Below are 72,089 nucleotides of genomic sequence, written 5' to 3' on the forward strand. Positions count from 1 at the left end.
ATGCTGCAGTTAGGATCATGCTGTTGGTAATTCTTGGCCAAGTTAGTTTTTACCCTAAGTAAAATGCAAGTTTACAGAGAAACAGAATAATTTAGTATAGTAGGCTGTATTCTGTTACATGCTCAGTCACAACGATCACATCTTTGACAGATAAACAATATTTCAGCATTATGTTAATAATGCCAAATCATACAGGGATTCTAATGCCAGATTTACAACATAACACAGTGCTTAATGAACAGATTTCTTGGGTATAGAGGCCAAGTGAGAATGCTACACAGGACTGAGAAGCATCCAAGCACTGCTCAGTGCATACGAAGGGAACCTGCAGACAGGAATGCTTGTACCTTTGGGGTGCAGTTATTGATCTAGAAAGTTTGTGTGCCAAACAAAATGCAAGGTAAAATGAATGCTGAAGTCTCACTTCAGAGCTGAAGCAAGGACTAATTGTTACTTAAAAACTTCAACCAGTAAAACCACCAAAAAAAAACTGTGATCACTTGACAGACATGACAGAGCTTGATTACTTTTATTATGTGAACTAGAACAGTAATGAAGTTGTAAACAAATTTTAACCAAATTAGGTTAATGTATCTATTCTTAATGCAAGAATATCATCATTTCAGCAAACAGTGGTTTTTAAAGCTAAAGACACTATTGGAGGTTTTTATATTTGTTTTCAAAACCCAAACTGGTAAAAATCTGGAAGCCACAAACCATTTTTGTTCCCTATTAGCCTTCATTAACTTCTCCACTGCCTTCTTCAAAAAAATTTTCAACCCCCCTGTTTTTTGCCTAATACTCCTTCAACTTCAGTAGCTGGTAGCAAATTAAAGCAAACACTATCAACACTTAAAAATCCCTACCCAGAGTGGTTTGGTTTTCCACTCTCAGGGATGAGATTAGACTGTTGACATTGCTCTGCACAGAAAACAAGATACTAAAGCATTCACTTTTGATTTTTAAAGAAAAAAAACCCCACACTTTTTCAAAGTAAAATAGGCTTTGTAAATAGGCAATGAAATATATAGGTAAATCAGATTTGAATCTGTCAATCACAGCAGTACTCTCATTCATCCTTCCCCTCTCTGCCCCCAAGCTAACAGCATTGGCAAAGTGGCTGATGTGAAACTGGTATTAAGTAGTTCTAACATGAAGTCTGGCCACAAAAGAAAAAGAAACTTTGTCCCTGCCACATCTATTTTATATCTTTTTCCTGCTTTTTGTAATGAATTCATGAAAGCACAAAGGGGGCTGTGTTGTTTATTGTATTTTGGGGTTGGTGGGGGTTTTTTAAACAGAAATGTAAGAGTTGTGTGAGACAAACCCAACCAAACTTATGTTTTGCTTCAGAAAGATTTTATATTACCAACTCATTTCTCTTCTCATAACTAAAAGTGAGAAAAAATAAATCCACAGCAATAAAAAAACCAAAAGCCAACCTGTAGTCAAACTGCTTTTTCAAGTATGTTTCTTCCCTCACAAGAGAGCTGCATCAGCCATACTCCTGATTCAAACTCATGACACAACCATTAGGATTCAGACCCTTAGGTCCCCATCTCCTGGAGCTGGGCTCAGCTGGATCTCCCCCTGACTTTACACAAGGCTGGAAGCAAGAGGCTGATGGGTACACGTTTGCATTACATCATTCCTCAACCCCCTGATTCTGACTACATCCACTATCACACATCCCATCACATCCCTGAAAGAGGAAAACCAGCTCAGGAGCCACAAAATGATTCAGGATGGGTACCATTGTTGGCTGATCAGTCAGGTGCAAAGCTGGGTTGTGCTGAGGGAGACCCACTTTCCAGACCTATCAGACTGGAGAATTTTGCCCACGATGTTTCTACACAGCACAGCATAAAACACTTTATTTCATTCAATCTGGAATTCACACCTCAATCTATTGCAATTATGGAAGCCAGTGAAAAGTCAATGAGAGGGATTCTACAAGAGTTGGTCCCAGCAATAAACTCTAACACGTAGGAAAAATAAAAGGGGGAAAAACTTCCCAGTGACAGCGACAGGTTCAACTTTTCTTCCTTCCTCCTTAAATTCACCTCCTGTTAATGCAAGAGAAAAGTGCAACTTTGCAGCATGTTTGTTCACATCAAGTTTCTCCTCGAGAACACATTTTGCAGTAACAAAATATGGTCTATAAAGTCGCAAAGTGCACAAGCTGAAGGCACAGAGTACAAACACATAGGAAAGCAGATTTCAAATTACCTAGTAAAACAAAACAAAACAAAACAAGAAGATATTAGAAAAAGATAAAAGAAAAATCTGGAATTTAAAACTCCCTGACAGAAGAGACACTTATATGGGACCAACTCTTAAAAGGTGACAGGGTTTTTGTTTTTTAAACTAATGAACAAATACTGCAAAATAACGAAACTTTATTCTTATTAAGTAAAAGCTCCAGAAAATACCTTGAAGTTTAAAAACTAATACACTGACGTGTTAACTAGTTTTAAGAATGTCCTTAATATTAAGAAAAGAGTGCAAAAAAGATTCTTCCATTCTAACGCTTTTGGAAGCTGCTGATTTCGGCTGCCCTTATCCACTTTGAAAAGCTTGTTTGTCAAGGTGCTTTCCTCACAAAGATCTCAGAACATGAAGTTGTTGAGAGGCTAGACCGAGGAATCATGTCTTTCAAAGTCATCCCAATTGTAGCAGCAACTGACATTTTATTATATAAAGAAGAAAGTCCAAAACTCTTCTCTGAGGCATAGTTCGTGTCAGAGCTTGAGTATCAGCAGTTGCCAAAGGAGGCTCCGGATACCCCCTGTGCTCCTCCAGTGTCTGTTCTGGCTAGGAATAGAAGCTGATCCAGTATATTCACTATCTGTACCCCCTGGAGCTTGCACAAGCTGATGAGCCATCTGAAATGATATAAAGAAGTTAAATAAATGATTTCATACTAAGCTTCCACCCGATGTCCTTTGCCTTCCTTTTCCCAACAACCCCAATCCCGGAACTGCTGGCAAAACAACAGTGTAAACTGAAGCTGATCTACCATGTAAACATTCATTTGTTCATTTCAGGTTGTAATAAAAGTTCTTCATAAAACTGTGTAACTTTTTACAGCAGGAAATAAGGAAAATATGCTCAGCTGAAAGCACATGGGGTAACTTGGTGGAAAGAATACAATAAAATGAAGAGTACCAGTACAGGTACTATTCTCCAGCCATCTAATCACTGTGGTGGTTTAACCCCAGGCAGCAGCTAAGCACCAAATAGTCACTGGTTCACTCACTCCCCTCAGCAGGATGGGTGGGGAGAGAACTGGGAAGGTAAAACTGAGAAAACTCACTCACTGGTGGGGTGATGAGGAGCATAGAAGGCCTTGACTATGTGTAAGCACTACCCAGCAATAACTAAAACACCCCTGGATTATCAACACTGTTTCCAGCACAAATACAAGACATGGACCCACACCACAAAGAAAATTAATTCTACCTCACCCAAAACAGGCACAATGACAATCAGGTACTTGTACTTAAATCCTCACCTAGAATGTATGAGACTAGATTCTCTCATGGGCAGATGTTTACTCAGCATAGAAGATGGGAGCTTTGCTAACAGCACTCGAATTAGGGCTGTCTGGAGTAGAGCAACCAGACAAGAATGGCAATATCATTCATTGCTGTCCTTATTCACCCCACTCCATAATCAATACTGGGGAAAATTAAGGGTGTACAGTTAAACAAGTTGCAAATGAAAGAGACCTGCCCTGCTGAATGTGTGGCCAAATACTGCCTTTAGTATCTCAACACATGTGGAACCAGGGTTGTATTAGATACATTACTGAGGGTTCCAAGTAGAAAAGAACAGCCTCTCCAAACCCTCTGTCTGTTCAATAGAAACACAAATCACAAGGGGGTGACTGATATCAGAAGTGGACTGGCTTATCATGTCATTGCCCATTATGTGTACCCTCACCAGGCAGAGACTTGGGACAACTGCATTCTTTTCCCCCAAGACCACAGCTGTGTACTTAAATGAAGCAGTAGCATCCTGGCCTTGGGAAACAGGGTATCTTGTAGTTGGCTGTGGAGCTCTAAAGCCTGGATAACTAATAAAACCAAGAAGCATGTATTACTTGAAATGGTAATGGTTGCAGATAAATACACATGGAGATGCACCCTCTGATCCCTCACTGCCTGTGAGAGCCCAGAAGTCCTCCACCACCTGTATTCCCAACCCATCAAGAACTAGACAGGGTTACACGAATACTTACTGTAAGTTAACTCTTCTCCAGCTCTTTTGCGTGACTGGTCACCTCTAGGAAAGAAAGGGAAGAGAGGTATTTTCATTAAAATCAATAGTGACACACCTCTGCACAATCATCAACTCTTAGACTAAGACTTCAGAAACAAACAGCAAGTATAGTACCAGTAACACATGACTGTGGGATTCTCAATTTACTAAAAGAAGAATACAAGCTTATCTCAGATTTCATTAGCTCAACCTTTTTTTTAAAGGCAGTAGGTTTGATTTTATAGGATGAGATTTTACAAAAATTAAGATAAGGAAAAACTGCTCATACACAGTGTGGTTTTAAGTCAGGTGTAAAATTGTTTTCCTTCATTTAAACTTCTCAATCAAACCTTATAGAACTATGTAAAAAACTCTGCATCGGTCTAAAAAGGTTAAGAGGCTCCTGAAAAGCCAGTAATCAGTGTCTAAGAAGTCTGAGGTGACAGCACTCTTTCCAAGCAGAGGATTTAAATAATGAAATAAACACCAGTTGACACCATTGCTCCTGAAAACCCAAAGTCAAATTCCCATCCGTTCAGACACAATTTCCCCCCCCCCCTTTTATTCTTGCGCACACAAACTCTTAAAGCTGGAAAATTTTGCTGCTTCACATGTTCCTTGTGATGACAGATATACTACTGAAAGGAAGAGAGAGACTATTTTCATCACAGTGGTTATAATTTCAACTTTATGTGCTGGAAGTCGGTAGAAATCAGGGGGTTTTCTAATAACATGACGTATTCTTCCCCAAAACCACTTTTAAGGTGATGGACCTGCTGTGTTTGCCTTGATTAAGGTCTTTCACACAAGGAATACCACCAGGAACCTGGCTTGTGTTCCTCCTTTCCACAGCAATAGTATTTAGTAGTGTTGATAAGCTGAGTATTTCAGCTGGAACCTGACATGCCATTAATGCGGCTGGAGACAGCTCGCCGTGCTGCGTTACTCATGGTTACTGTCCTACGGACTGCAGCAGCAAAGACATCACCATTTTTTGGCACAATTAAGAGAACAGATGACATTTCCTGCTAACCCAGAAGAGAACAGACTTAGTGTACTCTGTGGTAAAAGAGAAAACCAACCCTTTATTATGCATATATGCAGACACATTTCTCCGTGTAGGAATATAGCCTCAAAGCAACAGCAATGCACAGGTATAAATAAATCTAACCTAACTTTCTGAACATAAGAAGCTGTATATTTCATCTTGAAATACATTTCAAGGCAAAACACATTTCAAATACCACTGTGAAATGCCATGTAGCAAATTATATCACCTGTACTTCAGCTTTCTTTTACCTGTGCCCTTTATATTGATGACAGTCTAACACTTTATATAACCTCCATGTTTACCAGGCTGCACTGACTCCCTGGCAGTACAACTGCCTAAAAATACATTGCAAAACACATTCATCAGAGACTAAGTGGCATCAATCAGTTACTCCACTGTAAAGTTTTATTTTTCAATTTTCATGTAACAAATTGAAAGGAAGCTACACAGAAACAGCAGTTCCACAGAAGCAGGGGTAGGGTGGACCAGTTTTCTAAACCTACACATCATACCAAAACATGGCCAGTACCCAAATCACATACTGCAGAAAGGAACTCTTACAAATGAGATTCTGCAAGCAATATATGTGTGACAGAGAAACCTGTACTTAGTTCTTCCTGTAGGACAGTCCTCAAGTCCTGATCTGGTCTTTGTCCCTGACTGTCACATAGGAGACACAGGATAGAAAGTGTTTCATGGTTTCATAGAACCACAGAATATATCTCAAGTTGATCCATAAGGATCATGGAGTGCAACTCCCTGCTCCTTACAGGAATTCCTGTGACTAAACCATATGACAGAGCATTGTCCAGACACTGGACCTTGTGGTGCCAAGATCACTCCCTGGGGAGCCTGTTCCAGTGACCAACCTCCCTATGGGTCTCCTATGGGTCTGCATTAGTTGCAGTGCTAGAGAATTACTTTTCTGCATAAAACAGGAGTTGCTAAAACATATTTTGAGGATCCCACCAAGTCTCTATCAACAGAGCACCATGGAGACATCTAGCCTTTGCAATGTTCAGTATCCTTCCTACTACCCTTCCTACACTTTGATACAGCATTCCCCTTGCAGTAACAGCCAAAGAGTTTTCCCAGCCAAGCTGACAACCCTGTCTTATTTTCAGGTACTTAGGGGAAAAATGGTTTTAAAATCGATTGTGGATATAGACTATTATTCAAACTTCATTTTTAACTCTGTGAAGTGTGAAACTGGTGAAATGCAGTTTAAAGCAGAACGATTACAAGCCATCTACAGAACTAGCAACATCAAAAAATCAGACAAAACTGAAATGCTCCTTTGTTTCATTCTGTCCATTATATTCTTTTGTCAGCATCAGACGCCTACTCAGTTTCAAACTATCTGAGACTTTTACTTCTGAGGCCAAATGTGCTTCTTGTCTCAGCCCAAGCTCTTATGGTTTTGTTTTTCATGTCTTAACTCAAGCATATTTTTCAAAAAATTCTTTTCCTCAAGAAAAAGCATTACAAGGAGTGAGTCTGCAATGCCATTTGCATTTGGGTCAGTAGTAGAGTTCTGAAGCTTAGTAATCCACCAAGCTTTGAAGAAAGAGATTACCTTTGAGAAAAGCTATGTGACAGTACAAAATCCAGGAGCACATCTAACACCAAACACACATCTAGTGGGTGTTTAGAGTTCAGGACCAGATTTCTCAGGTAACAAGGAAGATTAAGATGTATTCTCTTCATGCAGAAACAAACCCCTGGGGAATAGAGCATGACAGCTTCCCCAGCCCAGACTGGGTTTCTCATACTACAGCAAAAGCTGTGTGCTTAAAGCACTGTGCTTCTGTCAAGGCAGTTAAATAGAAGAGCACAGAGCATCAGGCACAACTCAAAGTGAAGAATATCAGTTATGAACATTTTCTGCTGTTCTCCCCCATCCTTTCGCTACCCTGAAGACAAAAGCCTGTTTAAAATAAACACCTCAGCTGTATAAATAGCTCTGAAAGTGGAATAAGTCATCGACTGACATTTTCAGAAGCATCAAGGAATAAACATCAGATTAGAGAAAATAAATTGGCCAAAGTTAGAGGCTGCACAGGAACAGGATCGTGTGTGAGAAGCACAATCAAAACACAGGGAGGTCTGAATGGTGAGCAGTGTGTTTCATGAAAATATTGCAAGACTTTCAAGATCATCTACTCTTTGGTACCATCTGCAGGGTTAGTAGGGCACAAAACCATGGAAAACACGACCTTATTTCAGATACTGAATTGCAAAGGTTCTTTATTAACTCTTAAATTATTTCTTCAGTATTTTGAGGCATATCCATTTTAACCATTTCAGCACTGCCCAGCACAATTACAACTGAAGACTAATAATGATTACCTAGTAAATCCATTCTGCATAAGCTCTCTTTGAAGTTTCTGGTCTTGAGCAGCATACTCCTGAAGCTCAGATTCCACAGCAGGGGGTAGAATATTTGGGATGAATTTAGAAAATAAAGCTGGTGCCATCTGTACCCATTCTGTAAGAAGAGGGAAAGCAACAACAAAACACATGGTAGAGACCTTTTGTGAAAATTTTACTCTGACAAATACAACTTCACTCTATTTCAAATACATTGTAGGGTCTTGAATTAAAACAGACAAACCCCCCCAAACCATCCCCTAAAACCCAACCCCTAAAGCAGAACAAATAATCAAACTGTTGAAGTCAGATGTGTATATGTAGATAAATGGTTTTGGGTTTTTTTTGGTCATGAACCTCATAATCAAATTGAAATTCAGTCCTTACTGCATCTCACAGGGCCTGCTGAGCCTCTGAATACTCTCCAGGACAGGCACTGATGATCAGCAAATTCACCTCAATAATCACATCATTTGTAATACTTCCAAAGGCGTATTCACAAAATTTACACCTCCCTTCCCTGAGCCTTGCTTCCAGAAAGCACAGTAATACCACCATGCAGCCCTGCTTCTCCAGCCCCCATTTCAAATGAATTAATGCAATACTCTCACTGATCTTCCAAAGCTTAGATGAACACCTTCTAATGCTCATTACATAAATTTTAACCTGTATTAGTTCAGCTACAGGATAGAAATGTGATTTAATTTCACTACACTGAACATTGCCTTACAGAAGCAAGGCAGTTTATCTTAAAGCTGTTTCAAGGGTGATGATAAGAAACACAGAAGACTGAGCAAAGTAAGAAAACTGGGTTTATAGGCACTGTGTAAGAGGTTCTGAGAAAATAAATACTCCTCAAGTCTGAAGCCAGACTTCCCAGAGGTTACAGAAGCTATCTTAAGCCTCCTCTTTACTTGGAAAAAGGGGATGCTTTTAAATATATTCACTAAGGCACATCACAAGCTTTTAACCCAATTCCCACATACAGTCACACTTGGTTGATGTCAAGCTTCAACAGCCTTTACTTTCATCAGCAAACTCACTAAATAATCATTACTAGTCTACAGGTGGCTTAAAAAACAGTGCTGTAACCTTTTCCTTTCAATAGAGCTGTTGCAGAAGATTCCATGATACACCCATGACTTAAATGAAGCTCTTCCATGAAATAATACCAGCCAAATAAAGGGTTTATGGAACAAACAGTCATTCATCTCATGGCAAAGGTCTGTTACATCGAAGTGCGACTCACAACGTAACTTTCAGCACTATAATACCTCTAAAACTTCTGCCATGACTGACTCATTAAACAGCCTTCTTAATTTCTACAGAGCAAAGAAGGTCTTCCATTTGTCTCCAGAGTAGAGGGTTGGGTCGTCTTTTTAAACAAATGGTACTTTGTGCAGGTGATGGAGATGGGCAACAAGAGCCAGGGCATTGGCATAATAGAACTAAGCATTATGATGCACAGAACAAGAACACAACATACCTTTATTTGTTAAAGGGGCATTAGACAGATAGTATTTAGGAAAAACATAACACAACCATGTTACAAGAGACTCCTACAAACATTCTTGTTTTACCTGGTCGTAGTGTATACAGGCCTTTCACAATATTTGCCATGGTTGAAGGAGTTATTTGAAACGGTGTTGACTGAGCTTCCAAAAGTAAAGCTGAAAGAAAATTAAGAGGGTCAGTATTTTTTCTAATCAAGAAATAGAGGCTCTTACACCCAGAATTTTGTATCAAAGAAATACAGTAGCTGTGGGGTTTTTTGTTATCTGATAGACTCTGGAAGCAGCCAGGTATCTGATTGACAACTTAATTTTCAACAGTAATAAAACATCTCCTTTAAATAGAAAGATTCTGTTCAAGTTATGTATGATGGAAATGTGAAGTAACTTATTTTTCATCTGTGTTCAAACAGGCAGCAGGAACTGTAAAGAAAAACCAAGGAAGTGATGGGTCTGAGTATTCAGATGCAGAATTGAAGTAAACAATTTATTTTTAGAAGCACTCTCATCCTGAGTGCACCTGGAGATGCACAAATCCATGCTTTACAGTATTTAGCATCTTGTACATAAAACTAAGGATGAACTGAAAGTCCAGCTGGAGTACAAGTAGCATGAAAAAAGTGAAAAGCAACTAAGAAAAGTTGTTCTTTTAAACACAAATGAACGTTTTTAGTTCATTCTTCGCATCTTCTGTAGTAAAAATGGCAATAATTGTGTATCTTCTTGCAGAAAAAAATGGCAATAGTGGATTTACTGCTTATATTGCAACAGCCAGGCCTTTAGCCTGCCTTGTATGTCTGTACATCTGTCTGATTACAGAAACAAACCAACAACAAAAGAAAAAACATCAATACATTTTAAATCATCCTTAAACCTGCCACCTTTCAGTTTTTATGCCTCCACAAAGGAGCTCAGCAGTATCTACAAATTTTTATCCCTACTATGTAGAGGAGAAATGACTTAAAATTCTACCTAAAGGGTGTATCTCTTGTGCTTACATTGTAGAGCCTCTGGTTTTTAAACTTCAAAGCCTCACCAGTTTTGCCTTCAGCATCTGTCACTATAGTACTTACCATTAAAAAAAAAAAAAGTCTTCAGTAGCCTGTTTTTCTCTTTGTGAAACTGTTTAAGTGACTGATGTAATAGGGAGATTAAAAAGAAAGTATTTTTTTCTAAACTCCAAGTAATCAAAGTGGTTATATTTAACTGTTATAGATGAATTTATTTCACAAAGATTCATCTTAAAAGTGCTTGCTCCTTTCAGCTGAAGCAATGAGGGGGTAAGAGCCTGTGATTTGTTTTGTAATGACATATTTACAGCCTCTTTCCTAAAGATTTTTTTCAAGCAGCCTCTTGGCAGCCAGGAAAGTTTCAAATCATAACATTGAAAGGAGGATAATGCTTTCTATGGAAGATACGTAGACAGTAATGAACAATCTACACAATGTCTGTGTATATACATACATATAGACTTAACTAGACTGTAGCTACTTCAGCATAAACTTCATCAACGGGTTTGTAAAGTGTCCAGAGAATTATAATTCTGTTCTTCTTATGTAGACACCCGAGTAGCATTCCAAATATTCACCCATGAAGCTATTTTAATTGTGATCCATTGAGATAAACAGATATATTAGCAATATAAAGCAAGTATAATGAGCAGCCATTTGTGTCTTTTCTAGATTACTAACTACATCACCTTGCATTAGAAAGGGATTTCATGAATTAAATCAGTGGAAGATTCCACCTGGAGATCAATCCCACAGAAATATCTTCTTCATCATTTTATTGCAGCTTCAGAAATTAACATTTCTTATCTTTGTTTCTGCAACTGCTTAAACCACATGCTACAATGCAAATTTAAATTGTTTACTCCTGATTTACAGCCAGTAAATACAAACATGATGGTATTATATTCAACAACAACAATATAACTTGAATAATGGCATATATTTCCTGTCTCTCCATAAAGAAAACCAAACAAATGTACTATTCATTAACAATAAATACAGTATAAACTAATGCAGCCTACACCTTTCCAAAAGCCAGGCATCAATATAGGAAGGATGAATAGCACTGCTGTAGGATATATATATTCAGAATGATTTTCATAAGAAAGAACAAGATTCCTCTCTTTGGATAGATCCAAACTATATCAATGTATGATTACTGGCAAGGATGTAAGGATATAAAGAGATGTAAAAAGTCCTTTGCACACAAACTCATCTTTAGTTTTGTAATGAAACTACCCAAACTCTCAATCCTAAATTACTTCCTCAGATAGGGTTGCTTAGACTCAGGGAACAGAAAAAAGCTGTGCCAGGCACATCTCTAGAGATTGGAGATCTTATGTAAGATCCCCAGTATTAAGGCTTTGGCTCTTGCTTTATTCGAGTAATTAATGAGCCTCTACAACACAGAAGCTGCAGAGATTCCTTCCACCTACTCCCAGAAGCTCCACCTGTGGCATTTACAAAGCCAGAGTAGGGTGAGGCCGAATAATGACAGCGGTAATGGCACTACGATACGATCTGACCACCTCCACAGTGGTTATGAACTAACACTGCAGTCTACAGACCAAGTAACCAATATGCAAAGCAGCTAATTAAACTGCAAACAGCCTCGAAAATCACTCATGGCAGATTCAAAGAGGAGAAGTGTGGGTTCCCATGATGAAATGCTTTAATGGCAGAAAGACCCAAGATGCTTTGAAACAGCGTCGAACCCAGGTAAAACACAACACCCAGAATGGCCCCAGGGGGGTTTTTTTTTGGAGGAATGGTGGATGCACTACACTGGAGTGAGGTATGAGCCTGCAGTGCTTCAGGTACTCTGCAGTAACAGGGTTACTCTGCTATTGTCCCTCCAATAGGGTTTAGACTACTTCCTAATTACAGCAGAGTACATGGGACAAGGTCCAGGACCTCCGTAATCCTGGAATAGGAGATGATACCTTAACAGGTTCAAACTCACTTGTTTGTAACTCGAGAGTCACTTAGAAAACATGAAGAGCTAGTCTAAAAATCTATCTTACAATATTCCTTTCAAAAACAATTCATTTTGCTTAGTAAAGTTGTAATTTTTCTTGCAGAACAGTGAAATTTGTGCACGTTAGAGAACAAGACATTTTTCCTCCCTTTGCAGTAATTTAAGAGAACTTCAAAGTAAAACACTTCAACAATTCACACCTAAGCATGGCTTAGGCAGATGTATTCAAAGTTAATTATTCAACAATGCACTTAAAAAGGGTATTCCCATTAAAAGCAACTCACAGGGCTTCCACAATTAAAGCGTTAGTCAGCAGTTGCTCTCCAGTCTTCAACAGCAGGATAACTGATTGCTTACCAAAGCTATAATCCAGGACCTCAATCCAACTGTGCTCTTCAGTACTTAATTCCAATAGATAGGTAGTATTTCCTTTACTTTGCTGAACAGCTGTGATGCTTCCACAGAACTTGAGCCTTTACACAACTGTGAGAAATACCTTTAGCATCATAAATTACCTCCCTTTGCCTCAACTAAATTGTATCAGGTCCATCAGACCGCACGTTCCCTTCCACTTCACTGTGATAGCATCCGTTTCTCCTACAAATGGTTCCCATATCCCAACCTTTCCCCCTAAATCCAGTCTGTGCCATCACTTGATTGACCCCCCCAATCCTAAGTGGAATTCAGCAGTAAAGGAACAGTGGTGTTCCCAGGACATGGCTGTAGGTTTTCAGTAGTGGTTTGGGTTGAGGTTATTTTTTTTCTGCATTTTCATTTTCTTTTAAACAGAAATTAAAAAAAAAAAATTCTTAGCAAGTTAAAGTCTTCAAAAGTTTGTTATGAATTAAAATATAGGTTAGGAAAAAACCCACATAAAAAGTTGTATTTATTACTAAGTGTTTGCCACTGGGCATTTAATGAAGCCACAGATTACTTCTGAAATATTCATTACATAGCCCAAAAGCTTTATTAAGTATCTAATAAAAATGATAGAAAATAAAAATTCCAAGTTTTAATCACACAGAAAATATTCTGTGATGTAACACGAATGAAGATGAAAAACAAAGCTATAAATATAGATACACAGACTTTTGGACTTCTGCAACTAGAGAATAAGGTACGTTCATGCTTACAGTTTTATGAAGGCTTACTGAAATGGGAACTTAAAGCTAGACTGCACAGAGGGTGTAAGAACAATTAATGGCCACAACACCTACCCTATACAGCCCTTGAGAGTATAGGGTACATGCTGGGGTCTAAGAACAGACCAGCATTAACAAGCCAATTCAGTGCTCTGAAGGAGGAACGGCCAATTATCCTGCAACAGCAGCATCCCAGCACACTCCACATGCTGGAAAAAGAAGTGGAACTTACTGCAGTTGATTTTCACTGGCAATTATCTGTATCTAACAATTTGTGGAGTGAAGACAGGAAGGAAGGAAGGAAGGAAATCAGTGTTTTAAGGTTAGAACGGGGATTTGAAGTGGAGGTAATGGGATTAAACTATTTGCCTGTGTAGAAAAAAGCAGAAATTAAACTCTGAACAGATTCACAACCCTGTAGGTACATATAAATCTTTAAAAATTACTTTTAACTAAGCAATTGATAACAAATGTATCCATTCTCTACATCTCAAAAAGGACCCTTTTTGCTATAGAACCCCCAAACATTTCCAAAGCTGGTACTGTAATAGGTTTAGAGCCAGGAAAAAGTAAATTGGCTTTTTGTTGTAGAGCAGCCAACAGAAATTGCCCCATTTTAGTCTGGTACAAATACACTGGAATAGATCAGTATTTTCTCCTAGGGTTCTGATACCTTGCTTCACTTTGAAAGACCCCTGTAAGTAATCTTCTCATTTCATTTCTCATTTCATAGCCTATACCTACTGTATAGACACTAAAGACAAAGAGCAAGTTTCTCCATGGGCATGTAATTCTGCCTTTCCTTCCCCCCACAAAAAACAACCTTTTTTTCTTTGTATCATTAAGCTTAAAAAGCAAGAAACATCTCTTTATAAAGATGGCAGAGTTAAGGTTGTGCAGATTTTCTTCTCATACTTTTTTCCTTAAAGCATGCAAAGCAGTGTCCAGGGGCTGTCAGTCCAATATATTAGAGAAGGAAAGAGCTTCAGCAATTGAAGGGGACATATTTTTAACAATACTTTGCTTCTGCCATCACAGTGGTCCCTCTGTCTCTCAAAGAAAAAAGAACAGTGATTTCAAATGCTTAAGGGCAGATTCTATATTAATGCTTTAGTTCAAATTAGAGATGTGCTTTTGAAGCAAATGCACTGATCATCCCCACTTACTGCTCCTTGGTTCATATGACAGAGCTGCCTTGGAGCACAGACTTAATTCCTTTTGGGCAAGATTAAACCAGATGTGCTCAAGCTCCTAACTGGCATCCTGTTCACAGGGCCAGACATTAGCAAGCATGAAATCAAACTCTCCAAGAGTCACATAAAAGCTAACACCAAGTCCTCAACTCCTAACACATGGGTGTTTCATACTCCGTAGTTCTTCTCCCTTCACACTACTCCACTTATTAATGTGGAAATAACTTAAACTACTGCAAGGAAACCTTCAGCTCCTTCTACAGGGCATATACCTTTCAAGACACAAACCCATTCCTATAATGATGCTCCATGTGTTTCTGCCAAGACAGGACACTGGGCCACACTGACTTTTGATCCAACTCAATACAGTCATTTAACAAGTTCATTTATGAAACCAACTGCTATCCCCTTATGAAGCACAAGCATTAGATTTGACATGGAAGTGAGAAGCACAAAGAACAGTAAGTTCTTGGAAGGCAAATCTAGAAGGGCAGCATACAAAAAAAAAGAGTGGGGGCAATGTTTTCTGTAAGAAGTATGAAAAACAAGTGTTTCCCCATTTTTCACTGGATTTTCTCTGCAGTGTGGGTCCAGGGAATGACAGCTTGCTTCTCATATGCAGATCATTTGAGGTGCACCAACACAAACACCACTGCCAGCAAAGAATGACAATTCTTGTCCTCAGATTCCCTTCTAAAACTGCTCTCACCTTTATGACCAGTTTAAGTTATCGTTACTTTTCTTCTTAATATGGAGATGTGAAGAACCTCATCAACCCCCTCAGAGCAGGACTCCAGCCTAGCACTCATCTTCCCCTGTTTAGTTCCTAGCAAGAGAACAGGGGTAACTGCAAACTCTCACAATTGGAAACCAAGTGATCAATCCACCAGGCAGAAACAACAGTATGCTGTTAAAAAGCTCTCCTATTTTGTTAGATTTCAAAGCAAGCTTGTTTTGGGCACTAAGCTATCAAAAAAAGAGAGAATGGCAGTTGCTTGCAATACTCAGCCATTGAATTTTACCCACTGGAAGTAGTAATAGTAGACTTTCAGGAATCTTTACTGATTTTTTTTACCAATGAAGACAGTTAATATTTGCAGTAATTGCCATCTCTTGGACACAAGAACAAAGAGGCAGGATGTTCCCAGGACACAGATTACAGTCCTGGAACCCCAGGTCTAACCTACCACAAGAGACAGTGGCTGTCTAAGGAGAAAAAAACCCTGTATTTCTGAATTTTACCACTTAGGGGTCATCTCACACAGGACTCTAGCAGGAACAGAGACAACATTCTCCACCATCCCTTCCCTAGTAATAAAGGAATATTATCTGCATGTTCCCCCCCATTTCTGAAGCTCCTTGTAAATAAGATGCTGCATCTTTCCTTGTTACATTCAGTTAAGTAGTTCTGCACACAGCAATTCCTCCCAAGCCCTATCTGCAAAAGCCAGCTTTGGCTTTGTAAGGAAAATAATCAGGTTATATCCACTTAGTTCAAATGCACCCACTTTAATTTGAAGAGCATTGCCTGGATAAATACCTGTGAGTGTAAAAGTGTTTCATAAACACAACTGTGTCCATGAATCTGTGTATTATGTAATTTTTTATGTGTTTACTTTAACTGCTCAGAAGTGTTCTATGTATAAAACAGAAGCATTATGATTTGTTTCTTTCTTTTTTTTTTAATAAAACAGCAACCATTTCCTCTATTAAAAAAATAAAAGGTAACCCAACTGTGTTTGCACAGGTAAAAATTGTTCAAGTTCACTTACTGCTTTGGTAAATAATGAATTCACACCTTAATCACTCTATTTGCTGCAACTAAGTGCTCAGATAAGTGCTCCCACCACAGAGCCCATTATATCAGTTAGTTCATTTTGCACCTTCCTGCCTCCAGCCACACAGCACAGGGACTAGGGCCGACTCAGCCAGTGGGAGTCTGAGCCAGATCAAACACTATGAGAGAGATCTGTGCTGCACTGCTTTTCTGACTTCTCCCCCCCACCCCCATCTTTTGAAGTGGAACAGGAACTTTTTCCTAAATCAAATGAACCTGAGATGTACTTACAGCCCTTCCTGAAGAGCGCTTCCAATAGAAATGCCAGCCTCCAGGCTCTGAGAGAATGACAAGATGCTACAAACAAAGCCCCCTCCCTATGAAAAACACAGCAACAAACTGAGAGCAAAAGCAGATGTTATTCTTGCCCTCTGACTCTGGATCACAAACTGACTAAACCATTTTCTGTTTGTTTTTTAAGCTGGGGGAAGGCATGCTTCTCAATGAAGTGGCAGCTGCAGCATCTCTAAAAATCATCCCCAGGATTCCACTTCTCTGTATAGACCACAATTTCACTGCCTTTAGATTTCCTAAGCATACCTACTCAAAACCTTACTTTTTTCCCCCCCTTAACACAAACCCACTCTTCTGTTGAACCACATCTACATCAAGCATCAGGAAGCAGTACCACACACTGGCGATGACATCAGGAAGTACTGTAACTATTGAACACTGACTTACAGCCTATTTTCATAGGGCCCTTCAACTTCCCAAACTGTAGGTAGTATTCTTGGCTATTACAGTCTGATTTTCAGCAAGCCATGAGGAACAGCTGAGAATGGCAGAAAATAGCACAACAGTAGAACGCTTTCAGCACCTCTACAGTATTAAGGTTGTGTGTTGTGTGTCTTCAATTGTTTCCCAGGAATCTGTTAACAAGTTTCATTCCATTTAGGCACACTTGAACTCAATTTAAAGATCCTATTATCCAAGATTTAACCAAGTCAGATCATATTTATACATGTCAGTATATATTATCTTACTTAAGAGTAGGATAAAAACTGAGTATCTTAGTTTTAATGAACCAACAGTAAGACTGAAATGAAGCCCAGGGAAGTTCTCATTAAGCAACAGACCCTACATACAGCACCACAGTGTCAGTGACAGGTTATGTTTATTTTTCAATGTTTTGTTGCTTTGGGTTTCATTAATTTTACTTCTGCAACTAACACATAGCTAGAGGGAAGTACTTCAGACTTCACACAAGCACAGGTCTTTTCCTTTCAATAGTTCATCTGCAATTTCTATTTGATTCTCATGTTATCATCCAGAGAACACTACACAGCAACAGGCATCTCACACTACTTATGTCTTATGACCAGTGTTACCTTTGCTTTGTCACTGAAAAAAGAATAATCACATCAATATTTTCATTGCCTGAAAAATGCATACACTTAAAATTAAATAATCAATATTAAATTTATTTAATTTTAAGGCAACATCAGCTGAGTTTTCCATGGTCCTGTTGCAGCCATCCTCTTACCAGGTTTCATGATACTGTTACACCTCTTTGGTACAAAACAAACCAGGTCCATGGGTCACTGTCATGCTGTTTCTAAGGTGCTATGATCACACAGCTAAAAGTTCTTCATAGGGGCACTTTATCAGATGGCAAGAACAAGGCATCAGAGCTGATGATCTCCCATTGTTCTAATGTACCAGGCTCCCTGGCCTGAGGGTATTCACCTTGTTCACTCTCTCCTAGGACAGCAGCTCACAGTGACCCCCCCAAAAAAACCACAGCCAAGCTCCTTTCCTCAGCCCTTAATGGAAAGAGAAGGGCATTACAGCCCAAGTATAGACAAGAGGAGAATTACACTCCACTCTAACCGCCAGTGATTGGGTCTCCATTTAGCACACAGACAGCAACTGCTTCAGATACCAGAAGAGGGGAGCACCTTGATGAAGGCAGAGCCAATGCAGCAGGGCTGTGTTACAGGGAAGGGTGCACAGTAACTACCCAGTTGCACAGAGCACCTACAATCGCAATTCTCTGAGCACTGCAGTCAACTGCTCTCCACTATGCAAACTTCTCCATTTGAATTCCAGCTCTGATTAGCTCTGCCTTTGCCAACTGCCCTCTGGAAAGCCACCCTGGCCAGGAGCAAGGTCCCCATGTTCACCAAACCACACACTGCTGGTGGCAGGCTGCAGGCAGACTGCAGCTCACCACAGGCGTTACCCACAGGTGAACTTAATGGGAAGTGTATCACTTGAAGCATATTTGATTTGCATTAACCCATTAGCTTAACAGAGAAACCACTGCCAGCACCATGCAGGTCGCTAACTAGCAGGGAATGCCCTGGTACATCATGAAAATAACCCCAGGAGTATCACAATTCTTCAACCACATCTTCTTAATGACACCTATCTATATTTTGTTGATGAAATAAAAGAGCATAAGTGACAATAAAACATCTGCTATGTCATAATCACAAACCATTCATTGGTTCTCACAGATACTCAAGAAACCCACAGCTTCATACAAAATCCTGTTTTTGAAAATAAGTTGACTTGTGCCACACTTCTTCACATGGATGCCTTAAAAATGAATTTACTTTTTAAATATTTAAGTTCACTAATCATTCATCATTTTCTCCCTATTTCCTGTGGATTTCTGCAGTATCTGAAGTCACTGTGGTTTTCTAGACTCCCAGCATAAGCAAAATTCAAGAGGTTTACTTACGCATTAGGTTGTAAATGTGCTTTTCTGCAACATGTTCCGTAAACAGCTTTATAAGGTCATCTTTTAAGTCTCTGTTAAGCTTGGTTTCTATGTAAAATTTATTCTGGAAAAATAAGACAGAAACTTAAGTTAGTTTTTTCATAATAGCAAATAAAGCAAATTTTTTTTTTTTTACCCTGAATAAAAATAGTTCAAAATTTAAAACCTGTAGAATATACAACCCATAATGTGCTTCCTGGGTGACTGCAGTTGCACTATATAGAACATTTCTGTACAACAAAAAGCCCATGTATTTAAAAATCAAGAACACGTGGTACTATTGGTAGCAAACCTACTTACATACAGGCGTGTAAATTTTTCCTTACATCTACAGATGTATCACCATATCAAACAGACTGTGGAGTTTGTAGGAAAAAAACCCACATTTTACAACTTTATAAATGCTCTAACACCAAAATAGGGTTAGATGTCATGCTTAAAACAAAAGAAAACGCTTTTATAAATATCTAAAAGAGATTAATCCATTAAAATACATTAGAATAATGTGTCATCAGTACAGCTGCCCACTGCTGTGGTTCATCAATAACCTCAGAGGACAGTGACTGGGAATTAATCAACTACAAATATAAGTGATACATACAAATCAAGACAAAACTGGGCTGCATTAAGATTTTTAGGATTCAATTATCTTGACCCACTCAGCATTAATAATAAATTCACCTCTTCACCTCCCAAAGAAAATCCTATTCATGAGTTCCTTGAGGGCGTCTGCACCTAATGTGCTACTTGGTATTAGCCCTCAGTCTCCAGCCTGCAATTAATAGCAAGATTTCTTGTATTTGACTCAGTTTCACTGTTTCAAGGTAAATCTCCTATCACTGCACCACTAACATGGAAACAGTACAAGTGAATTCATCTGGACAACTTGTGTAAGGAAATTAAGCAGATACTGGAACAGAAAATCAACTTTAAAAAATAACATACTGGAATACTTAGCTAGAGGATTTACCAGAGGAAGGGGTAGCTTGAGTCAGACAACACTTAAGCTTTCAAGGCAAGCATTCAGTGGCAGCTCTTTAGGGAGAGCTGAATCTGTCAGAACCAAGGCAATGCCAGGGCTGGACACACACCCCAGGTGGAGTTTAGGTTTGTTGCAGTGATGGACAACAATCTTAAAAGGTATTTTAAAAATCGAGTAACTTCCTACTGCCAGTTCCCCCTGAAGCTATCCTACCTGCAGAGGTTTTAATCAAGGGTGATTCCTCTGTTGTTCCCCCTCACCTGGGCCTGTTTTTGAACAGAGCTTGAAGGAAAGGCTCTGCAGATGGAATAACCTGCCTTGTAAGAAACAGACTAACTTCATTTGTAATATTTTTGGTCCAAGTTGAATTGCTACAGAAATTTACAGCAACTGAAGACACACATCTTCTAGGAAGCGTTAAGCTGTGCACCTTGCTACAGCCTTTCATCAGATCTAACCTCCTAAACCACTTCCACCCTGAGCTTCTTGACCACATACCACCACATACCCACCAGTGCAACACATAGGAGTGGCCAGAGCATCTCAGCACAGGTCTGCTGCCCTAAATCAAACCTGACAGTGTCCAGCTACTGATTCTGAGGAGCTGACAGATGAGATGCACCCAGCTAAAGAAATAACTTACTCTGCTCCATTCTCAGCCTCAAGACATTCTTCACATGAAAAGCAGCAGGCAACAACATCTGCAAACCATGATGCTTTCTTTTGTACAAGACCTTGAAAAGCCTATACCTCGAGTTTCATAAACAGGAAAGCAACCAAAAAAACCCCCTATAGCTTCAAGTATAAAAACTACAACAGTACAACACTGTACTTACACACAGAACAACTAAAATACTCTTCCTATTTTCTCACTTGGAAACACCTTTCAAAAAGATGTTACACTTGCATGAATTTAAATAGACAGAGAAAAACCATCTAAATTAAGTACTCCATTTCCAATCTGTGATGCTGAAAGGAGACAGAAGAGCTGTTGCCTTTCCCACTCTTGTTAGTGGGAAACCAGGAGCATTTTCTGTGTAAGATGCCACTACCTAGACTGTGCCAGGATTACTTGCAAAGTGTGTGGTTTGTGGTCTCACCTAAAGGTCTGACACATAAAAGGTAAACAGGTATATTAAAATATAATTTCTTCTTTAAACCACCAGATCATAAAGCAATCTGGCAAATATTAAGATATAGTTGTGTTAATGTTAAGAGGACAACAATCAATAACTGAAAGGGAAAAAACTGTACATAAAAAGCACTCCTCACCCACATAGATATATACACACAGCCACAGGTATTTGTGTACTCATACGCACACAAAATGCCCTCTAGCTGATAAGCAATGAAATGCAACACCACCCAGTAAGAATAGTAATATTACAGAGGCAATGAAAAAAAATTCATAAATATCCCAAAACCACAGGACTCAAATGTTAGGCTCATTTCATGCCACATGAGAAGGGATTTTCAGCTATATCTCTAAGTATAATTAACAACTGAGAACCTATTATAAAAAAGTATATCATCTAAATGCCTATTTTCATTTTTTTGAAGTGGAAATACAATTTTTAATCATTTATGTGTGCAGCATACTGCTTGCAGTCTGCCTCCAGAACAACCTCATTTAGATTTACAAAGCAGTTATTTTCCAAGAAGAATAATAATTAAGCTGAAAGAGGGGAGATTTAGATGAGACATTAGAAGAAATCCTTCCCTGTGAGGCTGGGGAGGCCCTGGCACAGGGTGCCCAGAGAAGCTGGGGCTGCACCTGGATCCCTGGCAGGGTTCAAGGCCAGGTTGGATGGGGCTTTGTACACACTGGGCTGGTGGAGGGTGTCGCTGCCCATGGCAGGGGGTGGGACTGGGTGGGCTTTGAGGTCCCTTCTAACCCAAGCTGTTCTAGGATTCTATGAATTAAACTGGCAGTCAGCTTAGCACAGAGTACTTTATTCTTCAGAATAATTCACAGAATCACAGAATTACAAGGCTGAAAAGACCTTGAAGATCAACGAGTCCAACCGTTCCTGTCCTTAGGGATATGGTTTAGCACAGAACAGGAACAGTTGGACCTGATGATCTTAAAGGTCTTTTCCAACCTTGTAATTCTGTGAATTAAGCATGAAGTACTCTGTGCTAAACTGACTGACAGTTTAATTTGCCTTCCGTGTGGTTACATCCAGGAACTTTTGAAGAAGCTTAAGGTTTTGAGGGATAAAAGCTCTTAGTGGCTCCATGCTTCCTTGAGAAGTCCACTAGGGCAGCATGAGACTGGAAAAAAAAGGTTTAAAAAAAAAAATCCATTGTTGTGTGAAAAAGAAAACCACCAGTCCTCTTAGCAAAAGGAGGAGAAAGAAAACTCCCTCAATTGCAAAGTCAGCGCTCTCAACCATCACTCAGGATAACCACATACAAGCAGGTTGAGAAAACCCCTTTCCTGTATTCCCACCACTCACACACAGGAATATATGGTTTGGCACATACCAGGAGACACAAGTGCTGCTTTGGTATCACGCAGGACCCAACCTAAGGCAAAATGCCATGCTTGTTTTGGCCATCAAGTGACAAAAGCATGTTCCAGTTCTCAGTTTTGTAGATTTTTAAGTATATAAATGTATATTAATACTTTTCCTAAGCAGCAATCTAATTACCCTTTCAGAACAAAGCCTATCAGTGCAACTCAAGAGCCTTGGAAGCTCCTGATTAAAGCAATCATATTGCTACCAAAATAGGAATGCCCTGCCATCTCTGATGAAAAGGTAGAGCTCAACAACTTAGTCCTCTTCATCTAAAAATACACTGAAAGTATATACTAAAGTAACTACAAAGCTGTAATTGATACTGTAGAACAATAAGGGTTTCACCTCTTGCAATTGCTTTTAATTGTATTTTCTTGTCTAAATAAAGGAAACTGCTGCTGTCTGAGAGAAAACTCCATTAGACATTATAAGGCAAAATTGCAAAAATAGCTGTACACAGAAGTATTTCCACATGCTTACAGAAAAAACTAAGAGGGAAGAGCATTTTTCATCCTGACTTCTCTGTTTTGTGCATCACATCACACACACCACTGATTAGTAAATTAATTCAGAGAAAAAGTCTGAGACTTTATTTGACATTAGCCTTCAAACCAGCTATACAGCTGAGCCAAAACAGCATTGCTTTTGGCAGCAAGATAAACTAACACAGAAGTCACTAACTCTACTTAAAATAGACTTAGAAGGAAGATGGGGGCAGTTTTTCACAGGGCCTGTAGTGGTAGAACAAGTGGTAATGGTTTTAAACTCAGAAAAAGGGCAGATTTAAACTAGATACAAGGAAAAAATTCTTCACAGTGAGGATGGTGAAACACCAGCACAGGTTGCCCAGAGAGGTGGTGGATGCTTCATCCCTGGGATTGCTTTAAGGTCAGGCTGGACAGGGTTGTGAGAAACCTGACCTAGTGGAAGATGTCCCTGCTCACTGCAGTGGGCTGGACTAGACCCTTAGAGGTCCCCTCTGACCCAAATCATTCTGTGACTCTAGGATAACTCTCAGGCCCAAACTGAGTTAATTCATTTAAATGAGAGAACGTTTGCAAGAACAGAATTTTACTGCCTCAACAAATCACTAGTCACACTTTAATGAAGCTTCTCTTGGAAAGTGATAGAGTACTTTCACTTTCCTTTGTTCTCAACCACTACTACCTGTTCATTTTACAGGTCTGTTTATAACTCATTAACCAATTTTACTGTGTTCAGGTATCAGACAGACTCAAATTCCAAGAGAGAAATGATGGGATACAGAATACACCTCATTTGGAGATACAAAGACCACATCAGAATTGCGTGCAAATTAAAATATTAAAATTATTCAGCAATTATACCTTGTCTGGCCACACAGACAAAGTTTTTATCAATAAAGCCTGTCTGTTTAGGTGGCTATCATGAAGTTTTATCTCATGTTCATTACTGCAGTCTTAATGGTTAAGGATAGATAGCTTTTGACCTCTGTGAAGGAAGGACCTCTACATGTCTGTGACAGATCTAAGCATTCAATACAAGCACACACCCAAGCAGTTTATCTCCATTTGTAAATGGATCTCATACTAAATTATAAGATTGCTTGAACACCTGCCTGCAACAATAAACAAGTCCGAAACAATGGCTAGCATCTAAAATTAGATGCAAATTAGCTGAACTAAATAGAGGGGAAAAGTCTCTTCCTAGTTCTTAACGTAACAAATCTGTAGGGTGACACTATGCTGAAAGACTGCCACAAATTGCCAGGTCTCAGGTGCATTCACTGAAACATAGGACATCTGAAAGATGCTGCTTCCCAAACTCTGGGAGACTCCCAGTACAAATAATTTTGAAGAGTTTGAGATTTATTTACTCTAAATCAGTTAAAATATTTTTTTCTTAAAAAAAAAGTTTCTATCCCAACAATTCTTATTCTTCTTTCTTTTTTAATTTCTAAGCAATGCCAGTGCAAGGACAGTTCCTGGGAGAAGGGCAAATTTCAAGCTTAAGTTGCTGATTACCATAAAAAAACCCAATAAAAGTCTTGGCACTTTGACAAAAGCAATGCAAATTATAAACTTTAGAGGTACAGAACACTTCATAAATTACAAAATCAGCAGGACAGGCACTTATAGCCAATGGTTTCTGAATTTCTGCAGGTTATGCCCAACAGTGCTATAAACATAAGTTTGTTGTCATCCAGTCAATGCTCTAAATTGTTTTATCAAGTGACACAGACATTTCCAAGAAACATTTATTTCTGCCTTGTCCAAATCTGTGCAATTTGAAAGCAAGAAAGAATCATCTTCATAGCCCATTTAAACTCCCAAGCCAACATATAACAAGCCAATAAACTATCTGTTCAAGAAGATTAAAATGAAGGCTTTATTAGAATCAAAACACAAACCCTTCCCCCCACTCCCAGGAAAGAAATATTAGGGCAGAAACCAATTGCAAAAGTCTATATTTAAAAGCATGGCTTCCCCTTCCTCTCCACACATAACTTGATCAGTACTATTACACAGGTAGCAAAACCAGGCATGAATCTTAAGCTCTACAAGTTAAAAATCATTAGAAGTGTATTTTATTCTTTTCACTTCCAGTCAGAATCTTGTGTATGGATAAACTTTATTGGAAAATAATTGTCTAAAACTTACCATATATATGAAAAGAGGCACAATGCTCTGCAATGCTCCCATATACTGTCCAAGAGCTATGTTAAATCTTTCAATATAGAGATCTGGAGGGCTGGCCTGCAAGAAACCGTAAAAGTCAGGTTGTAATTTGAAGAAGAGAAAGATCTGGAACAGCATGGGCTATGCTTTCACAGCTAACTCAAACAAACTGCAAAGACTTTGATAGGGTAAGTCCACACAAAGCAAGCCACACATCATCCCAGAGTTTCTGCTATAACTCCCTCCAGCAAAACCAGTCTTCTCAAACTGGTTTCTGACTTGTGTCAGTGCAAAAGGTGCATTTGGTGAGAAACACAGTATGCCTGTAACGAACTAGCATTTAGCATATGCAAATAAAAACACTTAATAAAGACCAGACCATCGTTTTGAAAGAGCTATCTGTCACACCTAGAATCCATAACCAAATGTCAAGGAGCGTTGCAGTGTGTGCTCTGACCACCCCCCCACCCCCAGGCTTTGACACCAGGACAGCAGGGTGGCATTAAGCTGCTGCTTTGCCTCTGAGCTGGTGCTGACATATCCTCCAGCTCCAGGGAGCTCTGTCCTTCACAGCAAACAGGGTTCAGGTTTTGGTATGTCCCCAAAAGCAAGGTAAATATTCCAGGTATTGAGTTGGAGGGACTAGAAAGCAATGTCTTCTGATGAAACTCCCCATCTGATGTGCTGCACTCCAGATTAGGGCCACAAAACCTGACAAAACAAAACAGTGCTCCAACACACAGTGTTACCCTGTAGCACTGAAGCAAACATTTGCTACCCAAAACCTGAACGCACCAGCTTTATGACAGGCCTTACAGAGCCCACAGTGACAGCACTGCTGTTTTCTGTGCTCCATCTCTCCCAAAGAAGGAAGTAAGGAAGCTAAAAAGAGCTGCTCTGCAGCAAACTGTTAAATTGAGAAGGGAACCAGAGAAATGGGAAGCACTAACCACTGCTTTTGTTTAAATATTTATTCAGAGGGATGCTGGGAAGCTGCATTCGAGTATTCAGGAGTGCACTTACCCAGGGATGGAAGCAGACCTGGGGTACACTGTTCCTCCAACTGTGCCCTTCTCCATCCCAACCCACCCACATACTTTGCCTCTGGCCCAACTCATCCTGCTTTCCCTACTAGGTCTTTCCAGAGGAGGAGTAGGTGGGTAGCTGCCTGAGTTTCTACTCTTCACATACATACACCCAGGGACAAAGTGTTGCTTGCTGATAAGAAGGAAAACTCTTCCCTTGCACCATTTTCCTCTCTGACAGCACCAAGCCAGGAGAGGATGGAGAATGCAGCAGTGGCTGGGCTCTTGGAAGAAAACAAGCCTAAAGATTTTTCTGAAGCCAGAGTGCCTGTGGTGTGAGAAAGGCTCAAAGCTAGCTGCACCTCGACCACCTTAGCAGAACTTAAAGCTCTTATCTTGACAAAGCAGATTTTTCAACCTTCATATGGACATTCACCAGGGGTCCAAGAGAATGGTTAAAATTTATGTTGCCTTTTGCTCTATTAAGGAGTCTAATTACAAAGTCTAGAATTTTTTATAACAATTTATAAAGGTAGTTTGGGTTTTTTTTTTTCCTTTCAACTAGCTCCTTTTGCCTCTTTCCTTAACATGCCTAATGATCAGGTGGGTAATTTTCACAGCAAACACCTATACAGAGCAGACATTGCAGAAAGGAAAGCAGAACTGGCAAAGGAATAAAGAGTGTTACTCCATGTGCTGTTGCCAAAGGTTATATATACAGTTAATCCTCATTTTGATCATTAGTTTTTAATCTCACTGCAGATGCAGCTCTCAGGGGTGGTCAAACAAATTTTAGTTCAAAATGCCAACAATGTATACAGGTGGCTACAAATTCCAAGGACTCCCTTTCATATATAGTTCCATATATAATTAGTTACAAGTAACGTAATGAAATCTGCATTTCTAAGCAGAATGTATTCCTGCTTTGCTCCTTTTTAACCTCAACTTTAAATATGCTTATACTGATTTGAAATTACTTGGTATACAGCTTCTAGGATTAAAGAAAAACTCTACTTCAAAGAACAGGTCAGATAAAAGGAGACCACAGGACAATGTTCTTCTCCCACTGACAGTTTGTGCTTTTCATTAAAAATAAAAACCCAAACAAAAGCCTCTGGAATGCAAAGTCCTGCTGCTGACTACTTTATCAGTGTGAGAGTTTTGTTCTCCTGATAGTGTTTCACGTCAAGCCTCAACAGTCAAACTAACAGGAATGCACAAACTGACTGACTCTGCTCGTTTTGAACAAACAAAACCAAAACAAAAACCCAAAAAAAACCCACAAAAAACCCAGAAACCTCTCCACCAAAAAAACCCAAGTCAAAACAAACTCTCCTGAATCATTGCTTGACTTGTCAACTAACACAAAACCCAAGCCAAACAGAAATCAATAATATTTTCACAGCTCATCTATGAATTATCGTTCCATGTGGGGAAAACAGAACCATCTGTTTTCTGTTCGTTAGGCTGTCGCTGAACGGCTGCTCAAGGCTGCTCGACTGAAATCAATTACTTCTTCGAGCACAGGAACTTTCCCCACATCTCTACATTCTTATTAATAAGACTAACTGAAGTGGGACTAGCCTGATATAAACTAAATTCATTTTATGAACTAAAAAGTGGTGTGTGGCATCAAATGCACATGTAAAGAGATGTTCCTGAGATTCTTCTGTTAAATGACCATCATTACAACAGAACTCGCATTTAAAAACCTGTATTTATTCAGCTACAGCTATTATTTAAAAAAAAAAAAGTGTTTAAAAACTGCTTAGGATGACATTTTGCACTCTTGGTCCTAGTCCAGAAAAGACAAGACAGTTGTGGACAGGTGGAATCAAGCTTGACATTTACTTCTTACAACCCCTCAGAAAATATTAAGTCTTTGAAAAACACTCCTATCTTATACCTCAGGAATGTATTACAGGAGGTATTCAAAGAAAGAAAAACATACTGCTGGCCTAAGGTTTTCCAGGAAGGAAGAGGATGCTGCATGTAGTTCCTTCACTCTCTATTCTGAATCCCATCAAGCTGTCACTTCAGTTCTTGCCCGTGTTGCTTTTTTAAGACACTCTATACAGGTTAACAGCTTAAATCCTTTCCTACAGTGGTCCTCTTCTACCACTCACAGGGTTAAGAACAGTTTTCCAGCAGCAGCTACAGTGTCTGCCCACAGAAGCCCAGTCAGGTTTCTCAAACTGGGATGCAGTTGCATTTGCTTAACATCTTCAGCTTGGTTTTGAGCCGACTGCTTCTTTGCATAAACAACTGCAGCTGCTGTTAAAAGCTGATGTCAAAGTCATCATTTAATCTCCTTACACACCACAGTGGACATCTCAGCACCAACAGAAATGAGAAGCAACAAGAAAACACATTTGAGAAAGGATGACATGCAAGAGACACATCTTCAAACAAAACAAGCAATTAGAGACTCAGCATACAAAATTACCCTTCCCTTATGTGAAATCTATTATCTAGGTGTCTCAATTAACTTGTGGGCAAGAAGTTGTATACATGAAAAAGATGGGTTTTCTCAGTGTGAAAGCCAGTTTGAATATCACTCTTTGGCTGAACACACAAATGAGGTCAGAAGACACACTGCTGGCTCAAGACAACTCAGAAATGGCTCACAAGAACGAAACAGTGACAACAGTTCTTTGCTTGAGGAACACAAAGTTAATCTGTTTATGAATAGTTGTCTGGCACAATCAGCAACATATTCAGTAAAGCCTACATTCCTATGTTGAATGGGCAGTTCCATTTTCCTAGGAACATGCTGACTGCCAAAATGCCAGTGTACATGCTGTAGCATCTCCCTCGCCTGCCAAGCGAAAAGGAAGAATAGCTGTGCCTACACAAACTAACCTGTTGTTCAGTGCCCTGAATCTTTGCAACCAGTTTTTGCTCTTTCTTAAGAAAATGTAATTTGTTTACTTCACCTTGTGACAGTTTATGTGGTGTCCAGGTCTACCTCACCAGACATGGGTACTGTTAAAACTTCACGAAAAACAGACATGAAGCCAAAGGACAATTAATCTGAAGATTCTGCCTTCCTAATCAAAATCCACACTCAAAACTACTCTAAGTCATACAGTGTTGTTACACAGTCTCATATAATTGCCTTGGAGCAAGGTAGCAGACAGGCATGTTCCCATTTCCATTCTACATGCTTACAAAGCAAAAAGACATTGTATCTGAAGACCATCAAAAGTAGTAAGAAATCTTCAGAGCTTTTTCCATCTAGTAAATATATATTCACTTGTGTCATATTTACTCTGTAGTTGCATCAGGGTTTGCAGCACTTGGTGTAGCATGGCAAGGAACTAAAAATGAGTGCTGGTGTACAAGTCTCTTCACAAACCTGCAGGCAAGGATGCTTTTCTCAGGGTTGTTTGCTCATGTCAAAGTCATCTTCTGACGGCAATGTGGTGTCCCCTACCTCCACCTCAAGTCAAAAGTCATCTTTGTGATGTCCACACATGAAGATGCACACACATTCCTAACATTTCTCACTTCTGCTGTCTAGTACTGATCATTAATTTAACACGATTCAATGTGGTGTGACTCACAGCAGTAAGGGCTTGTTTCACACACTATTAAGTAATGCTACCCCAGCAAAACGGATGGATAAGTGTCCATGGCACTAGATATTTGACTGTGGGGTATTTTGGGTTGTTTTTCTTTTTTTTTTTTCTTTTAAGTATTAATGACCAGGGACAAGGCCAGTCCACATCTCTTCAAATAACAGACTGTTGATATTAACAGATTATGCAGCTGATCTGTACAGACTTTTAACAAATGTGTTTTTTCTTAAGAAACACTAGTTTCTTAAGAAAAGAGTTAGGAAATAAAAGTTCCCAATTTCCATTTTCCATCCTACTCCTATCTTTTCTATAGGCAGAACACAGAGGAAGCAAATTCCTTTTCTACATAAGTGAGAAATTACTGCAACTATGGAAATTACTTCAAGGAATCAACTAATTTCAAATTAACATGAGCTAATTTGAGTGTTATTTCTATGTTACAAGAGATGAGACATAATTCATGAAGCAGGCTCACTATTTCTCATTTGGCTAGCAAGCCAGACAACGCCCAAACAGTATAATAAGAATGGGCTTCTTCATAGGGATGGAACATATAACCCAGCCTCCCGTAAGTGCATTACTAAAATCTAATCATAACTTCATCAGCAATCTGATTTGCTATGTCTACATAAAAAAGCAGCCACAGATGACGTTGTCAGAAGTTCTATTTTACAGGCTGGCTGTTCAATTACAATATAAAACTGCATAAAGGTAACATAATCATCAGCCTACCTTGGAAGTAAAGCAAACTACATCTACAAACCAATCTGGGGTAAGGTTACCTTGAAGTGTAAATATCAAGAACTGGTATGAGGTGGTACCCAGCATGTAACTCTGCCCACAGTGAGAAGTTCAGTTTTACCCATCCCTCAAAGAGCTACTTGGATGCATTTTTATAGCACCCTGACTACATGCAAAGCTCAGAAGGTAAACATGAAAAGCCACTTCAGCTCCACGCTTTTACTTTAATCAGGAGAAGTGCTGGAAGTTATACAACTATTTCTGAAAGTCAAATAAGGAAGTTCAGAACCTAATCTGAAGTTTGAAGCAAGGCATCTGTATTTATCAGATTAATGTTTCAGATGGAGCTAGGGCAGAAAATGACCAGCTCCTCACCACTGGATGGTAAAACTCCACATAACCACAGGGGACAAGTGGAAGGTAAACATAAGACAGAAAAGGAGAAAGGAAAAGGCAAGGAAGGAACAGACTGTCCACAACAGATACTGCTGACATTCTTAAGAACAGATGGCCAATGACAGTGACGTGATACAAGGCACTCAGTACCCAGAGATTTGGCAGCCCTCAAAATAGCAGAATGGCTTTTGCAGTAATTCTTCCAAGGGAACAATAGGTGAGAAGATATTTTCATACACTGCACCAACTGGTTTGAGAGCTGACAAGACAGAGGGCTGAGAAGTTGTAAGGATTAATATGAAGCACAAAAGGTTTCTGGCATTGCAGAGTGAAGACCCTGAATCTGCAGGTCCTGAGGCCACACAGCAACCATGCAAATAACCATGCAAATTATCTCCCTACATCAGTGACTGCTCAATTCAGTCTGTTCATTATGAAAAGCAACCTATTGTTTACAATTTAAAAAATTAATACATATACACACATGCATATGTACATCTCTAGATGTAACAGAGGAGGGAAAACCCCAAGGCTTTGGGCTGTTCAAAAGCCTAAGTACACTATCAGCAATTGGCTGCAAATTTAATCAAATGCTTTTAGACAGATGGAATTTAAGCAAGAAATCCTGGTGGTTTAGCTCTACCATTTCTGATTTATTTATAATAGAAACAATGCAAGAAAACCAGTGTTTGTTTACTCAGAGAAAGACTGATTTTTCATTTAACTTCAATGAATATCAAAATCACATGAAATCAACTGTTCCTGGTCAAGATAAAGAGAGCCAAACACCACAAAAAAGAATAGATCCTTTTTTTTCTCTCTAAATAAAAAGAGGATGTAACATGACAAAAAAAAAAGGTTTCCAGGTGTCATTTCCTAAAGGAATTAGTGAGATTTTTCTAATTAAAGTGAAAATCTTTCACTGCACTTGCACAAGGAAGCTACTTTTGTCATGGGCCAATTCAATACCTGGTTGCATTTTCATCACCAGAGCTTAAAGTACTTTCAATCGTCTTTTGCTGGATGTAATGGGCAGAGTACTTGATTTTAAATTACTTTATCAGAGTGCATAAGAATAAACTAAGCCAGAAACACTAGTGCCTAATGCAAATATAGTTTTCCTCTTTAGAAAGAGAGATGTGTTTAATTTGAAAAGCATAGGCCTGGGTATCCACCCTACCTCATACATCTGAATGACTCGGTACTTACCCACAAAAGCAGCTGTCATTATTTCAAACCACAACATAATGGGCTAAGTCCATTACCAATGAAATGTTTCCAAATCAAGCACCTTGGAAAAGTCACCTGTACACTACAGGCATCACAGGCTTCAAGACAACAGGAAAAGTGTTCATTTGTGTTTTCTGTGGTTTTGGATTTAGCACACAAAATTCAAAACTCTGATCAACTCAAGAATTAGGGAAATTTAATTCTCAATTACTGGAAGTTCCACATGGCAAAATTTCATCTTACTTATGCAGAGAAACTGGTCAGGCTTTGATTGCAAGAAAGGAAAGCAATCCTCACTCAGCGTCTTTCCATAACTGAAACAGCCTGAAGAGAGGATTATTTACTTACATGCATAGTAAGGAGGGAACCAGAAATGTCTTGGGGTATAGGAGGCCCTGTATCAAAGAGCTGATGGTCTGATGACAACCAATCAATCTCACCTAAACACACTACTACTCAGCAGGCAACATTCACTGCTGTTCACCCAACATCTAACAGCCCAACCACGTTCTCATAATGCCTCTGCCACCACTGGAAATTGTGGGGTTTAGGTGAAAGCCTGGGAAGCAGACCTTTAGGAGCACACATGGTGAGGGCTAAGCAGACAGGGGATAAAAAACATAGGGAATTTGGCAGTGAATGCCATGCAGAAAGGAGACAAACTCCAATAAGGCTATGACCACATGAGAGCACTGGTATACTGAGATACCCCCATTTCTACTATTTGATATCCAACAGGTTTACTGTTTTTGCTGTTGGTGAGTGATTCTTGTAGGAAAAAGCTTGCTCTGACAGGCAGATACTCTGCAATCCACTCACCATTAAACTGTTCCACATTACGTATCATGCTTTAAAAGGATCCACATATATGGGGGGGGGAATTACTGTTTGCCTGTGTGTGAACCAGGAACTTCCAGATGACCAACATTTGCAAAGTAATTTGTTGTTATTGCTAGGGTAAAGATCTAGCACCATATTTTCAACATCAAAGAAAAATGCATTAAGATCAAAGAAGAATCAGGATAAAAATAAATATTGTAGTAAAGTAATTTCTGAAGAGTAAATTTCACAACCCACAGTTGTTAAAACAATTTCTTTACAGGGCAATTTTAGTTCTAAGACACCTGAGTTTTACTTAAAGCAGCTCAGAAAGATGGATTTACCATCCAAAAATCAATGTATTGTTCACATCAGAGAAAACTCATATAATACACTCAAAGATGGTATCATGTTCTATCTTACAGTCCTCTTGCCAGCCTTCACAGGCGTGTCTATCCTACGTAAAGACACTTTTGCAAGACAAAGATTGCATTAAATAGTTGTCTCAACTATCCTTTCAACAGCTGATGTTCACAAGGCAGCCTTGTTTTTAGACAGAGGCATTTAATGCACACATGTGCTAGAGCAAACTTCAAAAGCAGCTACCTCGGATACTTTTGGAACTTTACTAGTGGTAGTTCTTGATTGTTTCCTCTGAAGCATTTGGGGTATTCCCAAATTCAAAGCAAAGTAAGGCTGTACACTACCCATGGGATGTATCAGAACTGGCCAAACCTGTAAAGCTGCAATGATTCCTGGTTCTCACCAGCAGAAGAAAAGAAACGCACAGGCTGCACCAGTCAGCAGAACCAAGGGAAAGCTTTGTTTTAAATACTACACCTCCCACCAATTCTTACAGAACAGTGAGGCTGTCGTTTCATGAGGAGCAAAGACATTTTAAAAGAGAAAAGCAAAGAATATAGCTCAAGATGACCTAGATATAGTCAATGATTGCCCTAAAGACCATGGCCATTAAATGCAGAGTGGTTACTTTTCTTTATAAGGAAAGCAGCAAGAGGAAAGCAAGAGTGAATCAAGGCCATCAGAGCTATCACAGTGCTCGATAGATACATAGGTAGACAGATAGGAATGCATGCTTAGCCAGAAGCTCCTGATGCAGAAGCACCGACTGCAGGTGATGCTGACTACTGACTGACAGAAATCAGGTATCAGCTGCTCAAAGCACTGAAAGAGCTGCTGTAGTTTAGGGTTCGTTTGGATTTGGCATCTCTACATGATGCACTGTAAGTCAGTACAGAACTCACACATCAGTTATGGAAGTGACAAAGGCTGTAGGGAAATAAAAGTGTTGCTTCTACAGCAATGACAATTTCAAGAGCATGCCCCCAGATTCCTTAGCCTAAAGGGAATTTTCAACAAGGAACACACATGAAAACAAAACATGGATGCACAAATAAAATGCAGAGAAGGACAGGGATATACAAACTGTACTAGGACTGCTGTAAACCACTGACATCTAGAGATGGGCAAGAAAAATGCAGAATAAACTGTAGCACAGAACTCTCATAGGCAATAATTCCTAATTCATACGTCACAATTCATATTTGATTTACTTCAATTTTTCCTTTAGATTTTCCCTTTTGTGCTGCTTGTGATGCACAAGGACCATAAACCATTGATGCAGATTAACATGGCAATGACAGACACCCATGTAACGTGCTCAGATCAGGTCTGACTGAAGCATTTACACCCTAGATGATATTGCAGATTTCCCCTTCTCCAATTTTTGATTCTATATTACATTTTCAAAATTTAGCCACCGCTCTCCACGTGCTTCAGCTCTCTGAAGAGAGACACAGAACTGGCTCTAGTAGCTGGTATTCTGTCTGACAGCCAGTTAGTGAATGAAGCAGTCCACGATTTCGTAAGCTAGCGTATATCAGTCTTAATGGCAATCCCCTCCACAGGCCATCTACATGCTGCTCTGATATAATCACAGATCCCAGGAAAGACAGAATTAGATTGTGCAGCATCTTACCTGCAGCTCCTTTGAGACTCTCTCTAAGTGGTTAGTTATCTTTTTTATTAGGTCACTATACATCTGTTCCGAATGCTGCTGGCATACACACTTATACACACAACTGCAGAAACAAATATAGGAACAAACAATGAACTTACAACAGTTTGCAATGAAGGGTAACAGACTTAAAAATATTTTGTTCAAGTCTCAATTTAGAGGATAAGAGAGTTAAATGAATGATTGCTGAACTTTTAAATACAGCCCTAAGCTTGGAATGAGCTCAGACAGACTCTTAAGTTTCTCCTGGAGGGAGACCCCAGTGTATCTGCCCCATTCCCCCTCCCAGACCTCACTTGAACTTATAGTGAGTTCTCTTAACAGTGTACTTCAGAACAGACAGGATAATTCTGTGAACACCACACTCCTAATTCTGGCTTCTGTGTCTCCTAATTGAATGAAGCCTCCATTACAATAGGTAGGATTAATAATTAGATGCACATTCTAGGGCAAAACCCTTATTAAAAGAAACAGTCACAGAAGTTGCACCAAACCTGTGCTAGCATTTTAAAAAATAAGTGGCAAAATGTCTAAAATTACAGACCCAAGCACACGACTCTATCCTTTGATACTTAAATTCTAGGAAAACCCTATACCATCACAATAAGCAAACACGCAGAGAGAAAGAGTAACAAACTTCAGTTTTACATTCCACAGCTTGGTTGTGGTCTTGCAGCATCACCTTTGTTTATTAAGAACATTTTATTGCTCTCTTACTGCAATGTAACACATCTGCAAAACAACACTATGCCTTGAAAACATTTACCACAGTTGTAAAACAAACACAAGTATTACTTTCAGCAAGTAGTTACATTAAGGTCGTCATCATTAACAGGACTAACACCAACATTACCTACACCAAGCAGCTTGTGCTTTGAGTGCTTTCCTTCTTTGAAGTCAGCATTTGGAAAGCTAGCTGCCAAAAAAAAATAAAATCAGAGGCAGAAGAAAGACTTCACCTGGTATGTTGGGCAGCCCAGATCTCCCCCAAACCTCTAGTCTACTCCCCTCTCCCTTCATCCTTCTGTACTGAGTACAGTGACAGCAACTTCAGCCTGACACTGCTCCTTAGGACATTCACACACACAAAAGAGCAAGGTCCAGATCCCAGACTTGAATTCTGCAGGTTTTAACAGCACCCAAAGCCTAAAGCTATGGTACAGCAACACTGTGTCTCTGTAGGGGAATTAGGACTTCTCTACTGAAAAGGTGGTACAATGACAAACAAACCACAGGCTACAGGGGGCTACTGGAATTTTCTAATGGAAGTGAGAGGTTAGGCACCAACTCCAAGCCTTTGGGGCCAAGACAGCATTCTCATTCAATAACTGCTGCCCTCAAAGTCTTTACAAGTGAACTACCAGTAACTTTCAGAAGCCTGTATTGATTCCTTCTGACAGCTTCAAAAGCCCCAAACCCACAGCATTAATCCTTATGTAAATTCTGATCCTTTGGCAAAAAAAATGTTATTTCTTCAAAACCAAAAGATACCCCACACCTCTCCTGCTGCTGTATTTTAAAAATAACTGAGTATCTCTGGTTTGATGCTATTTATAACAACAAAGTTGCCCTGTTTCTTTCTTCTACTAATAGAACATCCTATTCTGGAACAAGCAAGTGCAAAAGGCATTTTGGTATGATGCAGTAACAACAAAAATATCAAGTTAATTTGGACCAAAGCAAAAACAGACTGATTTTTGTAATCTCCTACAAATCAGCCAGCTGGTAACAAAGGGCCATATGTTTGTTTGCTCCGTAACTAACCCATGTATAACCACTTCCATAAGTTGACCACTTCCTTTGCAGTGATGTAACTAAACTGAATTCTAAAGTACAGGTCTGCTCAGTGTTAGACACAACACTGCTGTACCTACTTCTGCAACGCCTTCTGTAGTCAAACACCAAACGTCCTACATGCGTGCAGAGTGTGTTTACATTTTATTTGAAGACTTGTATTTAGAAGTTCCTTCCCTTTTTTCAGATCCTGTTTTCAGTTCCTGATCGCAGGCTGAATCTGTGAATCACCCTTGCCCTGGTATTACCCCAAAGAAGTCACCTGCTTTCTCGTCCTTTAGTATAGCCAAACCCCTCAGGAAACGGATGACCCAAGCAGGACATCAGAACATCAGCATTTATTGAGAGGGATGAAGATCTGAGACCTGTGAGCTGTCTTGCAGACCAGGTCCAATCACATCATGCCTAGGAGGCAGCTGTAACAGTCACCAGAAAGTTTCCCTCACACCTCTCTGTCAATATATTTAACCCTCCTAATAGAACGTGACTATGCACAGGCAGGCTTTGGACTCCAAGATAAAAACTGTCACTAACCACAGTTGGATTCCTTATGGATAAGCTGATCTGTAGTAAATAGCTGCATACACACCTCTGAAGTTACCTCCTAGCTTTCACTGCTGTAGGGCAGACACCTACAGTTATCACTGTTCACATCACATACAGGAGTTTGGGTATCTAATAATACATTGAGTTTGCATTATGGAAACCTGGATTTCTTCAGTCTGCACAAGGAGATCAAAAAGACTATCTTTTCAGCTCAGTTTCACTGTAAAAAAAAAAAGTAAGAGATATGTAGCTGTTCGACCCACTCCAAAAACCATCCCATTTTCAGATTAAAAAAAACTAGCCTAGGGAAGCAGAGATGAGCTAAACTCAAGTCTACTGCAGATGTTTTCTACTACTCTAAGCAAGCACCATCATTAAATTCAATTAAAAAAGCAGGTTTTCTTCCATCCTTCATTCCATGTTCTCCAAAATATAAATCAAGTAAAGGGTGCACCCTCTAAAATAAAATAAACAAAAAACTAAACCTCCTTGCTAGAAGAGGCTGTGTCACAGTAATTGAATCCAGACATAATTTTTAAAAGAAAACTTAAAAAAAATCTGACACATACCAGCTTTATCAGTAACACTCAACTACAGCTAATCTTTTGTTTGGGGAAGATACATGCAACACACATCTGTGCATCATTATAATGTTGCACCCAGTGTCACACCTTGATGTATAAGGCTTATCTACAAGAAACTTAAAGCCCCTAATTCCCTTAATAAGGGAATAAGCAGTAAAAGGATGGCAAAGATAAACTGCAGCTATCTGCAAACCATAACTAGACACAGATCTACTGTAAGTATTAAAGCATTAATTTTGGACACTTACTCCCACTGTGGGGAGATGTTAACTCTTACTGATGGCTGGTTGCACACCAGGGATTTCAAGCTACAAAGTGACTTTGATTACTTGCACTAAAGCTGCAAAAATCTCTCTCGATTCGAATTTGCCACCTTAATTATTGATACACATACTGATGCCTGAGTCCAGCAATACCAAAAATCTGGAGCAGAAATTTATTACAGGTTTTAACTGGAGTTAAGACAGAAGGCTAAACACTTGCCCTTCTCGTATCTGGCTCCCTAATCCAAAGTTTCAAACCAGAGAGATAAGATGCTTCAGAGCAAGTGGGCAAGAGACAAGAGAGCTGAAGGCTTCTAAAACAGCAATCGGTGACTGTGCTGCCAGTGTCACTTCACAGAATGCAACACATGACAAAGAAAAGCAGGACTGCAGTGCTACTAGTTGTGTTGCTGGCAAGGACCAGCAGTTTCAGTGGCTTCTTGGGTGGCAAATGCAGCAGCAGCGACCAAGTTTCCATCCTGTTTACCGACCTCTTGGACACCCATCACCTACAGAACAATCGCTATTTTACTGAATCTCTTAAGAAACTTCAGGTCTCTAAAGCATTTAGCACTTTGGTTTGGAGCAGCAGTGTGGTTTTGAGGCAAAACCCCCACCATTCCCACTCCTGTGTACTAGCTTAGGCTGGAGGTTGGTTCTGGTGTGTGACCAGACCCCTTTTAAAGCAAAGTAAGCTGCAGCTCCAGGCTAGGTACCAATCAAATGTTCTCCAGACAAGTATGGAGACAGGAAAGACTGAACTTCATATCAGTCCTTCAGGCAGCCTCTAACAGCACATGCAGCAGGATGTCTGGGCAAGGGTGAAATCACACCAAGTCTGCCAGATAAAAAGACACAACCGACAGTTTATATGGCTGGACTTTGGCACCAATTGCTTCTGTTTATTTCTGCACCTCTACTACACAAGAGAGGTGATGAAGAAGCCTTTTGAAATATTAAGTCAAATGCCTACCATGCCAGTCTCTCCTTCCCCTTTGAGAAAAGGGATGTTGAAACTCTCATATATTTCTTAATACATTACACTAAGGGATTGTGGTGGAGCTCACTTTAATATTTTTAGCACTTAAATGGTAAAGAATTAAAATGCTTATTCTAGATGTCAAGATACGTTTCTATTATTCACTCCTAATCATTTAAACAACACTGTACTTCACATAACCTTCCCACTTTCCTTCTCATAAATATGAAGTATGACATAGGCTGCAAGGTAAACATTTAACTTTAAAGAAAAATAAATGAAGATAGCACTTGAAAGATTTCCTTACCTGTATATTTGTTCATAGGAGATAGGGATGTAGTCACCAGGACTCTGAGTTAAAAGCTGATCTATGGCACTGTCCAACTTTGGCCAATACGTGCTCTTATAGTCTTCAATTGTTATAACATTCATTACTACAAGAAAAAGACAAAAAGTGTATTTAGTGACTTTAGCTAAAGAATGAGAAGTGAGTGAATGCTCTGCAACTGCAGGTCACACCAATAAGCTGGCCCAAAATAAACCAGGAAGGGTACACTTCCGCTACGATAACCTCGTCTAAAACTACAGCCCAGACTTGGTTTTGTACCTTTTTATTTACAGAAAACAAAAGAAAATGAGAAAAAGCTGCCAAATCACTGCTTGGGTATTTCTTAGGGACCCAAGAAGCCAGGAAAAACTCCTGGGAGTTCAGTTCTAGCATGATGATATAACAAATTAAAAAAAAAAAGTAGTTCAGATTAATAAATGATGGAACTATTAACTGTGGGTCCTCACGTGCAGGAGGAGAAGCTTTGGCCAAGACTGGTAGGTTTTGGAATACTTCTCAGCAGATGTATTCATTTTAAAAGTCTCAGGTAGGACCAGCAGCTTCATTGCTCTGAAAGCTGATGCAATTCCCTGTGTTTTCAAGTGCAGTTAGGCTCCTGGGCAACTTTTTTGGATCCATATTACAGTTTCCCCTCTAGCAGGCACAATAATACTCCTTTTCCAGATAAGGATCAACAGAGGGAAAAACAGGAGGCATTTAAATTAGCACTCCCCATCACTCCATGATTTTCCTCCCCAGCTTCCCAACTGCACCCTCCTGTGAAAGCCACAGTTTTTGTCTCCTCCTTTTCAGGGAGGATTTCTGAACTCAGCACCTGGGGCTCAGCTCCAATAGTGGCCATGGCAGAAGGGTTAGCACCTTCCCTAGATATGTGGTCACAGGACAACCTTGCTTGGCTTGTCACACTACCATAGCTTCACAGCACCCACTCAAAACAAAGCCCTCAGTAAGAGCACAGGACATACTTCCTATCAAAACTCTCTGGGAAATCCACAGGTGGGTCTGGGTTACATGGAACAGAGAGTAGAGATAGTTCCCACCCCAAATAATCCAGCTCAAACACTGCACTGGAGAGAAATATTTTGAGTGGGGCTGCATTTTAAATACATGTGTAAGTATAGATTCACTGCTGGGTTTGAGGAGGAAGGTGTTGGAAATGTTATTTTCACAAGGGGTTGAAAGGAACAGGGAAAATCACTTCTGGCAGCATCATGAAGGACAATTCCAGGGAAATACAGGCAAAACACTTAACAGTTATGAGAAAAAGAAGAGTATAAAGAGAGTGTGGAATAGAGAGAGGTGTGAGACAAGAAAGAGCTTGAACACTGCCTTGGAGAGCAGGTATTACAGATTCCTGTTCTGTGTCTTTTTAGGGTATTTCAGCCAGAAACCTTACTTAGTGAAGAATGTTAGTGCAGTAGCACTAGCCCCAGCTTCACCCAACTAGCCAACGGTTCACTTCTGCTTCATACCTCTTACAGAAACAGGTCTAGTTAACATAATACACATCTAACTAGTGAGCCACCACCAAATGCTGCAGGATGCTGTCCCAACACTCCAGCCTCCAGCCTGAAAGTACAACACCATTTGCTAGCACGCTTGTAAGGGTTGCAAGTCTGGGTACACAACTACCAGGACATAAGTTTACATGGCCAGCAAGCCAGCTCCATGATGTAAAAGCATCCATGGAGTGAGGAACAGCACAGCACCTGCCTGACAGTGAATTCACCCCTTACTCATCTGTCTCATCACAACTTGCTTGAGTACTCATCCCTCACAGAGCCCAGGCTCTGGGCAGATGCTCTCAGGAGCAGCTTGCTCATAGTAACTTTACAATCCCTGCTGACACTCAGCAGAAAGATCTGAGCATTTGTATTTCACTTAGTCAACCCAAAAAGGTGGGTCTCCACAGAAGTGCTCTGTTCCACAGAATACATTAAGCTGAAGTCAGCACAAATAATAGACCAAGTCTTGATTTAAGATTTCAATGCATAATCACACCCACATCTGGTTTAGCATATTAAATGAGCTCTATTCACTTGAAAGAAAACACTCAAGTAAGAGTTTAGAAGGCTGCAAAGTGATTTTCTAACAGGCTGACAAGATGTTAATTTATTTTTTTAGACTATGGAAAAAGAAGAACAGAAACACCTGCCGGTTGGAAGAGCTGCACAGGTAAAGGACAGAATGTTTCTACAAACAGCCCTGTGAGACTTGTGTAGGAAACACCAATGAGTTCAAAGTAACATGGTAGAAAAGCTTCATTCTTACTCAAAATACTCTTACAAGTATTATTTCATTTGATTTCCACACTGCAGTTCTGAAACTAAGCCAACCATAATATTTATACAGTTAAGAGTCCAAAGACTACACACTGAACAACCATTATTTTTATTCTTCTAATTCACAAAACAAATTACCTTTAAATTTTAATAGCTGTCACAAGTCTGTAACATCCCTTTTTTTCTGGCAGTGCTTACACATACACACACACACAGAGCAAAGAGAAACTCCAAGTAGCACCTTCCAATAACAAACTCAATTACAAAATCACACACACAAACCCTTAGAAAGAAAAGACAAGTTTCCTGTCTATAAACTTACTGGTTTTATTTTCCTTTTCTGTCCTTTCAGGATGTCATTATTCTTTATCCTTCCACCAGACATTCAAGATTTAAAAGGATTTGTCCATAAGCTGCCATTCCCAAATCACAAGGAAAGGGTGATGCTACAAGATGGCTTTTATTTCATTGAGACTAAGTTTCTGGGAAGTGACACAGACATTTTGTAACAAAGCACACTAGAATGTATGATTTTATCCAACTACAGCAAGTTTGGGGTGGGGCTGGGAGACAAATCAGTCTGATCAAGTGGGAAAGGGAGCCAGGGTTTTCCAGCAAATTGTAAAAGCTTTCACAAGCAAAGCTTGACAAGCAACTGCTGCTTTTCCATATACAGGAAAGTTCAAAAGAAAAACTGTTTAAGTCAAATGCAGCAATGAAACCATTTAAGTGAAAAATATGCATGGGCTTCATATCATAACCCAGATATTGCAGTGTCATAGTCTCATAGTCATATTGAAACACAGCCTGCTCCAAGATGCCAAATTCTTCGATATCAACGTCGATCAGAAGAATGGCCAAAAAACACAACACACACACACACAAAAAAAAACCAAAACAAAACACCCCACTAAGATTTAAAAAGGTAAAGACAAAAAAGTCCAAGAGTAGGTTTAGATCCCCCATGAATTGTTAAGAAACACTTACAAACAGGCCTAGTTCAAAAAAGATGTTGGAACAGGAATAAGCACAGGATGCAAAGAACAGAATAATAATTAAACCCAAAAAAAGTTATTGATACTGTTGGCTTTGTTATTTAAGACAGCTTAACCTGTAAAGCCACTCAAAATGCTTAAGATGTTCACATACAACAAGCATCCTTCCTTTAAAACTGCAGCTAAAAAAGCAGGGCACAGAGGAGTGATCCAGCCTACTGTCAAGTAAGCAGACATCAGTCTGATGATTGTCTGTCCTTCATTTTGACAGTTAAAAAACAAAATCAAAGGCAGCAGCTAAGCATCTTTCAGAAGCTTTATTTTGTCTCACCAAGCGACACATGAAACTAAATCCTACAGTCCTAAAACATTTTGTCCAGGCTTGCAGATGTCTGAGACTAATCTCCAGACGGGCAGCGATAGGGCAGCTATCACTGCGGCTCCCTGTTTTCCTTCTTCTCGGCCTTCATGCAGATGTTTACAGAACAGACTCTGCTCTATCCCCTGCCCAACACATCCCAGCCTACACTCACAAGTCTGCCCTGCAGTTGCTTTCAATTCCATTCCGTTTCCATTCCGTGTTTCTCAGTCTGTGTTAAGACAGGGTAGGGAAAGTCATGGTAAAGTTTTTCTTCATCAGCCAGTTGGCCTACCCAGCAAAGCACCTACACCAGACTGAGTGAGGCTATGCAGTAGATCTCATGCATATGCCACTGCTCACAGCCACATCTGTCCATCCTAAATAGGACAGGGGTTACACACACTTACAACCATCCTGGCTTGAAAAGGATGAAAAAACACCAAGAAGGAAAACTCTTTGCTTGCCTCACAATTCAGACATGCTGCAATTACCAGCACAGAAGGGTTTTGCTGAAGGTATTAAGTGTTCTTACTCCTATTTTCTCTGGTCTTTGAAAAGTACTTCTCATAACACCGGTGATTTGTGAATCCACAACGATGACTGAAGCTGAAAAACTCTAAGGAAAGGTTAGCTACAAGTTTACCAACCATGGAGTTTTTTCTTAAGGTGCTTTAATTAGAAGAAAAGCTATTAAATGAGCTTTGCATTATTATGTGTGATTTTAGCCCTCAGCCTCACAAAGCCCAAGGAAGGAGAGTCAGACATGGCCCCTTAGAAAGGCTTTGAAGGGTTCCCATCTAACCTTCTGAATGAGACAAAAAAAGGCCCACCAGGCACTTTAGTTTGCAACGATGAGCATGAGCAAAACCAATATGTTGCGAGTAATTATGTACTGGATTTTTTGGTTTGGAGGAAATAATCAGGAGGGAGAGCCCTACCTGAATGTCAGGGGTGCTCCAACTTATCGTGGGATTGTTGGAAACCCTACATCACCCACTTTTTTTGAAGGTCAGCTGTAGGATAACCTGTCTTAGACTAAGTCTCTGCACCGTGAGGCAAGCAAGGTGAGTCCTTGCTCATCCCCCACAAGAAATTCCTCATGCAGCAGAGAACAGACAACCTTCCTTTCGAGGTTAACACCGACAATCTCTGTGCGTGTTCTGCCACTGCTCTGTGGCAAGGCAGGCAGGAGGGGGCCTAGCACATACTGTCTCCCTTTTCAGCGTATGTTTACATTCAAAGTGACCTTTCTCCCTTTTTTGATACATGAAAATTAAACAGAGGAGACTAAGGGATCCTCTGCAAGAGCCAGTATCAGAACAGGCAGGACCCACCCTCAGCTCCTGTACTTTCTCAGTCTGTGTTACTTCACTGGACTTTATCAGGAAAGTTATCCAAAACACAAAGGTTCTAACTCACTTAACACAGGGAATTTTGCCTTTTACTGGAATTTAATTTTTCTTTATAGCAATATCAATCAGTAAGGCAGGCACTGTGCTGGGATACCAACACTTGAGAAGCGAAAACAAGAACTCAAAAACCACACCCAAAGCACAATCATCCACAGCCACTTCTCCCCCTCAGACATAAACTGTAGATTAGCTGGGAAGTCACCTTCCCCATGTGGTGAAGATCCAGCTTGAAAACCATTTTCCTTCTGAAATAGAAGGAAAATCTAGGAGTCTAAAGTTTCTAGATCAGGAATTCAAGAGCTTAGTTTAGCAAAGCTGAACGACATTTCATTTCAACTGACTCAAGTGCTTAGGAGCCACCCCAAAGTACCTGGAGCCCTGACAAGCAAAGCAGGCAGAGAGCCAGAAAGCTCACGGAGTCTGGGAGCCTGAACTTCAAAGCTGCTGGCCTTGGCAATGTGCCTAGAGCCACGAAACCCAGGCTACCTGAGAAGCAAGGATCCAGAAGCCTGAACTTCAAGCTTCCGATCAGCTCTGGAGCTGAGCTGCAGAGAAGGTGGACAGGTGAGCTAGACATGGGGAAAGGGAGGACACAAAGAAGAGAGAAGCACATTTCCCATCAAAATTTCACCGTGGCAGTTACATGGTTACATTTCCCAGAGTAGTTTTAGCTAGTCAAATGCCCAGAGACCTGATTTCTGGGAATAAAACAAGAATTGAAGTGAACAGCAGAAAGATCTTCCCTTCCCTCTACCCCAGCTCAGCGAAACAACAGAAACATCTACTGCCCCCGTTAAAAGCTACACACAAAAGATCTTTGGTGACTATTTGAGGGGTGGTGGCATGTGCATAACTCATCTTCAGCTGTCCTCAGCAGGTCTTTGCAGACACACAACCCTCCCAGGGCAGCACAGCACAGCCCTTGCAGGGGCTCTGCGCACATTGCCATCTGCCGTCAGCAACCACAAACAGGTTCCAGACCCATCTCCGGGCTTTGCAGGCAGAAAGGAAAAGTTTTAGGGAAAAGACAAGAGGAAAAAAGCCTTGGAAGAAAAAACCAAACCAAACCAAAAGCAGCGGTGCCTCTGCAGAGCTGACACCCCTACGGTCGCTGTCCCGGTGCTACACCCAGACCTACCCCGTCACCGCGAAGGAAAGGAGCAGCAGCAGCTGGGGTGCGCGCACCAAGGACGCCGTTTTCGCCTTCCGTGGAGCCTTAACCCACTTCATTTTGCTTCCAGCAGCCCCTCGGACCAAGTCCCGCTGACGGGCCCCACTGTAGAGCCAACTCCCCCTCCCCACCCCGAGCCACAGCCGCGGGAGAAGCGCGCGGGGAGCAGCGGGGAGGGCTGCAGGCTGAGGAGGGAGCGGATCACCGGGGCTGCGGAGCCACCCGGGGGTGAAGTGTCCCCCGTCCCTCCCCCCTCCTCTCCCCCGCCGTGCGCCCGAGGCCCCCAGGGCGGAGGACAGGGAAGCCACTCACGGAACTTGGAGGCCGAAGCGTTGATGCTGATGGCGGCGGCGATGGCTCCGGCTCCCCCCTTGCCCGCGGCGCCCCCCGGCTCGCGGCCCCGCAGCACGCCATTGGGCTCGGGCACCGCGGGGAGCTCCGGCCCGGCCGGGGGTCCGGCCACAGCCCCGTGCAGGAGGCGGTCGCCGAGGGGAGCCGCGGCGGGGCTCAGCAGGTGCCGCCCGTAGCCGCCGGCGCCCCAGTTATTGTGGTTCTGGTCGTCCATCATGGCCTCGCAGCCGCCGCCGCCCTCCTCCTCCATGCTCTCCTCCTCCATGGCGGCTGCCCGCTGGCCGGCGCGGCGGGGAGCGAGGCGAGGCGGGGCGGGAGATCACCGCCCGCTGCCCATGGCGGCCGCTCTCTGCCCGGCGGGGCTCGCCGCGGCACGGCTCCGGGCACGGCCCGCGGCCGCCAGCCCAGGTTCCGGCCGCGACACTTTGCGACAGGCGGAAGACGGGCGAGCGAGCTGGGAGCGCACCACCTCCTCCTCCTTCGCGGCGAAGCATGCTGGGAAGCGTAGTCCGGCGAGGCAGGGCCGCGATTGGCTGGGGCGCGGAAGAAGGCGGGGCCACACGCGGGCGCCTGACGCGCTGTGCATTGTGGGACAGGACGCGGGGCCGGCGCTGTGAGGAGGCGGCTGGGAGGGAGAAGCCGTGCCCGGAGCGGGACGGGATGGGACGGGGCAGCGCTCCCGCTCCCGGTCCCGGTCCCGGTCCCGGTCCCGGCGGCTACTTCAACTCGAGAGAGGAGGCTTCAGCGCGCCCCGCCTCCGTTCCTCGCTGAGGGGCGAGCCGCGGGCCTGACCCCGCACCCCCAGGCCAGGGCCTGCGCTGGCTCCCAGGCCCTCTGCCGCACCCCCCTCTAGCGGGAGCGCGGCCCGCGCACAGCAGCGGGGAGGCGGGAGCTGCCACAGCCCGATCCCCCGGAAAGAAACACTTAAAAGGCGGCGGTGGATGTTACATCGCCCTTCCCACCCGTTCTGTGACCCGTACGGCGCCTGCACAACGGTTACTGCTGGGCGGTGCTGCCTTTCTGCGGGGGAAAAGCACAAGTAACGCGAAGATACTTGTATTCTTAATAATGTAACGGCTAAAAAAATGACATTTCTTACTGCTGCATAGTTTCCTTCAAGTGTGATTAGGTTTTCATTTACAGCTAAATGCTCTGGCTCTGGGAGCCTGCTTTGGCAGGGGGGTTGGACCCGATGATCTCTCGAGGTCCCTTCCAACCCCTATGATTCTCTGATTCTATTGTAAGGAAAGAATAAACTGGGGGTTTTAGTAAAAAAAGAGGAAGTTTGCACTGTGTGGGGTTTTGCCCTTGCATGGCAAACAAAATAGGAACAATTTAAAAAGTGTAGATAAAAGCAGAGGTGCCTAGACAAAAGCATGTCCTTTATTTTTCCAATAGAAACCCTCTTTTCTGTTTTAGCACCACTTTATGAAAGCAGAAGGTGCCACTGATTTCACTGTGCCATGGAAAGGGTCTGTCTCACGTTGCTTTGATAAAGGCAAGCAACAGAAAGAATTTGTCCCTGTTGCTTTTTATTATTGTTATCTATTTGAGCAAATAGCATTTTTGAGATGTAAAGATCACACTGATTATCAGTGGTTTATTCGAACCAATATACAGTCCTCTCCACTTCCTATCTTGGCAGGCACCAGCAAGTCATGGTTGGCCTCTGTGGTGGTTCAGCCCCAAGCAGTGGCTGAGCACCACACACCACTTGCTCACTCCAGGAGGAAGAAGAGACAGGGCCTCAGTGGGGTTAGGATAAAGAGTTTACTGACAAAAGCACCGTGAAAGTAGAACAGCAACAGCCAATTACACTCACACCCAGTGATAACACAGAGTACCTTACCGACCCCACAACTACAGAGTGCTGCACAATGCAAGGAGCAGCCCAACACCCCAGCCACACTCAGACTGCCCTGGCGGCACCAAGAACACCCCTCCCCGACCAGCCCCTCTTATGGGGGAGCACTGTGAGGTGAGGTGGAAACAGCCTGGGCTAACTCAGCTCACCTGGGTTAACTCAGCTCACCTGGGCTGGCTGCTTGGGGAGGTTGACTCTGGCCTGGCCAGGGCCAGGACAGCCTCAGAGACCAAAAGCTGGTGGATCACACCTGGGTTGTAGCTTAGTTATGAGGCATATTCACAGCCTGGTTTGGGCTGTTGGTTTATTTCTACGTGTGCCTTGAGCACAGCTGGAAAAGGAACAGAAAGGCCGGGTTTGTTCACTCCTGCCACATCTTTGCATTTACTGAGTGGGATGCCTAACCAAATGTAAATGTCAGCACAGTCATTTATAATGGATATTAAAGCTTGGAAAGCTAAAGCAGCAGACCATTTTTAGCTTAGGTTAAGTGTTGCAATTCTCTGGTAATCACAAAGAAACTGGAATGAAGTTTGCATATCTTCTTCACCGCTTCAAGAAAGACATGTTTGTGTTCTCAGCCCGCAGAGCAACTCCCTCGTACCCTCCTACTCAACCCCTTCCACTGATCTCAGGAGCGGGTCTCAGATTGTTTGCCAGCATTTAAAAACACTGTGACCCGAGGAGAAACCAAGAGCTTATCAGCACAGCTTTATCTTTCTTTTATTAATTTCGAAAGTGCTTTGGTTAACATCTAAAAGCAGTGGAAAAGTAGGACAAACTCAGGTATTTTTCACTTCTAGGATTTCTTATATCCTGTTTCGTACTCTTCCTGTTCACAGACAGTATTTCTGTTACCATCTGTAATTTACTGACCAGCTGAGGTCTTTTGGGGTTTGGTTGGGTTGTTGGGGTTGGGTTTTTTTTTTTTGCTATGATCTTTACAGGTATGTTTCCTTTCTAATCCCTTTCACAATGTTCCTTGCACTGTGACTCCACTCTCCACACTTCCTTGTGGCAGGAGTCCAAAAAACCCGAGACAATCCTTCACTGTGGAGTTCTCTACAGACTCTCCTCTGTTGCCTTGTGCAACAAGCCGGCTCATCTTACAAATCAAACAAGCAGCTCTTTCTTGCCTCCCATAAGGCAAATGACAAGCTGCAACAGTCATCTATGGCTCATGCTATTTAAACACATGACTGCATGCTGATAAAGGCACTATCAAACGCTTCATCATTAAAGCAGTGCCTGTTTTTGCATGCACTTCAGAGACTTCTCCACACCGTTTCCTTTTTTCCTCGTCAGCATGTGAAAGTTTGATTTGAAGGCTTTAAATACTGTCTTGGCAAAATTAACATTTTGCAGAAACACAGCTGTAGTTATTAGTTGAGTGTTCCACCTACAAATGCAGTTCTGACAAGGCCTGAGTGTCCCCATGTCTCCATAAAACCCCTGGAGACTTGAGACTCACCTACAGTGTAACTAGCTCATCAGTAGAGTGCAGTACTTTCACCGACACAGTAAGATGCAGATGTCACACTTCCCTTTTAGACTCCTGGATCCATAGTTAATTACCTAGAAAAGTACCAGAAGCATTGGTTACATCTTCATAACACTTCTTGTTTCAATTTGGCTCAGCGCTTTGGATAACCAGGTTACAGTCACAAGCTCTACTACAAAGTAAAAGGGAAGATCAAGGTTTCCTTTACCCATGGAAAGCCTGAGTCATGAAAGGAATGTTTTCTACACAGAAATTTGTAGCAATGAAGCTACAAAGGAGCTTTTCCTTCTGGGCTCTCAGAAGCAGGCTGCGACATTTGCTTGTGTAACTTTTTTATATGGACATTTGTATCAGTCAGATAGGGGTATTTTCTTCTTCCTCTGATACCTGTGTTTATATAAAGCAGCGTTATTAAGTACCCCAGCACACCTCCTGCTGCACTCTGTGTCACAGCTGGCTGTATGGAAGTAGCAGTTAAATGACATATGAGGCCTGCTGGGGAAAGACATGCCTAATATGTTTTATTTCCTGCTCTTGGTGAGAAACTTTATGACATGGATACAATTCTTATTTTCAACCAGACTGGTTTTCCTTGTTCCCCCAGCACCTGGTCTGCTGAAGTCAATAGGAAAGCTTCCATTGATTCCAATGGGATTTCAAGCAAGCCCTAACACAGTATGTGAAATGCTCCCCAGATTTATAGCCCTGGTTCTAAAAAGCAAATGAAACAAATAAAATAATTCTGACAAGAAACATGAATGCTAAGCAGAGCCTTCAATAACAGTCTGTCAGGAGGAGCATGACATGCAGCCCTTCCAATGGCAAATAAAACAGCCCCTTGCAGAACACTGGCAGAGAGCAGACAAACCAAAAGAGAAGTTAGAGTGCTCATTATTTTTGAGACATATTTTGACAGTCTCCAAGAGATGTCTCAAGTCTCTGAGCTCAGAGAAACAAAGTTCTCCCCTCAGTCTGGCAACGTGTGGCATACCCCCCTCCCACAAGGACTGCCATTTAGGACAAGCTGATCAGTGTGAGGTTTTCATGTAAGTGTGCCAGTGACGGTATGGAGTGACCATCCTTGGCACTCCTTGACTACATACAGTCTGCAAACCCAGACTGTACACAGCCTATCTCATCACTGTCTCTGCCTGGGGAAAAAAAATAATAAACCAGCTTATGTGATAAGTCCTTGAGAAGGAAAGGCTGTGAACGTGTTTTATCAGCAGTATCAATTTCTGAGAGTTCAGAACAAGGAGACTCAGCACAAACAGAAATCAGCTGCCCGAAGAGGAACAATTCCTGCCATCTTCCACAGGCAGAAGAAACCAGGTATTCCACACATAAAGAAATCCCAGCTATCCCACACCATGACAGCAGGAGCCTGCTCTTGCCAGGTGCCAGCACGGTGCCTTTTCTGGAGAAGAGCAGCACAGATTGGCCGTGCAGCCAGGGAAATGCAAGCAGCTGATCAAAACCAACCACAAGCGCTCCAGAGATGTTTGTCTGTTCTCCTGCACTGTGCCAGACATATAGGTATGCTCGTGCTCTGCAGGGCACAACAGAATTACACAGTCAAATCAGATCACATTCTCCTGAAGCTAACAAAAGAATTGTAGGAGACACGCCATGGTCTGCTCGCTGTTACCCCTGGGTGCATATGCAAAAACTCAGCCAGATAATTTGCATTTAGGGTAAATGGGAAAGTTTTCATTAAGTTCAAGTGCATACCTGCTCTGTGCTTAGGGAGCAAGGCTGTGCTCCTCCTCTCCAGCCTTACAAAGACAGCAGGACCCAGAACTGTGCAAAGCTGTTTATGGTGAAAATATATTTTCAAGCCAGCTCCCTGTTCTCTGCCTGGATGCTATCATCAGCAAGATACTAAGAGCACAATGACTGCAGTAGTATATCCCATGAGACTTTTTCCAACTTCCCCACCAGTGGTCACATTCCCTGCATCATCTGGGACTGATGTGAGGTCCTTGAGTGCACTACCTGACTGTAATTAACGTGGCCAGCCTCACCTAAGCCCCGTACCCATGAACCTTCTGCCCTTTTGTCCCAAAGCTCCATTTAAGCTCAGAGCTTGGGGTTCATTCCTTGCCTGCTCTATGTTGTGTACGTCCTGTTACCTTCCTCTACCAGGTCTGTTGCATGTTACCCTCTCCCTCACGAATTATTAAGCAGGATTGTTGTCTGTCTCATTCAGTTCCTGCATATGAGCATAATTCGGTATTTGGCCCAAGAGAAGAGACAGCCCTGCGCTGCCACCTTCCCTGGGCCAGTGCCTCAGTGGAGTGTATGCTAGATGTTCTGTTATGTCAGGCAGGCACGTAAAGTGATGCCCTAGCCCAAGCCCCGAGGACAGCAGGAAGGGTGGCATGTGTACACTGTAATTTTACAACACACATATTTTGCTCCTATGGGTTTTGGTTTTACAGCACCAATAGAAAGCACAATTCCTCTCGCCTAATTACACCACAAGCATTTTTGTGGCATGTGATATGGGCTAATCCTTCTGACTATGGGCATGACCAGACTATTCTGTCCCATAAACCAATACCCAAGGGAACTCACACTTAAATGACAAAGTAGATTGGCTGGTATTCCTTGGAAACCTCATTTTTGTTGGTTCTTGAGCCTTTGGTCGAGTCAGCCAGTCTAATATGTCTGGATGACACTGGGCCAGTGCAAGCAGTAGAAAGGAGTCTCTGAAACTGTGTTCAGTACTTCACAAAAACAGCCTCCTGCCTCCAGCACACATGAAAAACCTGGAGTAGAATCAATCAGTGCTTGTGCACCACAAAATATGAAGATGATTCCCTACAGCCAGGGAAAGCTTCAAGCTTCTGAAAGTCCAGGATGCACGCAGGCAGCCTGGCACAACTCTTGACTGGAGCGTGCACCACCTCCTGTGTGCAGTTAGACAAAAGGTGGGGGGTTTGGCTGTGCCTGAGCTACCTGTGGCAGCTCATACCATGCTGGAAGGTCACACTTCTTTGGTCACTGCACGACACCACCAAAGGCAACGCTCCCACTGCTGCCGGTGCAGGTCTGGCCATGCTGGTCCCAGCACAGGGCCCTGGCACCACACAGTCCTTACAGGGGACACGATGACACTTTCACACAGCTTTCTTCAAACCCATGGCTGTCAGCCCCTGGGTTGGGTGTTCCTCACACAGGTTCCCCAACGAGGGTCCCCACCAAGATGAGCCGGTATCAGCTCCATACTTCCCAATCTCAACAGCTCAGCTGGAACCAGTCTGGGGCCAAAGTGGGTACATTATTCTGTCTCTCCAGTAGATTTGGACTCTGCAGGAAAAGCCCCATACATTCAATGTGGTAAAAAGCTGCGGAGGATGTTTCACCGATGCTGTTTATACAGCCTGTCATTAGATGTCAGCCTGCTCCCCTGGGTCCACGGGGCTGGGCAGGTCGGCAGCCGCACGGACACATCCAGCGACAACCACTCACAGGGTAGCGTTTGGCAATAAACTCCAAAGCCCCAGTTTTATTAATGCAAAAAGGAAGAAGCCAGCTAGCATGTAGATTTCCTGCTGTTTCATCATGTTTTCTCGTTTGACTTGCTCTTTTTTTTAACCTTCCGCCTCGCCTCCGCCTCCGCTCGGCTGCGCAGCCTATTGTAAGCGCTCTAAAAGCGCCCCATTTATCAAACAAGTGCTTCTTGACTGGAAGCAAAAAGGAAACCCTAGGCTTCTCTGAGCAGATTTTGTTTATTGTATTTCATCCCTGTCTCACAATGTATTCAAGGAATATCCAGGAGGCCATGAAAACTTTGGTTCCCGTAAAAGAAGGGTAAATAATAGAATACATTAAGCACCATTTCCAGAGAATCTACCAGAGCTTTGGGGCTTTAGTGTTTGATCCAAGTTCCCCTTTCCTCTTAAGCTGAGAATTCAAACACAAAGATGTGTGAAAGAATAACAACTTTAGTCGTTTAAAAAGAAATAAAAAAAAGTGAAAAGTGTTTCAATATTAACCGATTCCAGTAGGATTTTGCCTGAACTGTTTTAAAAGGGACACTACCAAACATTTAGGTGTAAAATTTAGGAAATGGTTCAGAATAGAGTGAAAACCTTCTTTCCTCCTAGGCTTTCTGCAGGGAAGTGTGACAGCTGTGTTGTGCCAGTTACTGAGAGCTGTCAGGGTAATGGAACGTCCTGGTTTGGTTTTTCTGAAATGAAAATAAAGAAAACTGGGTATTAACAGCGATGGGCTGATCACCCTGGAAAGCCAGCTGCCGTTCGCCTAGAGGTGGAGCCAGTCGTCTGCAGGGCTGAACCCGGAGGAACGACATCATCTGAGCAGTGAGGCAGGAAAACTGGGGAGAAAGAGAAAGAAATAGTCATTTATTTGGTTGAATAATGGCTACGTGTGTGTGTGGCACATCCTCACCGGCGGTGAGCGGCAGGTCACGGGAAGGTTTAGAAGATGCAATAGCCACAGACACTCTTTCAGGGGGAAACTTGGGGAGACTGGGGGAGGGAAGAATGATTGCACAAGGAAAAACTACATATAAAGGGGAAGAGAACAAGTAGCACCTCCCTCACAGGGTAATGCTTTGTTGCCCCACCACGCAGAGCCCTGCTAATGATTACTGTCTTGTACAATGCTTTTAGGCATTAGGCAGCACTTTGCTGTCTCAAAAATAGGCCTTTCTAGGACAGTTTAATCAGATAGTAGGAAAGCTTTCTCCATCAGATCTCTTGTTTGCTTTCACATCTAAGATGTTCTGGAAAATAATTCGTGCAGCATGTATCTGGCTGGTGTGAGCCATCCAGCATGCAGCAACAGAAGAACTGGCGCCCAGTCTTTGTTTTGGATTAGATACTGGATATCAGCTTCCTCATTCTTGGTAGTTTTCTCAGAAATTGGAAAAATAGCATCTGTAGTTCCTCCTGCTGGAAGATAATGCATGAATTCCCCCTGTCTAAGCTTTAAACTGGGGCACTATCTTTCCATAACTATAAAAGAGGAAATACTGGGCCATTAAGACTTCTTCTGTCAAAGTGCTGCCACAGCAGGGAAGGCTTTACTGGCAGTTTCTTTGTAATTATCATAGCTATCACACAGTTTCTTGGTCTGCTTTCAATTTAGTACTTAAAGGAAGGTCCACCCATGTATTCAGTGGGAGCTCGTGCCACTTCCCACTTTCCATTCTGCATTTTCCAGGCTCAGAAGCAGACTCCTACTCTTGTCCGGTTCCAAATCCCAGCTGGCCAAACTAATATTCCCTCTGCAAAGTACTTCAGGGTGAAAGGAATAACACAAATGCAAGAGTTTTGCTGACAAACACAGAAATAACAAGTGCAAGAGATTTTTAAGTGATCTTACCGAGGACCAATGGCACACAGACACCAGCCCCTCGCCCTCATGCCTGCTGTTCTGACCAGTGCAGAAAGTGGCCTCATCTTAATCAAACTTCACAATTAGTGCTCCAGCCTCACTCTCCTCCATCTGCCCAGAGCTTCAGCATCATTCGCCACCCCAAGTCCTGTCTGGCCTGGCTTCTTTGCTCAGTAATCTCTGATTCTCTTCCTATTTCTTTGGCTATTTCTTCCCTTCAGCCTCTCTTACCCCACCCAGGTTGTGTCTGTGTCCCTGGCTTAACTCTCTCTCCTCCTCCCTTCCTTTCTGGCAGGAATACAATCTCAACATATCAAACTATAAGCTCAACTTCAAAAAGACCTTTTAATTTCTCCTCCAGCCTCACTACTTTATCTCCTTCCCTTACCTCTTGAAATGGCATCACTCTTCTCTTGGGCATAGTCCCACCATCCCAGCTGGGTGCTGCCCTGGTTTGGGCCTCTGTGTCCCAAATCCTGCCGCTCTTGGAAATTTTGTCATACACCCTCTCTTATTCACCCAAAGGTACAAGTGCCTTGAGCAGATTGTCTCCTCTTTCCTCAGCCACAGAGTCCTTTTTTCACTCCCCCTCACCAAACACAGTCCTGTTCTCCCCTTATCCATCAAACCGACCACATTACAAAACCATGCCAGACCCGTCTTGAGTTTCCAGACCCCCTTCTCCAATCACATGAAACAGAAGCTTCACTTTCAGTGTCCTTTATGATCCAGTTCTTGTCTTTCATTAAGTACCAGGAAACCAACTCCCTCTTCTGATCCCTTCAGGACAAAAGCCCTTATCTCCCACTTGTTAAAACACACTCAGGCACCTTTGGGCTTTTTTCCCAGGCAGCTATAAGTTTCTGTGAAACCATCCTCATTATCCTTAAAATTCTCCTTTGACATTATGTCAATAAAATCCTTAAGTGTTAGGCTGGCGGTGTGCTGAAGCCCTCTGACTAACAGCAGCTCGTATTTCTTTCTGCCTCCCTGCCTGTCTATATCCATTCATTAGTTCTTGTTTGACAGTGAGAACTTGGGCTTTGAAGGACAGACACTGCCCTTCCCTTTCACAGCCCCCACCACACCGGGGTCTTGATCCCTGACCAGCTGCTGTATTACAACAGTGAGGGAGTAAATCAATCCATAGGCTTTTCCCATCAAAATTATGCTTCAATCATTTTATAACTGATTGCATAATTGTCCCAAGTTCCCCATGGACTGCTGGAATTCGGGTGCAAACGACACATAAAACGTTGTGTAGTAAAAGGAAGCAACGAACCGGCAAGAACATCGATGAGCGTGATCAAAGGCTGATTCTGACTAAAGATCAGAAGGAAAGAAAAACATAAATATGGAACTTCCTGAGGGCGCATCACCAGCAAAGGGATAAAACCAGGCAAAAGCATTCCTGGGAGTTTTGCATATGTACAATATTTTAAATTCCCACTTTTACTCCTGTCAAAGATCTGTATCTAACCACAGGATAAGGTAGATTTCATTAGGAAATAAGAACAGAAGGAGGAGGAGGCTATTAAAGGTTTCTTAAAACGCAAGCACCCTATAAATGTCAACTTCTGACATCGGAAAAAATCTCAAATCCTGTCCTGTTTTGTGGTCACTCTGTGTTTAACAGATTATGCTTCAGGACAATTAATTTCTCTGCTCTTGCCACCCTTTGCAAGCTGCTCCTTTCCTGCTCCAACACTGATTCACCAGGACGTATTTTATTCCTAAATCAGAGACCTAGCCACTTGGCTTCACAGAGGTCTCTCTTGAAGTCATAGCACAATTCAAAGAAAACACTTTTTCATATTCAAGTGGTCAAAACCACTGTGTTTTCTTAGCCATAAATCTTTTCTAGGGCAAGAGTTATAGAGGCAGCAGAGCTAGCATGGCATTCCCAATGCTTTACTCAGCAAACACTACCACTTGTACATACTCCTAAGCCTAGAACAGGGGGACTAAGCCTTTAAATAGCTTAATTCATTGGTGCAATTCCTTTGATATATATCAGCTGAAAATATCACCCAGGATCAAAACCTTAATGGAGATGCTACAGAACAACAAAGCGACTGGAAAATGAGGAGGAGCAAATCCAAGCAAAATAAACTTTACTTACAGTGAATAAAAGGAGATGGGACAATAACAAACAAATGGCTTCTCTTGATGTGTGTTCATTAGTGTGGCTTAAGGGCATGTGGAAATTTTACTACAAAGCTCACTGCTGCAATGCATAAGTAAGAAAGGCATGGGGACTACTTACTGTTACAGCAAGAAATCCCAGCTGAATCTAACTGCCTTTCATATCTTTTCTTCAAGTGTTCTCTGTTGAGGTGCAAGGAGAATTACCATGTTGTAGGTAAACTATTATGTGCTGCTTTATAAAAGAAGTTAACTTCTAGGAAAAACAAGCAAACCAACAAACAAACCAACACCTAAAAAACCCCAAACAAATCAGTCACTATGGAGGAACTGGTTGAATTAAACAAAGCTAATTAAATACCTAGTAAGCTATTAATTAAATATATATATAAAAGAGGGAGCAAGTAGCCTCGTATGTTCACAGACAGGAAATTACTTTAGGTTGTCTATAAACGTTTCTCCTGTGAGTGAAATAGGTAAAGTCTGTGTGACAAAAATAAGGAGAATTAGGTCAGCTTCTGGATTCACCCATCAGTGTAAATGCAGCACATCTCCAGCTCATACGACTCCAAAATCATTTAAAGTGATTGTTTTCAAGTCAATCTTCCATCATCCACCTTTTCTTTTTTTTATTTCACCAGAGGCCAGAAATAGCACCTCATAATTTATCTTCTATGTCAAGCTTTGCAACAGCTGCCCCTTCCTGAGCCACTGAACTCGGTTTGCTGCATCTGCTTTCAATATACACACTGGAACCAAATTTTCTCTGTTGCATTCGCCTGTCAAATACGGTTTCAGAGAACACACTTCAGATAATGCTGAGGAGAGCTACATCTGCAAGGCTACTCCTGCACCTATAATTCAGCGTGTTCTTGAACTGTCCTGAAGAGCTTACAGAACTTCATCAGCCTTCAACACGAGGCAGTGAACTAATGCTGCTAATTTATGGCTTGGGTGCCAGAGACAAGTTGGCTGATAATTTTTAAATTTATAAAATTGGCAGTTGCCTTGGACCTAAACAGTATCAATTTCTGGCAAAAAGAAAATACAAATGGTGAAATGTTCCATGTTTCTTTTCCAATCACCCTGCACTGCAACCAGTCTGGAACACTTAGACAACCACAGAATCACAGGCTGGTTTGGGTTGGAAGGGACCTCAAAGCCCAGTTATTTCCTACCTCCTGCCATGGGCAGGGACACCCACCTCTAGCCCAGGATGCCCAAAGCCCCATCCAACCTGGCCTTGAACCCTGCCAGGGGTCCAGGGGCAGCCACAGCTTCTCTGAGCACCCTATGCCACGGCCTCCTCACTCTCCCAGGGAAGGATTCCTGCCTAATGTCTCAGCTAAATCTCCCCTCCTTAAGCTTAAGGCCATCACCCCTTGTGCTATCACTACACACCCTGACAGAGTCCCTCTCCACCTCTGCAGCCTTCTTGTAGTTCCCCTCCCTTATCCCAGATGAGGTCCCAGAGCCTTTCCCTCTTTCCAGGTCAGGGTTTGAACACCCTGGGTCTACTGTCTCTGTGAAGTTAAGGCTTGGGCATGACAAGCCCTGGGCATGACAAGTCCTCATCCCTCTCCATCTTGACCTTGATGTTCTGCTTTAGCCAGGAGAAAACCTTGGATGCCTGGGTCACAATCGAGCGCACTTGGGGCAGGTGGCTGCTCTGGGCAGTCAGGAGTAGGATCGTACCATGGCTTGTGCTTGCCCTTCAGCATGGATGTAGCATCCTTCCTTTTATAACACCTGATTATGAGATGCCAGTGTGCACAGGCTGCTCTGCACAAGTCCTTCCTTCTCTGCTACTTGCCAGAAAGTCCTTCTGGCTTTTCATGTTGCCCAAAAGAAATTCATCCTGATCTGGTCATAACAACACTGGTGGAAGGGGTCACAATGCTCTTGTCATTTATTATCTGTTGTAGGAGTCTACCTGGAAGCACATGCCCAGTCCCAGGGTCCTGCTGCACCAGGCACTGGAGAAGAGAGTAATCTAACAACAAACCTCTGCTCTGCCAAATTTACTGAGCAGATATTGGACAGGATAAAAAGAACTATCCAGACAACATGAGAAGTCTCCTGAAGTTGACCCTCACCGTGCCAGGTTATTTGTCTGTTTCCACACCCCCACTGCTCTGAAGCCACAGATTGATGATTCCTGTATGAACCTGCACAGTACGACTCAAGTAAATGGCAATTGGCACGTGGCAGCTTGAATCCTTTTATGTCGGTGTCTGCTCCTTCATCTTTCAAAAAGGAGAAGCAGCAGCTGGTTTGAACTGGAATGCAACCAGCTTCGTGTTGAAAAGGGAAGAATTCCCTTTAAGAGGTTAGTATCCAGCCTCTGCTTTGTTCAGCACCACCTCCTGAATAGGCAGAATTATGTTTGAAAGGTATGTTCTTTTGAGCAGATCCTGAATAGGGAAAAAAAAATATATATATATATATATAGGAGCCTGCACCTTTTTACAAAGAAAGGATGTGCTCTTCTCCATTTACTGATCCGATGCTCAAAGAGCACAGAAATCGCCTCCTGCGGGTGCCAGGCTTTGAGAACAAAACAAAACAAAAAAAAAAGAGAGAAAAATGGATATTCTGGTAACTATGGAGAGGCTACAAAAACGTTTTTCTAGGTCACTGAGAGCGGGCAAAACACAGGAAATGTTTTCTATTGCCACTCCACGCTCCTCTCTCCTCCCCCACCCCCCACCCCAAACTTAAATAGCTCTGTGATGCTCTGGGAAGCTGCTCTTTCCTTGTTGAATCTTGAAAGAGAATATAATTGCTTTTTCTCTACGCCAGTAATGACAAGAGAGACCAAGACACGTTTTTACACGAAGCAATATGCTGCTTGTTCAAATCACTCCTGCCTGGCTTGGGGAGTTGCTAGCAGAAGTGCCATCTTCTCAGGGCACGTACTGAGAGGAAGTCGGATAAATAGGAATTGTCTCCTCTCACTTCTACACCACACCTCAAACTCGAGTTTGCAGCTTAACAAAACCCATCTTTTATGTTCTCATAGGAGTTGTGGTTTTGTTAAACCACCTGCCCACAGCTGGTGTGTGCATTTATCGATGTATATATGGTATTAAAAACATTCATTCTCCCTTATTCCCAGTGTGACCAAATGGGTTCCTAGTGAAATATTTGATCTTTGCATTCTAATTGTCTATTGGACTCAACAGATATGATTTGTTACACCACTACAATCAACAAGTGGAAAGGAATATTAGGTGTAGGGGATGCTTTTTCAATAATGAAGGTAAGTAATTAGGAGTCGTGGCCAGTGAAAGAAGCAGCAGACTCTGTTACACACATCATCACTCAGTAACCCAGTGATGCATCCTGGCTGGTGACACAGCAGTCCTTCCTAGCTTTAAAAAGTTCTCAGAGTTCTCTCAACTACCACATCATCCCCCCACCTATCTTGTATCTGCAGTGGACCTGCTAGACCTCGATGGCATTCATTCCAAGAGACCCTGCATGGCAAGAAACCCCCAGAGCTCTCACACAACAAAACCAATGGCATGCCCTTGCTCAGCAGCAATTTGTTTGCTGCCTGTCAGTTCATTCCCTGCGAGGGGAGTGTCACCCAGCAGCAGAACCCTGTGCCTGTCACCCAGAGCTGGGAGATGAAAGGGAACACGCACCCTTGTTTTTTAAAAGCAGAGTTACAGAGCGACATCCCTTTGCCTAGGATGCACCTAGGATGTACAGCAAATGCAACACATCAACTGCTGATGTTATCAAAGGAAATAGCATTTCCAGCCACATGGGAAATATGTCAGCAAAACAAATGGATTCAAATAAACAGCAGCAGAAGGTGCATAGAAATATTGATTCATGGCTTTTTATCCTCTGTCCTTTTCAAACGGTCCCTTTCCTGCACTCAAACTGCTGTGATAAATACCTCCTCTCCTTCCTCTATTCTTGACTAGTGAGAACAGCCTTTCTGTGATTTTTCTGAGCTGACGGGAGGGGGAAAGAAAGGAAAGTTAAAAAAAAAAAAAGAGGGGCACCTACACTTTTTAGTGATTCAGATTTCAAGCCATTAGCTTGGCCTGCAGTATCAGGCACTGCTTTGAACATCTCCCTAATACAACAATAGCTGATTTGTATCAAGGTGCTGCCCAGCAAAGGCAGGTATTTGTGAAAAGCGCTGAATTAAGTGTCATTAACAAAAGATTAGCAGTAGAAGTCCATCAAAGGAAGCGAGATCAAAATCACTAGCATCCCAGCATCTGAAGCACCAGGAAAAGCACCTTCTTCCCATTCAGAGGGGTCACCTATTCAAGTCCCACCAAAACCACAAGAGAATGAGTCTTCTGTAGCTTTAGAGAAACGCAAGGAGATGTCACCCTACTGGGTTTACATTGATAGACAGCTTCATCACAAAACCAGTCAACTTGAGCACAGGACAATGCAAAGTTTGGCTAATTCATTCAAAACATTTGTTAAAAAGACATTATGTTCTTTTTCTTTCTTTTTAATAAACACCTCCACCAGAAAAACATGTTTGCACAGAAAAGGAGACATGCAAATGGTCTCTGTTACCTGCTGGATTGTGGCCAGATGAGAGGGAGACCATGAAACACAGTCTGAGAGCTGTAAGCCTTCCAAACCTTGGGCTGAGGGGCTCAACTGCACCAGTCTGTCAGCTACCAGCACGGGCCATCTCACGCTTTCCTATCCTTGCTGCCTCCAGGGAGGCACAGCTTTCCTCAGTGCTTCTCACCAATGCCACCTCTTCACAGCCTGTCCACTGCCTAAATAAGGGTAAGCATTTCCAGAATACCAAGAAAACACCTGTCCTTCAGCTTACCTTCTTCTTCTTGAAGTAGAGCAGTGCTGCCTGTTCAAGCCTTGCCCATCTCCCAGACAAGACAATTCATCTCAAAGTGGAGACAGCAAAGAAACAACACTGATCCAATCCCTGTGCCCTAAGGGAACTGCTCAAGGACTTGATAGGTACAGGAAGGGGAAAAAAAAGGCTGTATAAATGTCTAAATGCTTGTGCTGACCTCTGCCCGCTGGGCTGGTTACAGTAGCTGGCAGGGATCTTGTAAGAAGACAGCCTTCCTGCTCTAGGTGAAGGCACAGGCTTCTTAAGCTCTGGGGTTCATGGTCCATAGCACAGTTCATTGGGAGGAACATGGCTGGTTTCATGAGCTGATGCTGTTCAGCTAAATGATCTGCAAGTGCTTATTTCCCCCCTCCTGCCCTAGTTGTCCCTTTTATACTCCCATAAAAACATCCCTATGACTGCATGAATAACTGCCCCTGATGAATTTCAGGAGTTTCAAGGCGCATTTCAAAAGCAGAAGTCGTTAGCTCATATCTATTTGACCACCGACAGCTGAAGCAGTGAGAAGAGCAATCACTTAATAACAGTTAAGGTTAAATATATTTCAGTAGTTTATCATCATTCTCTTTCCCTGGGTGCGTGACATCAAGTAGTAAACGTTGAGGAGAAGGACAGTCTGAATTACACGGTGTGGCAGATCTAACCAGCAGCAGCAGCCTTTAACATCAAACCAATTCAAAGCAGAAGTCTGACAAACAATGCCAGGGGATCATCACTTGACATTAAAGTCCTCATAATATCGTCCTCTCGTGTGTGTGATGTATTGGCAGCAGCTCCCAGGCAGTCTGTAATGGCCCACCTGCCACCACAGTGATGTATGCACTGTGTATGAAGGAAATGAAATAGGAATTATGCTCAATGCATCATTTCTCCTGCTAGTGTTCTTGGGCAGGGGTGACTGCAGCTCCCCGCTTCTTCAGGATAAAAGAGGATTCTTAGTTCTTTACTGGCATGAACTGAGGTGTGAGTTGTGAATTAAGGGTCTGTTATTTTGAGGGGGGAATGGAGGGCCAAGTGCACCCCACAGGCCAGTGAAAGGGAGGAGTGCAGCTTGTGTAGCCCCAGCTCTTCACCACCCACAGGCTGATACAGCAACAAGCTTTTGATGATGGATTTTTAATTGTGGGCCTATGGATTGTTTTGCAATGGAAACTCTTCCTAGGAATTACAAGTTTGAGGGCGCTCTAAGACCTTTACAGTTAGCAGAGGCAACTTCAGCTTCTCTAGGTGATCATTCATAGCACTTCAGCTCCCTATATACCCAACAGAGATATAGATACCCAAAGCCCACCTAGCCTTTGAGCACTCTCCCATGAACAAAAATGCATTACCTGAAAATCCTTGTGTAGTTTTTAGTTTTAAAGATTAATTTTATTTGCAAATAAGCAAAAAAAAAAACAAAAACCAAAAACCCAAAAACTAAACCTCCCCAAAGAAGCATTTAAACTGTATCTCTTCTCAGGACCATTTACTGGTTTTATGGGAATGACACAAAGCCATATAGATCGTTAGCCAGTGGTGAAAATTTTAGCTGTGTTTTATTCAGTTCTGTAACTCAAGATCTGCAGTGCCTCCAGCAAAATGGAGAGAAGAGTGGGTTTCAGTTCACCTCCACTTGTCATGAATGTTTATTAAGCCTGTCTCTCTTCAGAATCCTACCCACCTGCTCAGCCTGAGCGGCTGAGAAGCCTGGCTATGGCACCAGTACCTGTAAGGCAAAGCTGGCACACCTGGTTTGGATGATTGTCTGCATTCATGAGCTTTCCAAGAAAGAAAATAGCCTTCTGGTGGCCTTCTGGTTTGGGTGCTTAACTAGGGAGTAAAACACCAGCAGAGCAGAAATCCTCCCTGACTCAGCATGAGAGGATCTTGCACCTCTTTGTGCAGGGGCAACAGACCCAGCACATGAGAGGACACAAAGCCAGAATAACAAGATGAGTTTAGAAAGCCATACTACACGTGTGGCCTGTTCCTTTTCCAGTTGCACCACCCAAAGGCTAACTTTACCAAAGCCACCCACCAAAACGTGTGCTTTTCCTCTCTGCTCCAAGCTCTGCTCCCTTCCTTATTCCAGGGATGAAGCTGGAAGAGTGAAGAGCTTGCCGCTACTCCCGTCCAGGTTGGAGCAGCTTGTGAATGCTCCAGCTCACTCCCTGGAAGACAACTGAAGGACCTCATATGCAAGCACAGAACAGGGAGAATTAAATCCTAATCTCCGACTCAAAGTGGCTTTTGCAGTAGAATGCTGGTGCACAACAGCAAAGCAAAAATAACAGCTACGTCTGTCACCTTTGCAACAGCAGGCAGCTTTTCAGTCCAAGTTTCCTGTGTAGTCATTTATAGCAGCTCAGAGCAGGTGGAAATCACGGCTGTTCTGATCCGGTGGCATTTTACACACACTCTGGATCAGGGGAAATCACTACAAAGACATACAGGCAAATATATAGCACAGTCTCCTTACGACAAACGTTTGTCAGCAGCTAGTTTTCATGCTCACCATCACGTACCTGCAAGTGACATTAGTCTGCCTGGGCAGGTGTAGCCCTGAGATGCTCTGGAGTGCTGACAGAAGAGAGAAACCAGCTCAGATACTTACAAGCACCCATCTGCGGCATGGAGCAGGTGATAATGCCAGCTCCAGCCTGCACATCCCCTCCCAGGTCAGCTCACCTTCCACAGGTTCTCCCCCTCCCCAAGGAGCAGGGGAAGGCAAGCTCCCTCTTCTCCCTCCCAACAAATTTGCATCTGCCATTCGGAATCTGTGTTTTCTTATTACAGAGCTGACAAAGTGACAGCAATAATTAATCTTACCATGTACAGAGCTGATTGATATCAAGCAGAATTAAACTCCTGAAATCAAGTTAGTCCTCTGCAGATGTGTGAAGTGCTACAGTTTATCAGATTCCGCAGGCACACGATTTGATTCTGCATAAGGAGGGAGAACAATGCTGCCAAGACAGCAGAGAGCCAATAATATGATGCAGGATTTCATAAACGCCTTTTCTTAGCTCTTAAGAAGGGTGCCACACTTGTCAGCTGTACAAAAGGTGCCATGACATGTTAATACATGTCACATCAGAACTGTCAAAGGGGAGCTGCACGCTGGCTCGGTGGAGATGTGCTCCGTGCCCGAATCACCATGTGCAAGCACAGCCTTCCCGTGGGGCAGCGGGACCTGACGGCTCCTGAAATCAAGCAACGGGCGTGAATGTGCAGATCTACAAAGGTGTGAAAAGATGCTGCTGAAGGGGGGTGCTGGAATAGAAGGGAGACTCAACAAGGACAATTATCTCTGTCAGAGGCTTTCTGTGATCTATGTCAGCTGCCGGCGCAGGAGGAGGAAGGAAAACCACAACATGAATATTTGATTAAATTAGACCAACCTGAAGCCTCCGCCAGAACACGCGATGCAGCACGGTTCCTACGGGGCAGCAGGGCTGTCCTTTCCCAATGGATTATATTTTTCTCTTGCTTCACCAGTTCCTTTTCCTTCTCCAGCTGAAGTGCTTTTAGCACTCCTAACAAAAGGTATGGCTTGTCAGCGCTGGGGACATCTGGCATCCCAGGCCAGCTCAGCCGCAGTCCTGCTCCCTCCCCAAGGTGCTCCCCATTAGCCTCAGGTGCAGTTACCACAAGCAGGCTGAGGGCACAGTCAGAGCAGCAAGACAGCCTGAGCTGATCGAGCACATCTACAAAACCAGGCAGCCCTGCTCTCCAACCTCCCTCCCTGCCCCAGTTTAGGTCTGTATAGTCCTGCTCCCTTTCTGATGCTGGCCCTTGTATCGACTCCCAACCCCCTTCAAGCTGATGCAATGCATCAAGCAGGCTGATATCAAATCTGGGAGTGAAACCAGGTGAAGTTCCCTATGCTACAGCCAGAGCAATGCCAAGGAGCAAGAACATGAGTGAGGATGGCAGAAGGGGGGAAGACCCACAGGTCCTGTGGCAACAGTAAGGAATCACTCAGCGCTCCCAACAGCCTCAAGACCTGCTGCGTTCAGGAGCCAGTGCTGTCAGGCTTTTGTTTGATGCTCCTCAGGCAGCTGAGGCAGCCTGAGGACCGTCTACACAGAATTTACTAACCCCTTGGCATGCATTCCCTTTTCACTCATGATGCTTTACATCTAACCTAGCTGATAAATCTCCTGTAAGCGGAGCAGTTCTTCGTTCCCTTCAGAGAGCTGAGCTGCCCTGCGCTCTCTTAGGCACTACGTGCTGTTAACAAATCACTGGCAGCATGGATGTTTGTTTGCAAAGACTAACCTGTAGTGAATGGATTACTTTCATTAGCAGCCAGGTCTATTGTTCAACACAGATCCCAAACCTGAAAGCTGTAACCCAACCTGCCTCCTCGGTCTCTTGTTTCAAAGCCTTTTTTTCCAGACTAGTTGGTCTTTCCTGACAGATGCCACCACAACGGGAATCCCTTGGTACCTCCAGCAACTCTACAAACCATGCTGCCAAGCAGCCACTTCCCCCTGCTCCAAACATCCATCTACAGAGGGCCACGTCCACTCATCCCAGAACTACAAGGTTGGAAAAGACCTTTAAGATCATCAAGTCCAACCGTTCCTGTCCTGTGCTAAACCATATCCCTAAGTACCTCATCTACCCATCTTTTAAACACATCCAGGGATGGTGACTCAACCCCCTCTACAGGCAGCCTGTTTCAGGCCCTGGAAACACTTTCAGTGAAGTTTTTTCCTAACATCTGATCTGACCCTGCCCTGGTGCAGCTTGAGGTCATTTTGCCTTGTCCCATCTCCTGTCACCTGGCTGAAGAGACCATAGCCCACCTCTCTGCACCCTCCTGTCAGGTCATTGGAGGTGATGAGGTCTCCCCTCAGCTTCCTCTTCTTCAGGCTGAACATCCTCACTGACCTCCTTCTCCTACAAGCATAGAAGTAGATGTTACTAATCCATTGAGGCAATGAAAAAATAGCAAGCAGGAGCAGGTCATTTGGGAAACTGGCTGTTTCCTCCCCATGGAGAAACTACATGGCAGCATTTACTGCTTATGTCTCTGTAAGAGCAACACACAGTGCTGGAAGAAACCTTCTAGGTTGCTAAGACTCACTCCTGCTATCACCAATAGCTCTTCTGCGTAAAATCACACATAAATTGATCAAACTCTCTCCTTAAGCTAATTAAGTCTGTGGCATCTGCTGCAAGGCCATACTCCCCTAATGCCTAAAAGCTCTCTGCCAATTTCCAGCCTCTGTTCATTTTGTGTCTGGTTTATACTCATTTTCTCTGTTTACCTCCTATCAATTCCATTGACTGACTCCTTGACCTCATGTTATCTAGTGCTGCATTGTGTTCCTTCATGCTCCAGCACTTACAAAAGGAACTTCAGGCACAGGAGAACACATTGAGGAGCAAGAAAAAAAACTTAGAGCTTTAAACAGCTATGACAGGATGGAGCAAAGGGAAGGGAATAACTCACAAGTGAATCCTGGTGTTTTCTGCATAATAGATAAACAAAGAGGGACTAAAAAACTGGAGATGTCAGTCTGAAATGAAACAAGATTCTCCATGCCACACACAAATGGCATGGCATTAATAAGCTCCTACAGTGGCCACCTCTGTGTTAGATCAGTATCACTGTAGCTAAGCAAACACAGCTGGGGAACCGGCTTTGGGGAAGAAGGAAAGTTTGAAAAGAAGAAACTTGGTTGTTGGAAAGAGCCAAGAAGGCAAATTCACCATTTTTTTTGGATAACATGGTAGAACTTAGCAGGCAGTTCTTGTAAATAGATGTGGGAGGCGATGCATCCTCTGCTCTGCAGAGCAACCGTGAACATGAAGAATTCACATCTTACCTCTGAGCAAGCAAGAGCTGTTTGCTGTTTTTAGGATCGTTTAGATCCTGTGGAAGAAGGTTCAAGTAGTGCAGGGCTTGGAGCCAGCCAGGAGCACGCTGGAGTATATAAGAGTACATTCCCACAATGAACAAGGCTTCCTCTCTTCAGTGGTTTGCTCTTACCTGAGAGAAGGTCACTCTTCATTCATGCTTCTCCCCTCTTTCCAGTTAACAGCACTCCCTTTCCCAACAGTGCCAGCATGGGCAGTACATGAGAGCAGTTAAAAGAACAAGAGGAAACTCTTAGAATACAGCAGTTTCATTTTGGTGAAGCTCTCATGGTTATCTTTCTTGGCTTTCAAGACACTTGTTTGCAACACCTCCTATTTCAGTAACCAAGTTTCAAAGCTTCCAAAGTCTTTTATGGAAAATCTCCTAAAATGTATCACATAATGGCCTTTCAGGGAGAACATCTTGAACTCAGCCAAGGAAAACATCTTCACAGGCAGCAAGCAAAGAGGTAACAACAAAGAATCGTTACAGGAATGATTAGGCTTTCTGCTGGTAACATCAAAGAGTTTATTTGCTTGATACAGGACAGGAAAATAGACCAGAAAATGTTATAAAATGTTCCAGCTCGTCTGAGAGCAAACACAGAAGCTGCATGTACAGCTGTATCACCCTTTCGAGGCTGGAAGTGAAAAAAGCCCTGTGATGAATTCCACCAGTACAACCCCACCAGCAGCTCGGGCCTCTGACCACGGTGCCTTTAGGTATCTGCAGAGGGGTAACTTGATTTCTGAGAAATTCTTGTGAACAGGTCAAACCACTTTGTTGATACCAAAACACAGCGTAGGCTCCGTTAACCGAAACGGTTCACAAATTCCAGCATTTCACTGGAAAACACACTGGGGTTTCTGCTAAAAAAGCATGCTGGGCCATTCTTTTTCAGGTTTTCAGAACAACATGTTCTGTTCAGTGTCAAAGAAACACTTGGGCCAATGCAATCCTTTTTAGCTTTTTTTGTTTTACATTTCTGTGGGAAGATGAAGAAGTCGGAGGGATCAACCAACAAGCTCTTTCCTCACACATTCCTAGTTCAGCCAGCCAACCAAGAAATCAATTCTCCACCCATTTCTAATGCTCAGGGTCAGTAAATGTGAAACACATTCCTTTCCAGTAAGTCATTCCTAATAAAAGGCATGAAACTGAGTGGGCAAATGGCTTTCCTGTAGATCTGGAGACACACATATTGAAATTAAACTAGCACCCAGAGTCCCCTTTTCTCCATGCAAGACAGGTATTGAAGGAGAACAGTTTTCTAAAAGCTAGTGGATGTGTGGGTTAAATTGCTCAGTGAGTTTTGTGATGGTTTTGATATCTGTGCAGCGTAAGCAGCATTTTACTACAGTGATTTCCACACTGAAGAAGGTATGGGGGGGTGTTTCAATGAAGCATTTTGCTAATCATCATCTATGATAAGGTCGGTTTAATAAATAGACGACAGCAGATGAATGGTCTCGCTCTCAATATTCAATTTTCTCTCATTCCTCTCCTCACAGAAGGGGTGTTTACATTCATAGAGAGAGGGGAAGGCAACATGTGAGCAGGTCCCTTGCTGATCTAACATTTTCTTCTCTGTAGCTACTCAATTCCCAGTATGTATCTGCAATAAAGAATTATAGGTCTTTACACAGCACCTATCAGCATGGTGGGCTGGGGACAGCTTGAATTTCAACACGGGGACCCCTCTTGCTTCCATCATAGCACAATTTGATAGTGATACTAAAACCAAAGTAAATCTTTCAGCACGTAGGAAAAGAAGTCACTCCCCTCCTGCTTCAGCCTGCGCTCTCAGTTCAGCCAAGCAAGGTGACTGGGTCCTTCTCACCCCTTCAAAACACATGCTTGCAAGGGTTTGGAGGCTATTTTCAAACGTTTCCTTGCAGCTGGTCTCTGGCAGTGGAAGTGCACCTCCTGCCCCCAGCATGCAGTCTCCCTCCTGGCTGCACAGCTCACAGCGTAAGCATTGCAGCCACCGCTTCATGTGTTATACACAAACCACATACCTCACAACTGCAGGAGACAAAACACCCCCCCAACAGATTTTTGCAGAGATGCAGTGGTCCCCTGCCCAGATCCTGAAGGCAACGTGCCTCCTGCTGCAGCAAGTGAGAGGGTGCTTGGGGGATGGAGATGTGGCATCAGCAGACATCAGCTCCTATGACTCCAACCTCCAGATCTCCAACCCAGCTCTGTCCTCCTTTGCCCGTCTCTCCCTCTGCCCTGGCAGAAGCTCCTTGTCTGGGCAAAGCCCAGCTCTTACCTTTGGATTTGGAAAGTTCAGTCTTGCCAGCACGGGTAGGGAGCTGCTGGTCAGTACTTGGAGCTGTACATGGGATCAGCAAGAGATGCAAATCCTGGAGCCACAACAGGTTTTCCATAGCAGGTCTGGATGCTGTCTCAGGGACAGCACCCAAACACACTCCCTCCATTTGAGGGCTTCATATCCACTTCCAGGAGCAGCCTTCTCATGCCTCTTGAATATCAGAAGGTACAGAGCTGGCGTGAGAAAAGAACTGCTGGAAGTTTGAGTGGCTGTTCACAGGACAGGGGCAGTCTGGCTGTATTTCTAGCTGTACTGCCCACAGTTTACCCTGCAGCTCGCTCACGCTAGGACATCACTGTAGCTATACAAAGACATGACTTTCCTTACCCACAGGCACACACCCACACTCGGATGAAACCGGAGTTGTAACTCCATTGTATGGCTTTGTTACAGCTGCCACCAGTTCAGGAAAAAGAGTCATGAAACTCCTCTTCCATTTTGAGCTCACCACTGAGCAGTGTGTTAATTTCTGGGTCAGCATCCCAGGATTTTCCTTTTCCTAGCATGCTGTTCAATACTCTCCACTCTCTGACATCAGGTACAACTTCTATAGAAAGAGAGAGCTTAATCCTCTCTGAAGTAATTTCTTTCTTCTTTTATGACTGGAGCCCTGGACAGACTGTTATGCTTCAACCCCAGCACTGTATTTAACTCAGCCATCTTGTTCATTCTTCCTCTTGTTGGCTAAAAGGGAGAAATTGCAGTCAGGAATAAAATACCAGGAAGAAAGTCAAACTGTTCAACACGCTTTTATGCAGATTGCAGTGTCTGGATTCCTACAACAGTCTTCATTGTGTTTGAGGAGGATCCCCATATAGCTTCCAGCTCGGAGGTGAGATGTGAGAGTTAAAAGGATGTGACCTGAGGAACATAAGGAATGGGGCAGAATTTGAAACAATGGTCAGATGGCAGTAAAATTGCTCGAGTCACAGGGAGCTGCCTCAGGCTCCTGAGCTAAGCTGAGGGCTTGCTGCTGCAAATCAGGTGACAGCGCACGAATGGGCAAACATAGATCCCAGGGTATACATTTCATACAATACTTCCCAGCAAACTTTGCCCACCACTGTACAGTCTTGCTCAAGCAAAACCAGTTCAGTATAGCATTTGTCATCACTTCCAAAATAACAAAACTCCATCTGTCTGCATTGAGATGCCACCACACTGTACACATCCCGTTACTTTCCATGTCAGATCTGACACCCCTCTCAAGACAAACACCCCCTCATTTTGTTCTATCCACAGGATGCAGCCACAACACAATGAAGAGATAGAATGTGAGTTAAAGTACCTCGATTCTAGCATTGATCATATGGCTGCCTGGCCTCAGCTGTGTGATGTGGATGCACTTCACCATCTCATCGATATGGCAAGCAGTGACCACAGTTCACAGTACTGGCAACCCTGAAACGTCTCAATGCACAAGAATTAGGCCTCTCTGTATTTTGTCTCAGTGCTAATCTTCTTCTCTACAGTTTATTTAGTGCCACTTTGCTCATCTTCAGCAGGGCCATATCTTCCTGAGGCACGTGGAGCTTGCACTGGGGCAAAAAGGATGGCTTTTCCAGGTATCCGTGCCTAAACTGAGGCTCCTACCCACATGTGAAGCCACAGGCACATAAATCATCTGTTCTTCAGAAGTGTGGTAGATGCAGATAATTTTTAATGACAAAAGTTGCCCATTCTTATTCTCTGTATCCCCCGAGCACCCACAGACAAGAAGCTCCCGGTTTCAGCCTCTGAGATGTTAGTACAACTGAAGCAGACACCAGCACGCACACGTGCTTCTGCAACAAATGTTCAGATAAGTCTGAATTCGCAGAAGCATCGTGTGCTGAACAAGTTCCTGGGCAGCCAGAGTTTTCAGCAACTTCAATCTGCTCTATTTCATACGTCTCTCTTGGTGACAGCAAAACCTCATGCAGATCTGCTGCGTGTTCCCAGCAATAGAGAAGGAGCTTGGATCCACCTTGGCAGCAAGTGATGAATTTCACACTCAGC

At 42.5% G+C, this 72,089-nt stretch overlaps 1 protein-coding gene across 1 annotated transcript; it reads right to left on the reverse strand.

Moving 5' to 3' along the window:
* Positions 1-508: 508 nt before the first annotated feature.
* Positions 509-46,423, reverse strand: CACUL1 (CDK2 associated cullin domain 1; the record flags this gene model as incomplete). The annotated part of the gene is made up of 9 exons (XM_084265155.1): positions 509-2,885; positions 4,244-4,287; positions 7,664-7,802; positions 9,265-9,354; positions 19,042-19,144; positions 25,224-25,319; positions 35,033-35,135; positions 39,545-39,671; positions 46,120-46,423. 9 exons carry the CDS (start codon positions 46,421-46,423, stop codon positions 2,845-2,847), a joined length of 1,047 nt encoding a protein of 348 aa, XP_084121281.1. The 3' UTR covers positions 509-2,844.
* Positions 46,424-72,089: the final 25,666 nt, after the last annotated feature.

This window comes from Gallinula chloropus, assembly GCF_964237585.1.
Source record: "Gallinula chloropus genome assembly, chromosome: 5".
NCBI classification, from domain to species: domain Eukaryota; kingdom Metazoa; phylum Chordata; class Aves; order Gruiformes; family Rallidae; genus Gallinula; species Gallinula chloropus.